Source organism: Hakea prostrata, chromosome 7, assembly GCF_041222555.1.
Source record: "Hakea prostrata isolate BN-2017 chromosome 7, UWA_Hpros_2, whole genome shotgun sequence".
Classification (NCBI taxonomy): Eukaryota; Viridiplantae; Streptophyta; class Magnoliopsida; order Proteales; family Proteaceae; genus Hakea; species Hakea prostrata.
Window position 1 is genome coordinate 70,342,538 of NC_142606.1, and position 56,360 is coordinate 70,398,897.

General features: G+C 36.6%; 4 protein-coding genes across 5 annotated transcripts; 2 read left to right on the plus strand and 2 right to left on the minus strand.

Annotated features, from left to right (window-relative positions):
- Positions 1-7,099: 7,099 nt before the first annotated feature.
- On the plus strand, positions 7,100-9,948 carry LOC149011916 (vinorine hydroxylase-like). Its single transcript, XM_089163689.1, has 2 exons — positions 7,100-8,265; positions 9,304-9,948. The coding sequence occupies exons 1-2, from the start codon at positions 7,303-7,305 to the stop codon at positions 9,931-9,933; spliced, it is 1,593 nt and encodes a 530-aa protein (XP_089019815.1). The 5' UTR covers positions 7,100-7,302; the 3' UTR covers positions 9,934-9,948.
- Positions 9,949-14,269: 4,321 nt separating this feature from the next.
- LOC149011917 (strychnine-10-hydroxylase-like) lies at positions 14,270-16,959 on the minus strand. The gene is made up of 2 exons (XM_089163690.1): positions 15,960-16,959; positions 14,270-15,189 (listed from the first exon to the last, which is right to left on the minus strand). Exons 1-2 carry the CDS (start codon positions 16,911-16,913, stop codon positions 14,566-14,568), a joined length of 1,578 nt encoding a protein of 525 aa, XP_089019816.1. The 5' UTR covers positions 16,914-16,959; the 3' UTR covers positions 14,270-14,565.
- Positions 16,960-34,855: 17,896 nt separating this feature from the next.
- LOC149011918 (strychnine-10-hydroxylase-like) lies at positions 34,856-36,950 on the minus strand. The gene is made up of 2 exons (XM_089163563.1): positions 35,971-36,950; positions 34,856-35,563 (listed from the first exon to the last, which is right to left on the minus strand). Exons 1-2 carry the CDS (start codon positions 36,922-36,924, stop codon positions 34,940-34,942), a joined length of 1,578 nt encoding a protein of 525 aa, XP_089019689.1. The 5' UTR covers positions 36,925-36,950; the 3' UTR covers positions 34,856-34,939.
- A 3,820-nt stretch (positions 36,951-40,770) lies between these two features.
- LOC149011919 (amino acid permease 3-like) lies at positions 40,771-46,636 on the plus strand. Of its 2 annotated transcripts, none has more exons than XM_089163123.1 (5): positions 40,771-41,004; positions 41,139-41,911; positions 42,206-42,279; positions 45,687-45,907; positions 45,985-46,636. In XM_089163123.1, the coding sequence occupies exons 3-5, from the start codon at positions 42,255-42,257 to the stop codon at positions 46,162-46,164; spliced, it is 426 nt and encodes a 141-aa protein (XP_089019249.1). In that variant the 5' UTR covers positions 40,771-41,004; positions 41,139-41,911; positions 42,206-42,254; the 3' UTR covers positions 46,165-46,636. The 2 variants fall into 2 exon arrangements, with proteins under 2 accessions (XP_089019249.1, XP_089019248.1); XM_089163122.1 differs by having other exon boundaries at positions 41,833-41,911.
- The last annotated feature ends 9,724 nt before the right edge of the window (positions 46,637-56,360 follow it).

Genomic DNA, 56,360 nt, shown 5'->3' on the forward strand with positions numbered 1-56,360 from the left:
TAGGTAGATTAGGGTTTAACAGGATGTGGGTGAATTGGATCAGGCAATGCATCATCACATTAGAAATTCAGGTTAAAATCAATGGTGAATTGCATGGTAGGATAAACCCCTCAAGGGGACTTCAATAGAGATGCCCCCTCAATCCTTATATTTTCATCATCTGTCATGAGATCCTATCTCGTAGATTGACCTCTTCTGTGGGTATTCTAAGGTTACTTGGGCTTAAGATATCCCGCTCTACTCTGGAGATTAATCATTTGTTGTCTGCATATGATTGTTTTATTTTCACACTAGCTCAGGCTGAGTGCGCTATTAGGATTGGGGATATTCTACAAGATTATAAGGAGGCAATAGGCCAGCATATAAACAATTCAAAATCCTCTATCCTCTTTAGCAGAGGTGTTCCCCCTGAGCCAAAAGATATATTAGTGATCTCTTGCAAATCCAAGAGGTTGCCTCTCATGGAATTTACCTTGGCTTGCCCTCTACCTTTAGTAGATATAAGACTAGACGTTCTCATACATCTCTGAAAAACTAGACAAAGAACTTGTAGGGTGGAAAGATAAGTTGTTGTCCTTTACGGTAAAGGAGGTGTTAATAAGGCAATGACAACTGCTCTTCCCAATTATGATATGTTCTCGTTTCTTCTACCAAAATAAATGAGTAACTGTTTAACACTCAAATTAGAAAATTTTAGAGGAAAAATAATACAATTTTGGGATACACTGGGTTAACTTGGGGAAAATGTATCTCTCCAAAAAAGATGGGGGTTGGGTTTTAGGGACCTCCATCTTTTCAACAAAGCCCTCCTCGCTAGGCAAGGCCAAAGACTCCTTACCCAACCCCACTCCTTGTAGGCTCAAACTAACAAACTAACAAATCTTTTGTTAATCCCTCTTTCTCTCCTGGTGACTCCTGGGGATGGAGAAGTTTTCTTGTAGGGAAAGAGGTATTATGATGCATAGGCACATGGGGTAACTCAAAGTCCTAACTCGGAATGGGACGAAATTTTTCATGTTGATCTAAAACGAGCTTGTGAAAAGGACCCAAAACTTTGCAATGATGGACGTCTGCATTTCAGGATCATTTTGAGGGCGTTTTGGGCATTTTACTGTTTTCACTGACATTTTTGTAATTTTGTTTGTTTTTTTTTTTTTAAGGGTTTCTTGGCACTATAATATCATGTTTTGTACGTCTTTTTGAAGCATTTGAATATTGTTGTTTTTGAAAAAACTTTTGAGAGGCAGAATTCTCCATTTTCAATGCATTCTTCTGTTTAGCCTTGATTCTTTGTTGTTTAAGCATCATATTAACTTTAGGTTTGGTTAGAGGTATTGGAAATGAAGAGAATACTAAAGCCATGCGTCCCACACAAAGAACACTCCCCTTATTTCAAAATTGCATGTACTTACATTTTAAGGAATTATTATTTCCATTGATAAACATATTCATGTTTGTGAGATGATGTTCTAAAGCAGCCAACCATCAAGGAGTTTTAGGCTTTTTATATCGAGCAAAAGGACTCTTTTATTATAACATTGTTACTTTTTTCTTCATCTTTTTTTTTTTTTTTTTTTTTTTTTTTTTTTCTGACAAATGGTTTAAGATGATTATCAAAAGAAAGAAAAGAACAAATTCAGCTCTATTGGAATTGAAGAGATTCTTTTGCAAATTTTCAAATCTTGAGAGGCGAAGGGTTATAATATATTGGAACAACAATTGTTGTTCTATTCTTGAATTGACTCATGCGAAAGACATTCTTTCCCCAAGATGCCTACTTGAATAGAACCGAGGACAAACTAAGCTTTTATGTTATGTGACCTCTTGAGCGCATGTCAGATGCATTAAATGCGGCATTTATTGTTCAAGATAAGTGCATTAATTTGCTCAGTTTTGCATTCTTCTTCCTTAAGTCATCAGAATCCATGAAAAGGGTGTTATATTTACCCTCTAGGTCAGATTTTTTTTTTGTGAAGCTCCCAATCTCCACTTGAAAAACCTTATAGCACCTACAACTTTCAAACATAGCACCAACAGAATGCACAGAACTCCTAGATGACAAAACTCAGATGTTACTAACATAGCATTGAAGAAAGAAGAAAGAAAGTGATAACAAGTCTTGGGAAAGGAGCTTACTAGGTCAGATTTTTTTTTTGTGAAGCTCCCAATCTCCACTTGAAAAACCTTATAGCACCTACAACTTTCAAACATAGCACCAACAGAATGCACAGAACTCCTAGATGACAAAACTCAGATGTTACTAACATAGCATTGAAGAAAGAAGAAAGAAAGTGATAACAAGTCTTGGGAAAGGAGCTTACTGTGCCAAGAAAAAATCCAATTTGCCCTCAGGAAACGCATTCAGATTAGCCTGGTCTACTGGTCGAATAGCATGTTCTATTCAGTCCGTTGCTTTGAAGTTGTCGTCCCAAAATGCGCATCCTTCAAATAATGCCCATTTTGGGGACCACTTGCCAATCTTTTCTTTCTGAGGTGTAGAAGCTGCCTCAAGGGCCTTTGCAACATACCCAGTTTTCTCATCTTGCTTTGCCCCATTGGATTCCCCTTCCAATGGTTTACCTTCCTTTTCTTCATATGGGCTTCCTCCCATCGACCATTGCATCTGACTCAAATGTGGTCCCACCCTCAAGAAGGTTAACAATATTGATATTCTCTTGTTCCTCCTCAGTCATTGGGGGCTTTGCTTCCATTATCTTACCCTTCCCCTTCCACAGGGGCAAGGGATGTTTTTCCCTAGCCTGGAAGCCTTGAATAGAGATCCCCAATTGAGCACTAGATTTCTCCCCCAACCTTTTTTCCTTTTGATTTCTTATCATCCACCTTCTTAGTAGGACTTTAGGATGTGGAATTTTCTCCTCAGGGGCTGGTTTTTAGGAATTTACTCCTTAAAATTCCTTTGCTCCAAAGTGTGTACCTCCAAAGTCTATTTCTTTAGAGCTGGCTTGGCAAAGCTTTTTCTTCCTTAGAGCCAGTTTTCATGATGCCCTTCCAGCCTCAATGTTCAACTCTTCCAAGATTTTGAGTTAGGGATCCAGGATGGTCTTTGCGACCAATTGAGGAGAGTTTGAACCTATCAACAAAGGGGTCGTCCAGCTTCCCTTTGGTTTTTGTACATGACTCATATACTATGAGTCAACCACTCTTATTTTAAGAGAAGAGTCTCTTGTTGTACATTTTTGGAGCTATAGAAGAGATCAACCAAGATATTAGTAATTCATTGGCATACAATATACATGATATAGACAAGGAAAGTGCTCGGGGGCTCAACCTCCAAGATCCCCCAAACCATCAGAGGTGCAACATATTCTATCTCTTAATCATAGACAGATTTCGTCTTGAGCTGAAAGAATTTTTCGTAGGTGAGCTGCTCGGACTTTGTCAAGGATTGTTTCTTGTTGAGGGTGTGTTGAGTATCTTTGAAAATAAATGGCCAATCGCTAACTGCACATTCTTGAGGAGGCCAGCAGGCTATATATCGGTCCCTTCAACCTTTATTACTAGAGGGAAGACTCTACAAAGACAGTGAAATTGGTGATAGCCATCCCCCTCTTATTAAAATAGTACCGCCCTTTTTGTGGGAGGTCCTTTAGCATGTGATCCATTGGAAGAGAATCAATGTGGGTTCGACTTCCAAGTTTTTGCAATACCCAAATAAGCCGGTAAGGATCCTCCAGCCATTCAACACAACCATATCAAGGTTCAACTTAAACTAGTACAAGACTTGCATAATGAAAGGGTGGAAGGGGACTCTTAGACCACCTAACATGGAGTTGAAGTATAAGAGAAACTCATCGGCACCCAAACCATTAGCCCTCTCATCAAATGTAAGAAGACGTGGAAAATTTGAGGGCAATGGCAAAGGCTTGCCTCATCATTTGAAGGTATTTGGGATGAAGAAGACATGGAAAAAACAATGGACCTAAATTTCTACTGTCACACCCCACCCAGCCAGATCCGGTCATACCCGAATACAAGTGGGGCTGATATACCGCAAGACCTAGGTTCAGTGACAATTCCATACAACGTGATATAATAAAATCAAATGAACAAGAATAAATCAAGTTTCTCATGTAAAGTTATCAAATCTGAAGTAATGATTACAATCATCCATTACTTCAAATCAAAAGTTATAACATTAGAGTTTTAAGAAAAAAGGATAGTTTTATTCACAGCGGAAAAATAAACTAACTAATTCTCTAATGGAATCCAACCCCATAAGGACAGTCTTAACACAGACATGAAGCTCCATGCGCGTTCACTTCTTCTTTGGTCACTCTTTCAAGAAGATATGTCGGCCGCGAATCCTTCATTTGGAAGAAGTCCTCATAACCTGCAGTATAATCTAATAGAAAAAGACATATAAAAAGGAATGAGTCCATAGAATTCAGTGAGGTCAACCCAACATCATATCATACATTCATTCACAAGATTCCACACCACACGTATAACATGAATATCGATAATCTAATTAATAACAATGATATGATATATGAATGATTATGATATTATGCTTCTAACTCTATCATGAAGTCTCTATGGCAGATATGCATTAAGTCATACACCAGTCTTCTTTGAGCGGTCTCAGTCACTCTTCCCTCACGGCACTCAAGCACGTCTATTGGGTTCTCCGCGGTTGTTGGGTAAAGTCCTACCAAACGAAGGTTGGGAATTAGACCACTCTCCAAGTAGGGGGCAAGATTATTGAACTGTCCTATGCTGAAGACGTTCTTTCCTAAAGATACCTCGATCCTCAAACAAAACCAAGGATAGACTAAGCTTTTGTCTTATGTGACCTCCCATTTAGGGGTGTAAATGGATAACCGAAATCCACTTCCGAATTCGCATCCGCATCCATTTAGAAGTTTCCAAATTCATCCGATTACTAATAGGATGTGGATACGGTATACTCCTTTACTACCGATTATTCTCTGTCCAATAAAATTATCCAATTAAGTTACTTATTTAGGTTTATTATTATTATTATTATTATAAATTATTGCCTGTGATATGTGACTATTTTTCTAGATTTGCTACTAAAATAGCTACCAAAATTGCTAAATTCTTATATTTCAAACCTAGCTTTTACAAATAGAATGGTAAAGATGTAAACAGGTAGTCAAAAACTTGTATTAAACCTGTGTTCATACCCATTTAGAAGAATCTACTTAAGAAAATAACTATCCGATTATCATCCGAATCCGACTGAATCCGTCCGAAAATCGATAGGATATTATCCGAATCCGTTCGAATATAATAAGATGCAAATATGTATTACCGCTATCCGATCTGAATCCGGTCTGTTTATACCCCTACCCATTGCTGATGCATTAAATAATGCAACATTTATTGTTCAAGAGAGACGCATTTAATTTTCCATACGTTTATTAAATGCACCATATGCATTAGGATATCCACCTGGAGGCTATTTCCCATCGACTTGTCAGGCCTTCAAGGAAAGACATGTCACATCCCCTGCCAGTCCTGTGCCAAGTACAAGAGCATATTTGACGTGGCAACCTCACTAAAAGAGGAAGATTAGCCCTCATCCATCCAACAGTCCATAATCGTCTAGTAAGGATCTAAATACCCCCAACCACCAAGGGATCTGGTAATGCTCATTTATTCCCTAAACCTACCTAGCATCTACTCTACTCGGCTAATTACTCCTCACTGGGAGGACTAGTGTTTCTCTTTGCTTAACTTGACCTTGAAAGGCGGCTAACCAACCACTGATTCCCTCACTTGTTTTCTTGGTATAGATCATTAAACCAACCATTGGAGACTGTATCAATTCATAGTTCAACCGAAGGTGGAGGATTCTAGAACTACAATAGATAAATAAAATAAAATAAACTAGAAACCAACAACAACAAAAGGATCATCCTTTCATCAACATGTCAATGAATTCTTACCAAAAGAAAAAAAGACAGACATGTCAGTGAATTAATGTGTGGATGCAACAAAAGGTGACCAAAAATATTCAGCATATGACAAATCTGAAAAATCTTGATGTTGCTATTGGATTCGATTCAAATCCAATTCTTGAGACCAAAATACCCTTCTTTTATTTCATTATTTCTGTAGATGTCAACCAGCTAGCTAGTAGGGTAGCTGTGAAATGTTTTCATGGAACTCGATCATGGTATTCTCACTTTCCATGGGTTATATCTAAGAGTGGAGCCAGTGGGTATAAGTGAATATATATAGCTAAAAAATCAATGTTACATGATGGTTGTTGTGTAGCTTTTGCAACGAGGAGTTTCATGACACCATCAATAGCTTTTCCTTTTGCTTATCACGCTTTATCAAGGCCTTTAACTTGCAGCAGCTCTTAATGAAGATGGAGATCAATGTTGTTTTTTCCGATATTGATGAATGGTGTACACTCGGTTACCTTATCCATGGAGACCGTGACCACTGAAGATGGTCCCTATTTTAACGTCTGTTTCATCAATGTTATTAACTTTTTGTAGTCATGTAGGGTTTACTAACTACCTTCCAGATTGGTTCCAATCAAAGGTTTTGAGAACCTAACTGTAACTATGACGTAGCTTCTCTAATGTAGTTCCTTTCTTTTTTCCATTAAAAAAAAAAAGGGGGAGTTTTTTCTTATGTATTTAACAAATGGCTTATTTATCTCTTTCGTGTTAACTAATAAAAAAACATTCAGCTCTAATGGAATTGAAGAGATTCTTACCTAAATTTTTAAGCCTTAGAGGGGAGAAGAGGAGTTATTGGAAAAATATTGGTAAAAGAACAAGAGGATCTGTTGCCATCTTATCCTTGCATATCAATTAGTCTGTGAATTAATGCGTGGGTGCAACAAAAAATGTGACCGAAAATATCTAGCATATGCCATGGTGAACGATAGAAACATTCAGCACACGACAAATCTGAAAATTACAGACGTTGGATTCACTTCAAGTCCAATTCATGAGTGTTATCTATCAAGAGTGGAGCCAGAGGGCGACGGCAGTGGACACAACTTGGTTTCTCTTGGAAAATTTCGTCCACAAAACTATAAGGAGTTTGGGAGAGTGTCAATCCATAGGGTTGCACCAGTGTCCTTTACCTCTCATAACAAGACAATATATTAGAAGAGGATTAAGAAAAAGAAAAAGAAAGATAATCCAACTTCTTTTTCTATTCGCTAATTTTGATTTCAATGTCTGTCTAGGAGTTGAGCTCTAGTTCACCTATTATATTTATCTCTGTTCTTGAGATTCTTCACATATTGTCACAAGAGACGAGAGGATGAGGCTTCTGTAGCAAAAGAAAGTTATGGATATGTTGTTCCAACTCCAAGCTATCCAAGCTATGGTTGGTCTATTAGCTTTAGCTCTCTTCTACTGTCTATGGATCGCAAAAGGTAGCTTTCTTAACAAGAGTAAGGCCACAGAGGCTCCAGAACCACCTGGTGCATGGCCTATACTAGGCCATCTCCTTCAGTTTACAGCCCCTCAGCCACTCTTTCGAACACTTTCAGCCATGGCTGACAAACATGGACCAGCCTTTACCCTCCGATTTGGTGTTCATCGAACACTAGTCATCAACAACTGGGAGTTGGCAAAGGAGTGCTTCACCATTAATGATAAAGCTCTTGCAAGCCGTCCAAGAAGTGCTTCAAGCGACCACTTGAGCTATAATTATGCTATGTTTGGTTTGGCACCTTATGGACCTTACTGGCGTGAAGTACGCAAGTTGGTTGTTCGCGAGCTGCTCTCAAACCGCCGGCTTGAGTCACTCAAGCATGTTCCATATGCAGAGATCAGCACTTGTATCAAAGACCTGTATGAGCATTGTGCGAGAAACAATGGGAGCCAGATTAAGTTTGAAATGAGTCGGCTTTTTCGAGATCTAAGCATGAATATTGTTCTCAAAATGATTGCTGGAAAGCGATATTTCAGTGTTGTTCATGATGCGAACGACGAAGAGGTATTGAAGATCCAAAGTACCATAGCTGATTTCTTTAAATGCATAGGCATCTCGTGTGCTTCAGATGTGCTCCCAAGCTTCCTATCATGGTTAGATTGGGATGGGAAACAAAGGGCAATGAAGAAGACTGCTGAGGACATGGATTTGCTTGCTGAGAGTTGGCTACAAGAGCATCTGCAAAAGAGGCTATCTGGGAAAGCTAAGGGTGATGATCAGCAAGACTTCATTGATGCCATGCTTTCTGTTCTTGAAGAAGATGCTCAGTTACACGGCCATAGTCGTGACTCGGTAGTGAAGGCCACTGCACTGGTATTTAGTGTTTCTCTCTCTTTTCTCCAAGAAGTTTCGAAGTAATTTGTTTTAGTTGTTTTTGGTCACTATCCTATTTTTCTTCTTTCTTGCTATTGCGACCTAATCAGACTCCAAAGAGCTGGAGCCCAACGAAGTGCTTGGGAGCAACACTGCTCCCAGCAGCGCACAGTACATATTCAATTTGAGATCCAGATAAAATCTAGGCCATTGAATGAACACTCTACTCAACGTTCCAGATTTGTTTTGAACTCCAAAATACATCTAGGCCTTTGACTGCTGGGAGCAGTGCTGCTCCCAAGCAAAATCTGCCTTATCTTTGGTGGCTTATCCTGAAGGGCTGTTCGAATCACGATATAAACCCATACCTAGATCTAGGTCGAGCCCCGGGTTTAGTGAATTCCATACTCGACACGAGCATTTCGTTTCGAATATTTTTTTGGGACCATGCTAGCCGACGGTAATATTTGGCGTAAAACTTAAAAATAAATTAAATATAGACGTAGACCGAAAAGAAGAACAATAGTTTTGTAAGGGATAGAAGAAACAGACATCATAGATCAAACTTATAATTATAATTTGATTTTATGAAAATCTATAAGCTAGTGTGATTGGCATAGTTAGCTATCACCAAGGAAATGAGGGACTCAAGAAACATCTATGCATCCGATGAAAAAATTGTGTCAAGAACACAGTTTAATTAAAACATTTTTAATATTGAATCAGAATTGATTTGCATTCATGACTTGAATCATAATTATGCACCTAATGATGAAGAATATAATAAGACAGTACATTATTGTAACATTAATAGAACAAATAAAAGGGCAAACCTGGTTTCAATTCAATAAATGCATTTAAAAATAATAATCTTTATTAATAATATATTCCAAAGGGTAAATGAAAATTCAACATGATTTTTTTTTTTGGTAAGAAATTCAACATGATTGAGTATTAATAGAAAGAAAGTGCATGTGGTAATTCAATAAGATTCATTTTGTTCAACCTCCTAATATTTAATTGGAATCTGTTTTGCAGAGTTTGTTCTTAGCTGCAACGGATACCACTTCAGTTTCCCTTTCATGGCTTGTTTCATTGCTCTTAAACAACAAGAGAGTCCTAACAAAAGCTCAAGAAGAATTGGATTATCAAGTTGGAAAGAATAGGAATGTGGAAGAGAAAGACATTGAAAAGCTTGTGTATCTCCAAGCAATAATCAAAGAGACATTTCGTCTGTATCCAGCAGGACCACTCTTAGTCCCTCATGCAGCCATAGATGATTGCTTTGTAAGTGGCTTTAAAGTCCCAAAAGGAACTCGTGTGTTGGTGAATGCCTGGAAGATACACCGAGACCCACATGTATGGGTCAACCCTTCGGAATTCCAGCCAGAGAGGTTTCTAACAACTCATGCTGATATAGATGTACGTGGAAAAAGCTTTGAGTTGATTCCTTTTGGGTCAGGCAGAAGATCATGCCCCGGTATCACTTTCGCCTTACAGACTATAAACTTGACGACTGCTCGCTTGCTTCATGGTTTCAATATGCAAACACCTTCTAATTTACCTGTGGATATGACTGAGGGCATTAGTTTAACTTTGCCCAGGGAACACCCGTTGGAAGTCCTCCTAAGCCCTCGACTTCCTTCCCATCTCTATGGATATACATAAGTAAGATGGATCAAGTTTCTCTCCACTAATAATGAAACTAAATATCCACATTTAAGTGCATCTAAGTAATCTTTGGGACTAGTATTGGATGAAGGTTACTTTGAACTTCATACAATAAGTGATGAGAATTTGGTGATAATATGGTATTCCAATTATATGATCATGTCATCTATCTTAGTCCTTCTAATTATCATTTACAAGTAGTAGAAGACTATTTGATTTTTGAATTCATGTACAATTTTTCAAATAGTCTATACCAACTACCTAGTGGTAATATGATGATTCAAACAATATTTAATTTAAAACTATAAAACGGGTCATAAAACGATTTATAACGGGTTGCAGTTTGGGTTTGAGTTGGTGCGGCTCTCTGACCTTCAGCCCAAACACAGCTCATTAAGGTCCCCTTACCATACCATTAAAGCCCTACCTTACCATACAACTACCACAATATCAAAGCCCCTTCGGTCTGGACCGTTTGGGCTAAACGGGTGATATGGTTCGGTTTTAATGGTTCAAGCTGCAAATTGACACCCTTACTTTTGGGCTTGAAAAGTTTCTACTAGTTTTCTGTCAAATCTACCAATTATATGCTACTCAAATCCTCCTCTTCTCAAGGGTTATCCAACAACTTCTATTGTTGGCCACTTTTAGAGGAGTTTATGGAAGATTAACACTCTTCCCAAAACCAAGAGCTTCATCTGGAGGGCTGCTTATTATGGTTTGGCCACTAACAAAAATCTCTTTGTTAGGAATAGTGCTTTAACTCTGATCTGCTTCATTTGCTACCATAGAGAAGGAACACTTGCACACACCCTGTTTCACTGCCCACATCTGACTGCATGCTGGAGGGCTTCCATGTTGAGAATCAACACCATGGAGTTTCAACGGGAAACAGTTCAGGATTGGTGGGACTTTATAGTCACTAAATTTCAAAGTTCTGGTCAAATGGAACGAATTCACTCCATATGGAGTTCACTTCTATTGGTGATTTGGCTTGCTAGGAACCAATTTATATTTATAGGCACCTACCCATATCCTTTTACTTATGTGTTGTCTTCGAATAAGATATTGTGTGATGTCGACTTATTTGATGCTCTTATTGTGCAAGCTCACCCACCTAATCATCCACAAGAATCAACCTTTTTGGGTTCTAATGATCATGGCTTCAGAATCTTTTGTGATGCAACATGCATGGGATCGAGCAACTAAAGAGGGAGAAAAGAGTTGTATCGTGTGGGATCCAAGAGGCGATTATGTGGTTGCTAGTTCGGTGGCATCAGCTTTAGGGTTTGATGCAATTAGAGACTCTCTTTGTTTAGCTTTATCTTATAATATCCCTAGGGTGACTATCCTCTCAGATTGTCTGGTTGCAATCTTTGCTCTCACTGGGCTCACTCTATCTCTTGATTGGATCAGCAGCAGCATCCTTCAGTAAATTATTAGGTTACGATCATATTTTGAGATAACTCACTTTTGTTATGTAAATAGGTCGCCAAAGTATTATATTGCTAAAGGTGCTAGGCAATTTTGTTTCTCTCACGTGTGGTGGGAATCTCTACCCTTTGTCTTAGAATAATTTTGATACTTCCGACCTCAAATTGGAGAACCTAATATAATTTTGCTTTTGAACAAAATGGAAGGAAAAAAAAACATCATTGTCATGAGTATTCAATAATGTTCTAGAGCAGCCTACCATCAAGGAGTTTCAGGTTTTTCATTTTGAACAAAAGGACTCTTTTATGGTTATATTATTGTGATCTTTTTATGTTTCTCAGAATGGCTTAATTTATCTCTCTGTTTTTAACAACAAATGGTTTAAGATGATTATCAAAAAAGAAGAAATAAATAAATAAATAAATAAATTCAGCTTTACTTGAATTGAAGAGATTCGTTTGTAAATTTTCAATTCTTGAGAGGGGAATGGGTTACAATATGTTGGAACATATAATGATAAAAGAACAAAATGATATATCGCCATCTAATCCTTTCATCTAGGTCACTGTCGTTTAGAAGAAGAAGAAAAAACGTGTTCAATGAATTAGTCCGTGAATACAACAAAAGGTGACCAAAGATACGGATTCAGCATACGACAAATCTGAAAAGTCTAGAAGTTGCTGTCGTATTCGATTCAAATCCAACTCTTTATTTCATTATTTCTTTAGCTGTCAACCAGCTAGCAGGATAGCAGTGAAATGTTGTCGTAGACCTCATGGTATTCTCACTTCTTATGGGTTATATCAAGAGTGGAGCTGCTGGGTATGAGTGGAGGACATAGCCGGGTTTGTCTTGGAAAATTTCGTCCACACAACCATAAGGTGATTGGAATGGTGTCAATCAGTAGGTTGCTCCAGCGTTTTCACCTCGTATATATAACAGGGCAAGATTAGAAGAGGATTAAGAACAACTTAGATACTAAATCCAACTTCCTTCTCTTCACTAATTCTGCTTTCAATCTCTGTCTAGTTCAGTTATGGATATGCTATCATTCTAACTCCAAACCATCGTTGGTCTATTAACTGTAGCTCAATCCTTCTATCATCTATGGATGTTAAGGATAATAATGGTCTTTTGCAATCTGAGGGCAGAATAGAAAAATCACAGGCAACCCTAGTCAAACCTAAGGTTGTCCTAGCCACCACTACTCCATGAGTGCAAGGTTTCAAGAACTCCACTCAAACTCATGAACTACCTCTATGTGTACAGGACTTCAAGAACCAGACTCAAACTCAGATACTCAAGAGATGCCAGCAAATTACATCTTATCCACAATTGGATCAGACTCAAAGTTGCACTCAAACACACAAGAGACACAATTCATATCAAACACAAATAGATAACTTGAGTAATTTAAACTCTAGAGTTAGAGTCCAAGATTAATGTTGAGTAGGACTCTTGTAACTATAAATATGTAATCTATACTACAATCAATCTTAAGGAAGCAAATCACATTCCCGTAGACATAGGTTGTAGAGATCAACCGAACCATATAAAACTGAGTCTCTTTCTCTCTCCATCACCAAAAACGTATCTCTCTAATCTTAACTCATGGCCTTTAACAATGGATAGCAAAAGGTAGCTTTCTTAACAAGAGTAGGGCCACAGAGGCTCCAAAACCACCTGATGCATGGCCTATACCAAGCCACCTACTTCAGTTGAAAGCCCCTCAGCCTCTCTTTCCAACACTTGAATCCATGGCCGACAAGCATGGACCAGCCTTCACCGTCCGATTTGGTGTTCGTCGAACACTTGTAATCAGCAATTGGGAGTTGGCCGAGGAGTGCTTCACCATCAACGATAAAGCTCTTGAAAGCCATCCAAGAAGTGCTTAAGGCAAGCACTTCAGCTATCATTATGCAATGCTCGGTTTTGCACCATATGGAGGTTACTGGCGTCAACTACGCAAATTGGTTGCTATAGAGTTACTCTAGAACCGCCGGCTTGTCTCACTCAAGCACGTTTGATATGCAGAGATCAACATGTGTATTAAAGATCGACCTATATGAGCTTTGTGCTAGAAACAGTGGAAACCAAATTAAGTTCAAAATGAATTGGCTTTTTCGAGATCTAACCATGAATATTATTCTCAAGATGATTGCTAGAGAACGATATTTTAGTCTTGTTCATTATGAAACCGATGGAGGTATAGAAGATCCAAAGTATTATAACTGATTTCTTTAACATGTAGGTGCCTCGTGTTGAGTATGGCTCATGCTTCACATTGTGTTGCCGACCAACACAAGGTCCGAGGAGACCGCCCGGGGAGTGTGGGGGCAGCACCCCCATAAGCTGTAGAGGGTCCATGTTTCTGTGGGGATATATTTTCAAAAAAATATATATATACCCCTAAATTGTTGTAATCACTATAACAGTTAAAATATTAAATTACCCCCAATTAAAATAGTTATTAAAAACCAAAACTAAAACCTAAATTATCTTTAGTTATTAAAAGCCCAACATATATATATATAATTATCAAACAATTTACTGTTAGAGTGATTACAACAATTTAGGGTTTAAAATAAATAAATATTTTTAGCCAAGGGTAGTATGGTGTTTTAGAAAAATATTTTAACCGTAAAAGTTAAATTTAACTAAGAAAGTTAATAGATGGGAGGTGTTTGATATATTTGTTAGGTAAGAGGGGAAGTAAGTGATATTATCCAACTAAGAGGGGGTGTAAGTGCTATTTGTCAAGCTAAGAGGGGAGGTAAGTGATATTTAAAATATTTGTTGGAACACAAAAAGATTACTTGAAGTTAAGTGATAGACTTACCAAAAAAAAAATTAAGTGATAGAAAAACAAAAAATTATTTCAAATCTCCTAGGTGGTAACATAAAAATTCTCTAGAATGTGGAACAAATAACTTTCTTTCCATCGCATAAAGTGAGTAGCCTCCTTGTTGGAACGCTAGCTCCGCAATGGCTTCTCTAACTCGCTTTGGAGTAAGTGCTCTATGTACTATTAAACCCACTTTGGATATGAACTCGGTATTTTATAATCATCATTGACATCTCATTGGATTTCTTTCTTTATTTTAAGGGATCCATACACATACAATAATTTTCTACATCACTTTTCAAGTTTATTTACTAGAAAAGCATGTCATCCGGACCTGCAGCAAAGCTTTTCTACTCATAGCAGTGGGAAGAGAGTCGAGGACTAAGGAGGATCTCCAATGGCATTTTCTTTGGTGTGGTTATGCCATTCCCTTCAGTCATGTCTACTGGTTCATCAAAGGGTGTTCGCAATTCAAACCCATGAAGCAGACGAGCAAGCAACATATGAATGGTCTGAAGGGCAAAGGAGATTCCTGGACATGATCTCCTACCAGACCCAAAAGGAATCAACTCAAAATGATTACCTCGCACATCCACATCTACATGGTTTGTTAGAAATCTCTCAGGCTGGAACTCCAAAGGATTTGACCATATGTTGGGATCTCTATGTATTTTCCAAGCGTTCACTAGGACTCGTGTCCCTTTTGAGATCCTAAAACCACCAACGTTACAATCTTCTATGACTTCATGGGGTACCAATAATGGAGCCACAGGGTGTAACCGGAGTGCTTCCTTGACTATTGCTTGGAGATATGGAAGGTTATCAATGTCTTTCTCATCCACATTTCTTTTCTTACCTACTTGATTATCTAATTCCTCTTGTGCTACTTTTAGCACCCTTGGATTGTTTAGTAGCAAAGAAAGAACCCATGACAAGGCTGCTGCAGTGGTGTCAGTTCCTGCTAAGATCAAACCCTCCAAAAAAAAAAAAATAATAATAATAATAAATAAATAAATCTGAAAGTAAGAATAGAAAAAGTTCCCAATGACAAAAGATTGAGATGCGTTTCAGTGACATGGCTTCGTCGTGAGCATTCACTTAATGCGCAGCACCAAAGCAAAACACTGACCTTCATTACAATAATCTCACTTTTGATGTTGGGCTAAGAGATATTATTCCCTCTAGAATAAATTTCATGAGAGAGAGGTAGAGAGATATTGGGGTTCCATACAAGAACAATAATCTCAGTTTTGATGTGAACAACCCATTGTGGAGAGTTACTTGGGTATTTTGCTATTCTCTTAGGGCCTGTTTGGTTACATGAATCCAGAGATTTCAAATCTTCGGATTTATGAATGCGAGATTTATACGCGTTTGGTTGTGAAAATTTCTAGATTCATGAAATCTAGAAAGTCATCTTTTTACACTAAAAATGTGAATCTATAGATTTATAGGTATGGGGTGAAATCCAGAGATTTCATTTCTACTATAAAAACGCTAAACATTTACACGTTCACAAAAATCACAGATGAATCCACAGATTTCATTCCACATATTCAGTTAACCAAACAGTTAATTTTATAAATTGTGACTCCATAGATTTGAAATCTATAGATTTGAATTCTCCAGATATTTGAAATCTCTAGACTCATATAACCAAACAGGCCCTATAGAATTAGTTCTATCCAATTACCTAACAAAAATGAGAAAATAGAGAAAATAGAGAAGAACACTAAATACGTACTAGTGCAGTTGCCTTCACTACTGAATCACGACCATGGGCGTGTAATTCAACATCTTCTTCAAGAATTGAAAGCATGACGTCAATGAAGTCTTGTTGATCATCACCATGGGCTTTCCCAGATAGTCTCTTTTGCAGATGCTCTTGTAGCCAACTCTCACCGACCACATCCATGTCCTTAGCAGTCTTCTTCATCTCCCTTTGTTGGCCATCCCAATCCAACCATGATAGGAAGCTTGGAAGCACATCTGATGTAACCGAGACGCCCATAAGCCTAAAGAAATTAACTATGGTGCTTTGAATCCTCTTGACCTCTTCGTTGTCCCTGGAATGGACACCACCGAAATATCGTTTACCAACGACCACCATGAGAATAATATTCAAATTTAGATCTTGAAACAATTGATTCATTTCTAACTTAATCTGGTTTCCGTTGTTTCTCATGCAAAGCTCATACAGGTCTTTAATACAGGTGCTAATCTCTGCATATCGGACATGCTTGAGTGACTCAAGCCGACGATTCGAGAGTAGCTCGTGAACTACCCACTTCCGCACTTCACGCCAGTAAGGTCCGTAAGGTTGAAAACTGAATAATGCATAGTTGAAGCTCAAGTGGTTGCTTGAGGCACTTCTTGGACGGCCTGCAAGAGCCCTGTCGTTTATGGTGAAGCACTCTTTGGCCAACTCCCAACTGCTGATGATGAGTGTCCGATGAACACCAAATCGAACGATGAAAGCTGGTCCGTGCTTGTCGGCCATGGCTGCAAGTGTTCGATGAAGGGACTGAGAAGTTGTTAGCTGAAGGAGATGGCCTATTATAGGCCATGCTCCAGATGGCTCTGGAGCTTCTATGGCCTTGCTTCTGTTAGCAGAGCTACCTTTTCTGGCCCATAGATAGTAGAAGAGAGGCAGACCTAGTAGAACACCAATGGCTTGGAGTTGGAGAAGCAGCTCCATCAGTAACCTGCTACTTCAGGCTGCGAAGATGAAAGGGATGAAAGAATTATTCTATGTCAACCCTCCCTACTAGTCTTCATATGTTCCGTAGGGTAGGTAAAGAAACTTTATTTTCGATTAGATTAAAATCGTTCCTATTTGAATTTGTGGAAGAGATCTAGAGCCTATCTTTTTTTTTTACGTACTTCCAGCCCCACTGCTGCTAACGACAAGTGATTGATTGAAGCAAAATTCCAAAGAAAATGCAAAATCATTTCAGAACAATGTTAAAAGGAACCCTAGGGCCCAAAACAATTACCTTCAGATACATGAGGCCACCGACAGATCATGTGACCATTACTACATCTGACTTACAGATCAGTGTTTATCCAAAAAATATATATATATATATATATATATATATATATATATATATATATATATATATATATGTTACAGATCAATCAATATAATAATGATGTGTGAGAAAAATCTTTTCAAACAATTTTTTTTTCAATTCGACAACTCATAAACTGATCTATCACCATTAGAGACACAGAAGCTATCAGAAAAGACTCCGATCAGTTTCTTCCTGACCAAGGATTTACAAATGGTCGGTGGAGAGATAAACAAGAATACCAGATACCAAACCGCGATGATTCAAGAAATTAGTGACCGGGTTATTTGTAGTGGAGATTCTCTCCATCAATCTTGGTCCTTCACCTATTCTCTCACACTCACATTAATGTTGACTCACACTGCCACACCTAACACAGGCAGACCTATGAGCATAGATCTCATTACCTAATGTCAGTATGGAAGGTTGGGTGGAGGGGCAGTTGGGTGGAGAGAATCTGGACTCGGGTGTTTGTCCCTTCCAATGTGTGAAATCAGGACGTGTCCATATCCTCTCCACCCAGCCTACTCGTCAAACCAACCTCCACCACCCACATGAGGCAATGGGACCCACATCATTCACAGGCTCTGCCAATGTTAGACAAGGCAATTTGGGGCTCACACTCATGTGAGTGGGGGAGAATGCTCTGATGGGCAAGTTGGATGGAGAGGATCTCTACTATTATGTCTGATTATTACAAATCAATCAATATAATAATAATGTTGTCTGAGAAAAAACTTCTCAAACATCCCACATTATTGGATTATTGTCACATCTCCAATCTCAAAGCAAGATTCTCTTATTTTAGTAAATTAACTAAATTAATCATTGTTTTAGTTAATTCACTAAAAAAGAAAATAGAGCTTACTTTGAGATTGGACACGTGTCAAAAGTCCAACCATATGGGTTGAAAAAACTTCTCTCTATGTGGGTAAAGGTTCCGGATTCTCTATTGTAATTTCGCTAGCCCCAAGTTTTAGGCGATCTTAGAGCCTGTTTGATTACATGATTCCAAGGATTTGAAATGAAATGGGATTTCAAATCCATGGATTTCAACTCTATGGATTCATGATTCAAAAAAATTAATTGTTTTGTTTCTTGAATCTGGTGAAATGAAATTTGTGAATTTATCCTAAAAATTGTTTGGTTACTTAAATTTGTAGAAAGAAACCTGTGGATTTATCCTGAAAAACTGTTTGGTTATCTTGAATCTATGGATTTGAAACTCATGGATTCATCCTGAAAAACTATCTGGTTATCTAAATCCATGAATTCCAAAACATTGACTTTAATTTGTTAATTTAGTATATTTTACATATAAAAATAAAAAAACATGAAAATAAAAAATATGTAAATTGAATTTTTCACTTTTAAATTTGTCTCCGTCTAAGATATTCCATCATCAACTACTATAAATTTCGTCTTCATAATGCTTAGGTAGTGCCTGTACATCATAAGTTCTACACTATCAATTTCACTTTGTTATTTTTATCATGGACATTGGGATTCAGCACAATGTGATGTTCCCAAGTTTATATGCAATGTTTCATTATTCCTTTTAGGGCACCCCTAGAATTAATCGTACTCTTCTCTTGCTTCTGGAAAACTAATTGAAGATTCAAAGAGTTTTATTATCATACCTGAAAAACAAATTATACAAGTGCTCAAGAGAGACCATAACAGAGGAATGACACTTAAACCTTAAAACAATAAATTTGGGAACCGATCATTTGCCCTTTTTAAATTAATTGCTAGATATTACATGAATGAGAACTGTACCATGGGAGATTTTGATTATGATTATTTCCTTAGACATCAAAATCTTTACTTTAGTTATTTTTTGAAGCATGTAGCTAAAAATCAATTTTCTTGTCGAAAACTAAAGTATGAAGCAAAGAAGTAAAATTTTGTATGGCAAACTGTTGTGCATATCCTTCACTCAAAATTACTTTCAACATAACAAATAAGATAAAGAAAATATCATTTATGTCAATTAATTCTCTTCTATGGGTCCTTCGTTGCCATTGAATCAGCATTTGAGTGAGTCGTGAAAAAGCCCAAGCTTCACATAACAAGGTCAATCCAATCTAGAATCTAAGTAGATGATAGCAATATGCTCTCTAGCAGAATGAGCATGTCCGGTTGAGACCCAACATTCTTGTTGAAATCACAATTGAATCACTTGTTTCTTGAATTTTCTTTACATTTGGACTTCAATGAACTTCAGGTGCTTTTATTTGATAAGAAAATGACTATGATTGGGATCAAGAAAACATTAGCAAAGAAAAAATGAGGTAACTATTGTTGAATTTTTTACATTGATATTTATTTTAATACATTCTGATGCATCAAGTTACTCTAATATGCTATACAAACTCCTTTTTTGGTATATCCTTTTAAGAATCAGTATGTTGAAACCCTCAAATGTAGTCCATTTGGTGCTAAAACTCTAGGAAATTTTTTTGAGTGTTTCCACCAACTTCCATCTGCAACAAGAACTTAGAAAGTGAGGATGAATCAGGAGTCAATCAAATAAGCAAACCTATACCTGGTGACAAAGTAGGGAAGGAATGTGGATATCTCTGTAATACCCAATTCTTTCCCAGGGCACATAACCTGAGTCCACCTCCAAATTTCAAGAAGTCATTGTGGGACTCCAAGCTTTTATTATCCTGAAGAAGCAACTCTGGGTAGAATAACTATACAAAGTTACAAACTCTACTTCGATAGAAACTTGTCGATCAAGGGTCTTCAATGGCCCTAAATTTTTGAGTGGCTCATCAATAGAAGACATCTAAAATCAAATGTTTTTCATGCTTTTTGTCCACAACCAACTCCAATATAACTAGAATAGAAGTTTTAAGGCAGGCTCCACAACCAAAAACCAGAGTCATGCAACCAAACATCCCTGACCCACTTGAAGGACCAATACTTGATATTTTATGACTCAAATGAAAACCTATCACAACCATACCTATGTTTAAGAATTAGAACCAGTCAACCATGGCAAATTGCACAAACCTGGTTAGCAAGACAGATGTAGATTAAAAAAAATCACAAAAGCAAACTGGTCTCCACAAGCAGATAATTCCAACTTCATGACCAAAATCCATGTTACAATGACAGCATGGAAGCTAGGGTGAATGATGCATTGTGCTTGCAACCGTGACATTTTATATGGAATTAAAAGATGCAACTGAGAAGTTTCACCATTATCAGGCAAAAACATTGCTTACAGTATAATATAATGGCGAAAGTATTCTAATGGTGGACACAAGTTTCACTAACTAAATGATGTTAAATTATTAAGGGCCTATTTGGTTACATGAATCTAGGGGTGCAAGTTTGGCCATGGCGGCCCTGACCCGCCCTAAGCCCGCCCTGAGCCCGAATAGGGCTTGGGCTAAAGATTTTGGCCCTAAGGGTGAGTTAGGGCCAAAATATTCTGGCCCTAAACTAGGGCCAAGGGAGGGCCTGGGATTACTTTCTGGCCCGCCCAGTCCATCCCGGCCCGTTCCTGATTTTTGGCCCTGACCCAGGCCCTGATTTTGGCCCTAATTTTGGCCCTAATCTTGGCCCTGATCCTGGCCCTGATCTTGGCCCTGATCCTGACCCTGATCCTGGCCCTGATTTGAGTCTAAAGACTCTGGACCCTCCACCCACATGGAGAGGAATTAATTGTAATACATATGGATAGATACTTGACACGTGTCAAATTTTAGAAACATGATCATGTTTTGTAGAAAATTTAATAAAAATAAATTATAATCTCATTACTAATGTAATAAGCATTTATTTGATTTTGGCCCTGATCCTGACCCTAATTTTGGCTCTAATCTTAATACAATTTGACGATGATCATGTCCTATAGTACTAGATTTTTACCCTGATCTTCATACTAACATTGATATGAGTCTTGATTTTGACATTTAGTCACTTTGATCATATTAGACTATAAATTCACTTTTTATATTATTTTTAAGGTAATTTTATTTTTCTAACAAAGTCATTTTTAGTTCAATAAAATATTGATTTTGTTTTTTAACTAAGGCGAGATAATATATTATAAATAATAAAAACTATTACATAAAGAATTAATATCTAACAAATCTATACCCCAACTTCTCATCATGAATATCTAACAAATCTACTGTGATGTTTCAAAAAATTTTATTAAAAACATATAGTTATGTTTGTAACTAAAATATCATTTTCTTTAACTATGAAAAAAATACATTTTTTTTTGTTGAATACTAAATTATCATCGATTTACTTGTTAACAAGGTTTTGAATATGAATTTTTTTATTGAACAGTTGTGAATGAAAACATACCTACTTACGGCTTAAGTTCTTGACTTTGAAGATAAATTTTCAATTATCAGATTCCTTTTGAATTCTGAATCTCTGATGTTTCTAAGTTTACAAAAAGAGTTTGTGTGGCATTCTCTATAATTGACTTGACTTTCAAATATGCCTAAATTTAATTACAATTCTTCTCTCTACTTATTCTATTTCATGAATAATTTTAACTCTTTGCTGCTGGAGAAAAACCAAAGAAAAAAACAGAATAAGAGAGAGAGAGAGAGAGAGAGAGAGAGAGAGAGAGAGAGAGAGAGAGAGAGAGAGAGAGAGAGAACTTGGGGAAAGACATTGGAAATTTGGAATGAAGTTTGACCATTGTCTTAGAAGTTAGAAATTAATTGAGAATTGAGATAAATATTTTTCTTTTTCCCTTCGAGCTTACATATAATAACCTTAATTTTCATCGAATAGAAAATTAAAAAACCCTAGAAATTTGGATTTATCTATTTCTCTAAAATCTAAATGGGTACAAATAGTTAAATATATATATTGAATATAAGTTTTGGATTATTTGTTGATATCTATACTATTTTATTTTCCATAACTGAGTTTGGAATTTAAGAATTTAATTACTTTAATATGTATTTTAGTTACTACCTGTCTTACATTTGATATTTACGACCAAAGATATGGGCAATTAAAGCTAGGGACAGGGCCAATTAGAGCCAGGGACAGGGCCAATCAGGGCTAATCAGGGCCAACCCGGCCCAATTAGGGCCAATTAGGGCAAGAATGGGCTTGGTTTGGCCCTGTAGGGCTTAGGGCCAGGGACAATAATCATTGGCCCTGAATTAGGGCCAGGGCGAGAATGGGCTCAAATTATACCATATAGGGCTGGGCTTGGGATTGCAAAAGCCCGGCCCAAGCAGAGCTTCTACATGAATCCAGAGATTTCAAATCTTTGGATTCATAAATCTGTGATTTATACCCATTTGGTTGTGAAAATCTCTGGATTCATGAAATCTATAGATTCATCTTTTTACACTAAAAATGTGAATCTGTAGATTTATGGGTATGAGGTGAAATCAAAGATTTCATTGCTACGATAAAAGCGCTAAACATTTGCATATTCACAAAATCACGTCGGCCAAATAGTTTTTTCGGATGAATCCACAGATTTCATTCCACAACCAAACAATTAATTTTATGAATTATGACTCCATAGATTTGAAATCTCTAGATATTTGAAATCTCCAAACTCATGTAACCAAACAGGCCCTAACATAATCTCATGTCCTAACACTGAGACACTATATCTCATTAACAATTGCTTGTTAATGCTTCAGTTAGGTGTTTAAATACAAACACTAAAACCCATATTCACTCCATCAGCAAATTCAGGTCCTGTGTATTTAATGCTTTAATAACAGCTTAACAAGCAACAATACACAATCTCAAAGTCCACTCAACATTACGGAATACAAAAGTTAGTAAGCATTGTACAATGAAACAAGATGGAAACTATAAACGTTCAAATTAAGTCCAAGGGTAACAAAAGTGAATCGAAGTAACACAAAAGATTTCCAATTAAATTAGACTCAAAACAAGATAAGTACATGGAACAAAAATTATAAGGAGATCAACATATAATGCTTCAAATTCAAAACGAACAAATCTAAGTATCGACCAACAATTGCCCAATTGAAACCCAGAAGAAATCAAAAAAGAGAAATCCTATATCATGCATTGAGAATGAGGAAATGTGGAGAAGAGGTAGAACACATGCAAGAGAATAAGTAGCGATACATACCAAAATCTTTGTTGGTTGCTCTGCAAAATAAAAGATCACCTCTAATGCTCCAATGGCGAATCTGGAAGAGAATTTCTTTTATCAGATAAAGTAGCCCAGAAACTTAGGTCTGACATAAGGATTCCTGAGAAAGAGAGAAATTTATAAATTTATAAGCAAATCGAAAAAGAAAAAATAAAGAAGATGAGAATGATAAGATAAGAAATTAAATACCTGAACTAAGAAGGGATAAAGTGCATTTGAAACTTTGATTCTGCCTTTCTTTCACTGCTGCAAATGATTATGTGACACTATTGGTTAACAGCTGATGAGGAATCTGTAATCAGCAAAGAATCAGTACAGAGTCAATAACCATAATCGAAGAAGATGAAGAAGTTGAAGAAGAAGATGATGAAGAAGAAGAAGATGATGAGGAAGAAGAAGATGAATAAGAGAAGAAACTACCTTTCAGTTCCCTCTGGAACTAAGACGAGTTTTGAAAGCCTAGAGTTTGAAGTTCAAAGATGAAGAGGAAGCCTCCCTTTCGAAGTTCAAAGTCAGTCAAGAGTGTAAAATAAGAATGTGCAAATTCATGAGTGAGCATCTACAGGTTTCATCCTTTTATACTTAGGGTGATTCCACCCAACCCCCATGAATCTAGAGATTCTCATTTTTAGGCAAAAAAGTGAAATCCCAAGATTCATAAATCTAGGGATCTCAAGTAACTAAACAAGTGTAAATACTTATATTCATGAATCCAGCAATTTCAAATCTCTAGATTCAAGTAACCAAACAGGCCTTTAGAAAAAATAGAAGTCCAAGTGGGAGGATTGTTGTTGGAACTTCTTATTTTTATTTTTCTTCTTTTTCATTTTGTGGTGGCATTACAAGGGTTAGGGAGTACTAATATCCTTGTTTAATTATTAAGAACGTTAAGGAAAGAGAATAAGTAATTTAAGGAAAACAGAGCACTAATGATGACATGATTCTATTTAGTGAGAGGAGGTAAAATTGAATATACCAAAGAACTAAAACAAGGAAAACACAGGGAATTTCCCTTTCTTTTCTTTTTTGACCAAATTACACAGCACCCACTATATTTGGGGCAAAACTCTTGATGACATACTATTGTCTCATAAATTACATAGCACCCACATGTAAATTATAAGTTAACCAGAGTTAACTTTTCTATTAAAATTGATTATGAAATTAATTACCGTTACCTTTTATTTAGATCATATATAATAAAATGTATTTTAAATTACCTAAATACCCTGGGCAGGGAGTTACTCAAATATTGTGAAATTTCCCAAAACCCTAACCTGAAAATCCATATTGTAGGTCCGAAAACTTGGAGTGCAGGTAGAAGGCTACTGTGGACCATCCAAATTGAGACCATTGGATTGGTTTCCAAACCAATGGAAATAGATGGAGATGATGCTAAGTTGGGAGTTTTGACAGAATTTGGAAGAAGATCTTACTCGGATGTTGACGGACTTGATAGATGGATTAAGAATACAATGATGACACGTGTAGAAGGTCTCGAAAAATTAGGTAAAGCTCTTCTATAGCATAGAAAAGGATAGGGCATTCAAGGCCTTAAATTCAATACTGGAACAAAAGTATCAAGGGTGGGTTGCTTGCCCTAGTAGCCTCAGGCAACCCACCCAATTTCAAGGGGGAAAAGGGCATTTTGGGGGAAATGATTTTTGAAGCCCTATTTTATAATTTTTTTGTTCTAAAAAGTGTCAGTGTTTTAAAGCAGTGAGAGAACGTCAAAGCACCTCAAGAGAACCCTCCCCAAGGTGAAGGAAGGTGTGGAAAGCATCCATCAAGGTTTGCGAATGTTGTTTCACTTTCTAAAAGGTTAGAATTCATCTTCTTCATTCTAGTTATCTTCTTTTGATTGATTCCTCCTACTGCTAAAACCTAAATAAAGGTTTCTACTCTTTGTAATAACCTAATTCTTCTATCCTCTTTACTGTAAAGTGAATCCCCATTCACTCTGGCTCATCCGTGAATCTTGCGATTGGATTTCGGAGAAGACCTAATATAAGATTGGTTAAGTTTTCGTTCTTTTTGCTTTGTTTGATCTCTAAACTCTGTTAGATCAAGTTCTAGTATGATTTCAAAATCTTCTAAATAATTTCAAATTAGTTTAGAACCCAAACGGGAAGTTTTTTTGTCAATTTGAGCCAAATCTATCTATACACAGAAGGCTGGTTGATTGCCCTGGTAGCCCCAGGTGACCCACCTAAGCTTTGGCAGATTCTAAAGAAAGGAGGAGGTCAATCAAAAAAAGAAATGTTAATTAATCAAATGTCTAACTGATCTTTTAATACAGCTTAAGTGGGCCCCTGCATCAACCTTTTCAAAATAAAGGGTTGCTGCCTCAAGCAAGGTTGACATGGCTTAGTTCAACTAGAGTGGAGTAGGAGATTCCGGTTCTGGTGCCCTATTGTTGAGTAAGGGGGTGGGTAATGCTCGCAACCGAGATGATTGCCCTGATTGCCCCAGGCAACCCCACTGACCAACCCACCCACTGCCAAGTTGGTCATTTATTTCTCTTTTCAACACCATACCTCTAGGGTTGTTTCTAACTTTAAACCAACATGTTAATAGGAATTTTTGGGAAGCGTGAACATACTCTTACACCTAATTTATAAGGTTACAAATCGATAGCAAGGTGAGGACGTTCACTTGCACATAACCATTGTTACATTCTTGATTGTTATGAAACTTGCTTATATGATTACATGCTGCTATTTTAGGGTTTATGAATGATTATTATGACTCTGAAATTTCGAAATTTCAGTATACATGTGATTATTAATGTTTATGAAATATGGATCAACATGTGACTGCATGGACTTAGATTGACTTGTTTAATTGAGAATGTGATCCATCTTGTAATGTGAATGTAAGTTGTGATTGTGAATTAGGGAATACCATTTGCATGTTTCTATCTTGGGACATCAATGGAGGTGGTATGGGACACAATCCTATGATGCCCCTTGACGTTTTTCACAATTACTGGATGTCATAAGTAGGAAGTCTAGTTGAGTTTGGTTAGAAACCCCATCATATCATCACCCTATCGGCGGGGTATTGATGCCAATGACCCATGACAACGGCATTTGGTTGGTGGGCACCCAATAATGCGAGAAGCTTGAGGGGACACAACAGGCCATTCATTGATAGGATTGCATAAAATAGGCTTGGGCTCGTTGACTCCCAAGAAGGCGAGAAGCATGAGGGGGCACGAGAGCTTCCCGCCTATATTATATGTGGATGATCAATAGGGTTAAGGGAAGGCGTAGTTCAATAACGAAACGTTGACTCTAGATAGGAAAGGATACTAAACCAATAAGGCAAGAAGCATGAGGGGAGGTATCTGGACTTAGTATGATGTGACAAAGTAGATGACTAGCATTGGGTTAGGCTTATCTCTGACACACATTAGTACTCATGCCAATGGTGTGGCGAGAGAGTGGTGACCTAAACCCTAGCCATGGTGATAGTCCAAGAAGGATGCCTTGACCCCTTGCCTGGGATCTCAAGACCGATAACCAACCCATGAGAGATTAGACTGACGATACTTAGATAGAGGAGGCTGGTGTTCTATCTTAATGCGTGTCTACCATTAAAGACTAGCATCTGTTAGAGTATAGTTGCATACTTGCATTTTGCCTCATGTCCTATTGAATCACGTGCTGCATTGATTTGGATTGTGATATTGGTTATTTGTTTGTGAACTACTCGCTGAGTTCTTTTGAGCTCAACCTTTGGGGAAATTTGTTACTTTAGACACTGTTGCAGATACAGATGTTACCGAAATCCAAGAATACGAGACATTGGCGATCGATCCGTACGGTGTACGAAATTTTGGAGACTGACATTCACGGTGAAAAATGTTCATGTCTCGACTGCGCTTACCAAAATTAGCTCGACTTATGAGTTGATCTATATCGTTCTCGATACGGAGATTTTGAATTTAAAAACTATATTTTACTTAAGAATACATGCCTAATGTAACCCTTAGGATAATTTTGACTTTCCTTTATTCATTTTCAATTGTATACTTTAGATTTGATATCACTTCTGCACTCTAATTTTGTTTTGAGATCCTTAACATTTGATTTATTTCTTTAATAAGATTAATACATTGATTTATTCTTGCTAATGATTGGACTTTTGTGTGGAATGGTTGCTATTGTCTAAGACCTTATCTGTGGGGCTATGGATCCCCGGGTACTTGGGTAAATAGGTACCGGCTGGGGTAGACCTGTAAATGGATAGCCAAAATCCGCCTCCGAATTCGCATTCGTATTTGTTTAAGGGTGTCCGTATTCGAAATTTTTCTAACCGAAAAAAATCTGTATCCGTCCATTAAGCAACCGAATTCAAATTCGGATAATTGCTTATCGGATCGGATAATATCCGGATAAAAAACTATCCTGATAGAGTTTATTCAACATTTTTTTCTCTTAAAATGGATGATAATCAGATTCGGAAACCGGTATTCGGATTCGGAAACCAGTAATCGGATAATCAAAAATAAAAAATTATCCAGTTAGAGTAAAGAATTAAACATTTTTCAGAAAAAAGGGCTGATAATCGAATTCGGAAACCGGAAATTGTAAATCAAAAATATAAAAATAAAAAAATGACAATTACCAATCAATAATCGAATAGTTTATCAGATCGGATTATTATCGGATATCCGATAAAGTTCCGGAATCGAATTCGGATACCATCTCTAAATTTTTTCTAGATTCGGATTCGGATACTGGTGTATCCAAGCCGAATCCGATCCGTTTACAGGTCTAACTGGGGGGATGTGACAAATACCCTTAGGTGGGTGAAGATATTATCCCTCCACCCATCTTCTTAATATCCTTCGCCAGACACTTTCAGACCCCCTCTCCTTGTTAGAGACAACCGCCTCCACCGCCCTCTTTTCCCCTATTGGAGTTCACCCACCGGAATTCCCCTTGCAAAAGCTATAAAAGTTGCACCAAATCGAAGTTGAAAGTTGAAAATTTTGTTTTCATTTCAGTGGTCCTGAAATTTGAAACTCCAGTTGAAGAGAAGTCTTGTTCAAATGCTTGTGGAGCTGCTTTGATGTGGAAGCTCACTACAGGAATAACGAAATTACTCCTAGTATCTAAAAAAGTGGAGATTTCTTTTAAATGCTTGCAGTTTGTAGTTTCAAATCAAAGCATACGAACTTAATTTCGTGGAATGTTAGATGTTCGTGTTCAATACCTAAGCGGTGAAGTGCATTGGAGATCAGGAAAAGCAGAGTATGAGAGAGGTCGAGAGAAATCTACCGGGTCAGCCGGAGATGCTTTAGTACGGATCTGGAATTCATAGACATTTTATAGGATTTTTCAGTTGGCCATTTTTTCATTCCTAGATTTCAGGTTGATCGGAAGTGGAATCCAAAGCCACTATGATCCATTTACTTCTTTTTTCCTTTTTCTTTTTCTTTTTTCGGTAGAGATAATGTGGTTGCTTGTATTTCAATTTCGGTCATTTGTAATGGAAAATCAGAGAGAAAATCAAAGGAAGAAAACCCTAAATGGATGATCAATCCTTGCAAAGATAATAGAACCAATAAGACGGAGCATTCCAGGCAGAGCCCATTCACCATTTTTCTAATATAAATTAGAAGGGTAATATGAGGCCATCTAAAAGGGTAATATGAAACCTAGGCCTCATCGACAATACAAGAAGAACTTCGATCACACCCACGAAATATAAAAGGTGTTTTTCTGAACCAGATCTGCAAAACTTTCTTTACTAAGAGAAAGAAAGAAAAAATGAGGCCTTCCATTTTGATTAGGGAATTCCGAACCCTAAATGTGACAAACACTTGAAGAATATAAGGGAGGTTATTTTAGTAATTTTGCTTAAGGGAGAGCATTTTCATAATTTAACTTGAGGTTTTTAACTCAATTTACACTGAAGGTATTAGTGTCATTTGCTTAATGAAATGGGGTATTATCATTATTTCTTACCCAAAGATTTTAGGTAATCTGAAATTCAAATTTTAAATGTTTTAAATACAAAAAAGGGCATTTGGGTAATTTTATAATCAAGTTTAACAGCAAAATTAATTGTGGGTAACTAGTAATATACAAAGTTAAATGTTTTAAATACAAAAAAGGGAATTTGGCTTGCTAGGAACAAATTTATGTTTAAATGCACCTACCCATATCCTTTTACTTATGTGTTGTTTTTGAATAAGATATGGTGTGATGTCGACTTATTTGATGCTCTTATTGTGCAAGTTCACCCACCTAATCAACCTCTTTGGGTTCTAATGATCATGGCTTCAGAATCTTTTGTGATGCAACATGCATGGGATCCAGCAACTAAAGAGGGAGAAAAGAGTTGTATCGTGTGGGATCCAAGAGGCGATTATGTGGTTGCTAGTTCGGTGGCATGCTGTGGTGTATCAGCACCAGCTTTAGGGTTTGATGCAATTAGAGACTCTCTTTGTTTAGCTTTATCTTATAATATCCCTAGGGTGACTATCCTCTCAGATTGTCTGGTTGCAATCTTTGCTCTCATTGGGCTCACTCTATCTCTTGATTGGATCAGCAGCAGCATCCTTCACTAAATTATTAGGTTACGATCATATTTTAAGATAACTCACTTTTGTTATGTAAGTAGGTCGCCAATGTATTATATTGCTAAAGGAGATAACTCACTTTTGTTATGTAAGTAGGTCGCCAATGTATTATATTGCTAAAGGTGCTACGCAATTTTGTTTCTCTCATGTGTGGTGGCAATCTCTACCTCTTGTCTTACTAATTTGAATAATTTTGATACCTCCGACCTCAAATTGGAGAACCTAATATAATTTTGCTTTTGAACAAAATGGAAAAAAATAACAGCATTGTCATGGGTATTCATAATGTTCTAGAGGGATCAGCCTACCATCAAGGAGTTTCAGGTTTTTCATTTTGACCAAAAGGACTCTTTTATGGTTATATTATTATGATCTTTTTATGTTTCTCTGAATGGCTTAATTTATCTCTCTTTGTTAACAACAAATGGTTTAAGATGATTATCAAAAAAGAAAAAATAAATAAATAAAATAAATTCAGCTCTAATTGAATTGAAGAGATTCTTCTGTAAATTTTGAATCCTTGGGAGGGAAAGGGTTAGAATATATTGGAACATTAATAATGATAAAAGAACAGGATATATCGCCATCTAATCCTTTCATCCAGGTCAATGTCTCGTTTAGAAGAAGAAGAAAAAACGTGTTCAATGAATTAGTCCGTGAATACAACAAAAGGTGACCAAAGATACGGATTCAGCATACGACAAATCTGAAAAGTCTAGATGTTGCTGTCGTATTCGATTCAAATCCAACTCTTTATTTCATTATTTCTTTAGCTGTCAACCAGCTAGCAGGATAGCAGTGAAATGTTGTCGTAGACCTCATGGTATTCTCACTTCTTATGGGTTATATCAAGAGTGGAGCTGCTGGGTATGAGTGGAGGACATAGCTGGGTTTGTCTTGGAAAATTTCGTCTACACAACCGTAAGGAGATTGGAAGGGTATCAATCAGTAGGGTTGCTTTAGCGTTTTCACCTCGTATACATAACGGGGGCAAGATTAGAAGAGGATTAAGAACGTTAACGCAGAGCTGTTCTAGTGGTTGAAACTAATACCTCTTAGTAAAGAGGTCGTGGGTTCAACTCTTCGCTGAGACATATTAATATCTCATCCCTGGCATAATAAAACCCCTTTGTACAACAACAACAAGCCTTGTCCCAACTAAATGGGGTCGGCTACATTTATTCTTGCCTTCCAATCAGATATGTTAGAGGTCATGTTAAATACAAGGCATAAGCTATACATATCCATTTCTCACCACTTCTCCTAAGGTTATCTTAGATCTACCCCTAGCTCTTCTAGTTCCTTCAATATGGATTATATCACTTCTCCGTACAGGAGCATTTATAAGTCTCCGTTGAACGTGGTCGTGCCACCTCAATAAAGCTCTTTTGTTACCAAAATAAAAAAATTAAAAAAATAAGAAGATTAAGAACAACTTAGATACTAAATCTAACTTCCTTCTCTCCTACGTAAAACTGAGTCTCTCTCTCCTAGGTTCTCTCTCCATCACCAAAAACTTCTCTCTCTAATCTTAACTCATGGACTTTAACAATGGATGGCAAAAGGTAGCTTTCTTAACAAGAGTAGGGCCACAGAGGCTCCAGAACCACCTGATGCATGGCCTATATATACCAGGCCACCTGCTTCAGTTGAAAGCCCCTCAGCCTCTCTTTCCAACACTTGAATCCATGGCCGACAAGCATGGACCCAGCCTTCACCGTCCGATTTGGTGTTCGTCGAACACTTGTAATCAGCAATTGGGAGTTGGCCGAGGAGTGCTTCACCATCAACGATAAAGCTCTTGCAAGCCGTCCAAGAAGTCCTTCAGGCAAGCACTTCAACTATGATTATGCAATGCTCAGTTTTGCACCATATGGAGGTTACCAGGCGTCAACCACGCAAATTGGTTGCTATAGAGTTACTCTCTCGAACCGCCGGCTTGTCTCACTCAACATGTGTATTAGAGATCGACCTATATGAGCTTTGTGCTAGAAATAGTGGAAACCAGACTAAGTTCGACATGAATCGTCTTTTTTGAGATCTAACCATGAATATTATTCTCAAGATGATTGCTGGAGAACACTATTTCAGTATTGTTCATTATGAAAACGACGGAGGTAAAGATCCAAAGTATTATAACTGATTTCTTTGAACACGTAGGTGTCTCATGTTGAGTATGGCTCATGCTTCACATTGTGCTGCCAATGGACACAAGGTCCGGGGAGGCCGTCCCGATGGGGGGTGTGGGGGCAGCGCCCCCATAACCTATAGAGGTCCATGTTTCTGTAGGCCTCGGAGTTTCTTTACAATTTAGGCTTGGGCCCATGAATAGTTGTGGCTTAGGGTTTCTAAGTGACTATATATATTCTCTTGTAACAGAACATTGTATGTAATTGTTTTCGAGAAGAATATAGTGAAAAACCTAATGCTGGACATAGCCTCACATTGAGGTGAACCACGGTAAAATCCATGTCTCCTTTTTCTTTTTCTTTTTTATTTTCTATTCAATTGTGTGTATGATAGATCGCTATAATCCTAACATCTCGATTGCTTCAGATGTGCTTCCAAGCTTCTTCTCATGGTTAGATTGGGATGGGATGGGAAACAAAGGGCAATGAAGAGGATTGCGAAGGACATGGATATGCTTGCTGAGAGTTGGCTATAGAGCATCTACAAAAGAAGCTATCTTGGAAGGCTAATGATGATGAGGGCAAGACTTCATTGATATCATGTTGTCCATTCTTAAAGAAGATGCTCAGTTACACAGCCATAATCGTGATTCAGTAGTGAAGGCCACTGCATTGTTTGCATATGTGTAACTTTTTTTTCTCATTTTGGGGTAGAAAGTGTGTGTAAGTTCACACCCTAGATAATTACCGGTTGTGTTAAACTTTATACGGTAAGAACTTTGCTTAGTTGGATAATTTTAGTTCATTGCAATACGATTTTAATCATAATTATGCTTCCAGTAATGAAGAATGTAAGATGAGGGAATCGTCATTGGTTTACTTATTTAACAAATAAGGGTGATTTTCTTTTCTTTCTTTTTTTGGGGATAATAAATGAATTTATAATTAGAACTATCAAGTTACACACCCAGCTGGGAGAACCCCAACAGCCAAAGATTGGGATGTGGCCAAACGATCCTACTCATGATGAATAAGGCCTTCTGGGCCAGAGCATCAGCAAACAAGTTAAATGCCCTTAGAACAAAGCTAAAAGAGACTGACTCTATGGTGTGAGCATAACAGAGCACATCATCAAGTATGCCATTGATCAAATCGTGGAATCTCCCCCTTGAGTTTTGCCCAACTCATTTTTAATTAAAAAAAAATGGCACTTTTCACGGTGTCCAATAAGGTCAACTTGGGACACATCTCATTTTTTTTTTACCAAAAATGACTTTATGTATTTCTTGTTTCATTTCTTCAACAAGAAGCATGTTCAATTAAAATATACTCTAATACCATATTGTTGATACCTCATACCTTTATTCAAGATTTGAATAAATTGAAGAAATAATATTGAAAAGGCATAAAGATATTTTGATCATAAATGACAATGTATTCTTAGTTGATTTTTTTTGATACCATAGGAGAGGCAATGTAAAATGTTTTTCTTTTTATCTATATAATAAAAAAAAATGACTTAAATTAAACCTAGTGGATGTAAATAAAAATTACCCTAAAAATAACAGTTTTTATTACTAATACTAATTATTCTTTTTCTTTCCAAAGAATAAGATAATTCAACTTAATTGAAAGTGTATATGGTATAGATGTTGATGTTAGTAACTAAAGTAACCTGCCATCTATTTTGCAGACTTTGTTCTTAGCTGCAATAGACACCACTGCAGTAGCCCTTTCATGGCTCATTTTTCTGCTCCTAAACAACGAGAAGGTCCTAAAGAAAGCTCAATAAGAATTGGATAATGAGATTGGAAAGAATACGAACGTGGAAGTGAAAGACATCGAAAACCTAGTGTACCTCCAAGCAATAATTAAAGAGACACTTCATATAAATGTGCGTGGAAAAAAAATTTGAGTTGATTCCTTTTGGGTCAAGTAGAAGATGGTGCCCGAGTATCACTTTCTCCTTATAGACTTGACTGGTGCTCGTCTGCTTCATGGGTTCAATATGCAATCACCTTCTAATTTGCCTGGATATGACTGAAGGTATTGGTTTAACCTCATCTAAGAAACTCCCACTGGAAGTTCTTCTTGGCCCTCGACTTCCTTCCCATCTTTTTGACTAAGATCGATGGATTTAATTTCTCTCTAGTTATGGTGCAGTAAATCTTGGATTAAACGTTGGCAGCATATCCTATACATTATCCATATATGGAATAAAAGTTTCTGATCACTTAAGACTTAAGAGTATAATCACATTATCATATTATATACGACCCTACCATATGAAACCAAACTACTTTTCAGAGAGCATGTTCTCCTGTCTGTTGGGACTATTCTGTTGTTGTAGTAGCTGATCCTAATATAGGTGATCTTTTTATGAATTGCCATGTAATTAAAATATTTAAAATATTTGTTGGAACACAAAAAGGTTACTTGAAGTCATGTGATATTAAAACAATAAATTATTTCAAATCTTCGAGTTGATAACATAAAAATTCTCTAGAAAGTGGGAACAAATTACTTTCTTTCCATTGCATAAATTGATTGGTAGCTTCCTTGTAGGAACGCTAGCTCCACAATGGCTTCTCTAACTCACTTTGGAGTAAGTGCTCTATGTACTATTAAACCCACTTTGGATATGAACTAAGTATTTTATAATCATCATTGACGTCTCCTTGAATTTCTTTCTTTATTTAGGGGATTCATACACATACAATAATTTACTACATCACTTTTCAAGTTTATTTATTAGAAAAGCATGTCATCTAGACCTGCAGCAAAGCTTTGCTACTCATAGCAGTGGGAAGAGAGTCGAGGACTAAGGAGGATCTCCAATGGCATTTTCTTTGGTGTGGTTATGCCATTCCCTTCAGTCATGTCCACTGGTTCATCAAAGGGTGTTCGCAATTCAAACCCATGAAGCAGACGAGCAAGCAACATATGAATGGTTTGAAGGGCAAAGGAGATTCCCGGACATGATCTCCTACCAGACCCAAAAGGAATCAACTCAAAATGATTACCTCGCACATCCACATCTACATGCTTTGTTAGAAATCTCTCAGGCTGGAACTCCAAAGGATTTGACCATATGTTGGGATCTCTATGTATTTTCCAAACGTTCACTAGGACTCGTGTCCGTTTTGAGATCCTAAAACCACCAACATTACAATCTTCCATGACTTCATGAGGTGTCAATAATGGAGCCACAGGGTATAACCGGAGTGCTTCCTTGATTATTGCTTGAAGATATGGAAGTTTATCAATGTCTTTCTCATCCACTTTCCTTTTCTTACCTACTTGCTTGTCTAATTCCTCTTGAGCTACTTTTAGCACCCTTGGATTGTTTAGTAGCAAAGAAAGAACCCATGACAAGGCTACTGCAGTGGTGTCTGTTCCTGCTATGATCAAAGCCTGCAAAAAATTAATAATACATAAATAAATCTAAAAGTAAGAGTAGAAAAAGTAGCCAATGACAAAAGGTTGAGGTGCGTTTTGGTGACGTGGCTTCATCGTGAGCGTTCACTTAATGGGCAGCAATGAAGCAAAACGCTGACCTTCATTACAATAATCTCACTTTTGATATTGGGGTAGGAGATATTATTCCCTTTAGAATAAATTTCATGAGAGAGGTAGAGAGATGTTGGGGTTCCAAACTTCCATACAAGAACAATAATCTCACTTTTGATGTGAATAACCCGTTGTGGAGAGTTACAAGGACTTGGGTATTTTGCTATTCTCTTAAGAATTAGTTCTATCCAATTACCTAACAAGAATGAGAAAGGGAGAAAATAGAGAAGAACGTAACGCTAAATACGTACTAGTGCAGTTGCCTTTACTACTGAATCACGACTATGGGCGTGTAATTCAGCATCTTCTTCAAGAATTGAAAGCATGACATCAATGAAGTCTTGTTGATCATCACCATGGGCTTTCCCAGATAGTCTCTTTTGCAGATGCTCTTGTAGCCAACTCTCAGCGAGCACATCCATGTCCTTAGCAGTCTTCTTCATCTCCCTTTGTTGTCCATCCCAATCCAACCATGCTAAGAAGCTTGGAAGCACATCTGATGCAACTGAGACGGCTATAAGCTTCAAGAAATTAACTATGGTGCTTTGAATCCTCTTCACCTCTTCGTTGTCCTTGGAATGGACACCACGGAAATATCGTTTACCTACGACCACCATGAGAAGAATATTCAAATTTAGATTTTGAAATAATTGATTCATTTCTAACTTAATCTGGTTCCCGCTGTTTCTCATGCAAAGCTCATGCAGGTCTTTAATACAAGTGCTAATCTCTGCATATCGGACATGCTTGAGTGACTCAAGCCGACGTTTCGAGAGCAGCTCGTGAACTACCCACTTGCGTACTTCACGCCAGTAAGGTCCATAAGGTGCCATACCGAATAATGCATAGTTATAGCTCAAGTGGTTGCTTGAGGCACTTCTTGGACGGCCTGCAAGAGCCCTGTCGTTTATGGTGAAGCACTCTTTGGCCAACTCCCAACTGCTGATGATGAGTGTCCGATGAACACCAAATCGAACGATGAAAGCTGGTCCATGCTTGTCGGCCATGGCTGCAAGTGTTCGATGAAGGGACTGAGAAGTTGTTAGCTGAAGGAGATGGCCTATTATAGGCCATGCTCCAGATGGCTCTGGAGCTTCTATGGCCTTGCTTCTGTTAGCAGAGCTACCTTTTCTGGCCCATAGATAGTAGAAGAGAGGCAGACCTAGTAGAACACCAATGGCTTGGAGTTGGAGAAGCAGCTCCATCGGTGACCTCCTACTCAGGCTGTGAAGATGAAGTGGATGAAAAATTATTTTACGTCAACCCTCTCTACTGGTCTTCATATATTACACATATATAATGAGATGCTGAACTAGGTCTATTTTTACATGATTGTTCTGTTCGGTAGGTTAAGAAACTTTATTTTCATTTTATAATGATACACTTTATATCGATTAGACTAAAAGCGTTCCTATTTGAATTTGTGGAAGAGATCTAGAGCCTATCTTTTTTTTACGTACTTCCTGCCCCCACTGCTGCTAATGACAACTGCCTGATTGAAGCAAAATTCCAAAGAAAATGCAAAATATCTCAGAATAATGTTAAAACTTAAAAGGAACCCTAGGGCCCAAAACAATTACCTCTGGATACATGAGGCCACCGACAGATCCTGTAACCATTACTACATCTGACTGTTACAGATCAATGTTTGTCAAAAAAAAAAAAAAAACCCTGTTACAGATCAATCAATATAATAATGTTGTGTGAGAAAAGTCTTCCCAAACAAATTTTTTTTTTAAACTCAGACTACTCATAAACCCATCTATCACTATCAGAAACATAGAAGCTATCGAGAAGACTCCGATCACTTTCTTCCTCACCAAGGATTTACAAATGTATGGTGAAGAGATAAACAAGGATATCAGACACCAAACTCCGATGATTCAAGAAATTAGTGATCAGGTTTAATTTGTAGTGGAAATTCTCTCGGTGTCTCCATCGATCCTTATCCTCCATCCATTCTCTCACACTCACATGAATGTGTGACTCATATTGCCATTCATAGTATAGGATCAATTTATATAATACATGCACAGTCATAGTATAGGATCAATTTATATGATACAACTTATCTTTCATATCAGGAGAGAATTACAAGAATATTTGTTGACTATAGATTGAAAGATTTCACATTGCTATCGTGAAACTAATACAGTGGCAAATTTTTTGGCAAATTCGGCAGCTAGGACAGGAACTTCTGATATTAACATTCCTTTGTCAGCTTCAATCCTTAATGAACTTGATGTGGATGCCTCTGGATGTCCTAGATTTCTTTTTATGAGTTAGTGGTTTTCTAATCTAAGTAGGAACCAGTGAAGAAGCGTGCATTGGGGGCAATAGTTGTTGCGGGTAAAGGAGGTTGGTTCCTCATAAGGTATTAATTGATGTATTTTTAATATTTCTTCTTCGCTTAATATAATGATCTTTTTAGCGGAAAAAAAAACAACTCAAAACCGATGCTGACTAGCAAGATTTCATATGTACCAGTCCTTCATCGGCCATTTTGACTACTTTCAAATTGGATCTGGGGTTTCTCATAAACGTAAGGAAAGTAGGTCTTTGAGTCCTCTTTCCAACATATCATTAAGCTCTCAATTTTGACGCACAATGATAGGTCGTTTAATTGCATTAATATTATATCAAATCCTTTGTATTTTAATAAGATTAATTGGTTATTTTATTTGGATTTCTATTATATGGATAGATTAGGGCATTTGGATATCAAGTCTAGAAAAAAAGTGGTTTAAATCTGCAACGCCACATTTTTAAATCAAATCAAAGAACCAGACCCAAATTAAGATGGAGGATTTGATTATGTTCAAAGTTAGAGATTTGATTTTGTTCAAATTAGGAGGATTTTCACAAAATGTCTTAATTCAACAAACAAATATTTTATTCTCTCTTGTGATCAAATATCTAAGGAAGAAGCTGAATTGGAAAGTGACTAATTTAGAAACCACAGCATTAGCAAGAAGGATAATCGAAACAATCAAAAAGGCAAAGAGTAAGAATGGAAACCATTGAATGGCAAGGGCACGATGTTTTCTTTTTTCATTTCTTTATTCTTCTTTCCCATGTCTAGCTAATTCTATATTTCAATCAAGGTTAATAGAAGTTTGATTTTCGACAATTGTGAGACTCCGGTAATTAGTTTTCTTTAATTCTCAGGTATTTATACATTTTCTATGTTTATTATATGATTGAATTAATAATTAAACAAGAGGCCTATTGTTTGATGATTAATTCAATATTAAGTCAATTAGAATAGTTATTTGTTATCTGGTGCAACCAGAACTTGATGAAAACCTGAAAAGTCATCCAAACAACAATTATGAGATTTACCCGCTAAATGTTCAAGCATTTGATCAATAAACAGAAGAGAAAAATGACCCTTCCTAGTTGATGCATTCAATTTACACAAACTCTCCATCCATTTTGGATTCGGGTGATCACCAACTCACCATTCTCATTTTGAATCACAGTGATGCTAGCTTTCTTTGGAACGACCTGAACTAGACTTACTCATTTGCTATCTAAGATTGGATAGATTATACATGCATCAAGGAGTTTTAGAATTTTCTTTTTCCCTACCTCCATCATAGGTGGGTTCAAACAATGTCAAGTTTGCCTAGAAGGTTTACAATTTTTTTTCATGTAGGATTTTGTGCATACGTGTCAAGGGACTTAAACCTTTTATGTCCACTATGGTCCATCCCATGGTCTCCTTGTGTTCCCGAAGTACTCTAAGCAATCTCTCTTCTTCTAATGCATTGAACTTAATTAAGATTATTACAGGAAGACTTTTATTATCACCCAAGAATGTATATTTTGAATGATCTGGCAATGTTTTGAGTTCCAACTTGGGGGCCTACACAATAGAGGGCAAAAGTTTTATGTCAGAAATATGAAGATTAGCAAAAGGAACATCAACTCTCATAGGTCTAAGTGACTCTAATTCAAAAACAGTGTTTTGCAGTTCATCCTCTATTGCAAACTCTTCTTTTACAATCTGCACTTCTTTAAGAGTCACTACAAGAAAAAGTGGCAATTGCCACGAAGCTTTTGCCACGGAAAAAAGATACCGTGACAAAAGGTCACATATTGTCACGGGAATAAAGGAACCGTAATATTTAAGGGATTATATGCCACGGAAAAACAATTCCGTGGCAAAAACTCAGTATATACCACCCTTAAAAACCCTCACAATTACACTATTTGCCACAGTAATTTATTACCGTGGCAACAACTTCATATATACCACCGTGCAAAAATGGTAGAATACTTAAATCATTTGCCACGGTAGCATATTACCGTGGAAAATAGATTGACTAAATCCAATTATAATAAGACTTAAATCATTTGCCACGGTAGCACATTACCGTGAAAAATAGATTGATTAAATCCAATTATAATAAGACTTAAACCATTTGCCACGGTAGCATATAACCGTGGTAAATAGATTTACTAAATCGAAAATTGGTTATAATACTTAGACCATTCGCGGTAAGCTTTGGATATAATTCAATTTGCCACGGTTATATTACCGTGGCAAATATATTCACTGAATTGTGTGAAAAACACTTTGGTTATACACTTATATATATAATACTTTTACCAAAAAAAATATATATATATATAATACTTAAACCATTTACCACGGTAGTAAATTACCGTGGCAAATAGATTCAGTAAATCGATTTTTAATGGATTAATATATACAACGGACATAACTTCTCGTAATAATAGATTAATATATAAAACTTTATGGTGGACACATGCTTAAATGCTACGGTAATAACCGTGGCGTATAGATAGACAAAATGCCACTGTAATATATTACCGTTGGAAAAGTTTCGTATATACAACGTTGTTTATACCACTGACCCTTCTTGTCTTACTCATTTAGTCTACATGCTACGGTAAACTACCGTAGCGTACAAGTCTGGCGGTAATATTACATCATTTATTTCCTACGGGAGGTGATTACCGTGGCAAATAGATAGAGCAAAGATTATTTTAGGCGCCTTCCACTTATTCTCGCGCGAAGCTGATAAAACAGGATTTCTTTGATATTTCGTCGGTGATTGCAGTGGAGAACCAGCGCACGGAGCTGAGAAGCTTAGGTCGTGGTGCTCGATTGTCTTCCCGTCGGTGATTGCAGCGCTTAGTCCTTCGTTTCAACCCTTGAGTTGCCGATGAGGTTTAAAAGGATCTCATGAACTCTGTTTCAAGCTAAATTTGATGAACTGAGAGGCTTGCCATTTTCTTTTTCCCTCATTGCTAGGGTAAGGTTTGCTGATCATAAGACCTTGTACATTTTCGAATCATTGGCTCTTAGTTATTATTTTGAAATCTCCAAAAATTTTGAGACGAATCTCACAAAGGGTCTCTATTATTCTGAAATCTCTGTCTCTCTCAGGTAACCTCTTACTATATTTTCATTTGACATACCTGCAACTAACTAGATTTTTTCAAAAAGGTAAAGAGGGATTCAATTTTAATCAATAATGGATCTAGTGGCTTCTTCTGCAAGTGGTTTTAATATTTAATGTGGTCATTATTGATTCCTTTAAATGATTTTCAGGTAGCGAAGAGATACAGAGAGATGAAAAGAAACTCTCCATAAATTTTGAGAAGAATCTCATGAGTGTCTCTATTATCCTGAAATCTGTGTCTCTCTCGAGTGCAAATGTCAATAGAAGTTCTAATATTTGAGATTGACGTGGTTTAGAAGATACTATACAAGTAATTGGTTAACCCTAAAAAGTTATAAGTGTATCCTTAACACTGCTAAGTGAATCAGTGTCTATAATTTTCTACTGTGATGTTGCTTTAACTTGGCTTTGATTCTAGCTCTTGGTCCTCGTTTGAAGAATAGTTTGAATGTAGCTAAGTTAATTTGAAATCAATAGAGGTAGTCAATCTGACTTAGCACCATTAGTTTTCACACTTGTATCCTAAATCTCTTGATTCACCATTAATGAAAACAGTTTTTGAGTTATCCATGGTGGTTCACTCAGAAATTTTTTCACTATTAACTAAGAGCCAATGATTCGGCGATGGTAATGGATTTCAGTTTTAATCTGATGTGGTTCCATATTTCGAATTTCAAGTGTCACAGTAGGTACAAGTGCTCAGGACTATGAAGATGCCTTTGAGAAGCTTCTAAGATTGAATTTGCCTGGGAAGCAGGTGAATATTTCTTCTTATTTTTCAGTTTTTTTAACACTCCTTTTTTGTTTATTTTTTGTCTCATTATTCTTATGCCATTTTCATCTATTTTTTTTACATTCCTTTTTTGTTTATTTTTTGTCTCATAATAATTGAGGCGAGTATGGTTCTTTTATTTTTTGTAATGAAAGACTTCATCTATGAATCTAGCCTGAATGCATGACTCCACTCAAGTTGTGAAGAATTACATTGATCTCTTATTTTTTGGTGCTCTTCGCTATGGTCACTCTCTTTACTTCCAACCTTCTATCTCAGTGCTACAGGTGTGGAGATCCATCTACTGGAAAAAGAAATTACAACTTACATGGATGCTGTCAAAGCCAACTTAGGTAAACTTTTCAACCCAGATTTAGAAAGTTACTTTTTTCAGAAGAACTTGTTTGTTTTAATTTTAAAAATTCTTTAACTACAGGGGGAAGAAGAGTGGCAATTTGTGGAACAATTCAATATTTGAATATGTTTGAGGTTGCCATAGGTTACACAATTGCTGCCTCAATAAGCATGATATGAGTTATAATTAAACATAATTAGTTTTTATACATCACTGTAAAAATTGTCATGTATTTATCCTTACGTCACTACCATATGTTTGTCAAAGTTGGCATGTTTTAATCCACAGATCAGTAAATATACCTAGTTTGGAGAAAGAAAAAAAATATGGGGAAGAGCATATGAATTTTGGCTTTCATGGTTTCTTTTTTCCTCGGATGGGCGGTTTGAAGTGTTCTGATGCTGTGCTCTGGGTGCTGGTTCATGCTCCCTCAGAACCCTTTTTCCCAAAAATGTTCTGTATTATATTTTTAGATTGTTTCAACCTCCGGCTATGCATTTGGACAGAGGTCCCCCTTAGATGATGCTTCTAGATTGATCTGATCTTAAGTTCTAATCATAAATATCTCTTGTGTGTGGTTCATATACCAATGTTTTGATCTTGGAGGCTCCTTGGAATGATTTCATTTTCTTGTCATAATCACTGTATGTTTTGCTTTTCTGGTATTTTTGTTTTCAGTAATTTAATTACATCTCAGAACACATGGTTATGTAGTAAATAGTTAACACTTATTGTCACGACCCCAGTTGTCACAGGCTTGGTGGGGCCCTCATTATGGACATTTAACTAGGGCACGTGACAGTTCATTCCTTAAAATAAACCTGTTTTTAACTACTAAAACCAGAATAAACATTCTTTAGAACAAACAAACAACCTGTCTGATAATTTGACTCATACACATATGTACACAGTCTAAAGTCTTGTTATACTTACATTTGACTTTACAACAGTGTTTAGAAAAGTACATACAGTCTCAAAGAAATATATACATTCACAGTTCATTCAAACTAACATTAGTTGCAACAAAAAGAAAATGTTCCCATCTTCAACTTTAAAGGTACTGTCAAGTAGCAGCACCCTTGCCCTTATCGCGTGTCTGAGGACCTGTCAACATTTTCAATAATGAGCTTTGCGGCCCAGTAAGCAATATAGACAACCATGTAAGTAAGTCAAGCAGTTCATCATGCATCAATAATCATATAACATCATACATTCCAATTTTTTTTTTCTTTCGTTTTCCTTTTCCATTATCCTTTTCCTGCTCATTTTTCCTTTTCTTTTCTTTTTCCTTTTTCCTTTTTCTTTTACTTGCATTTCAGTTATCTGACATTATAGTCTTGAGCCTAGGCAAATCCAGAGGATGCACATATCTCTTCACCACCGAAGTGCGCGTCTCTTCACCAGAAGTGGCTTCTCTTCACCACCGAAGTGGCTTTCGTCTCTTCACCACCGAAGTGGCTTCTGTCTCTTCACCACCGAAGTCTCTTCACCACCGAAGTGGCTTCTGTCTCTTCACCACCGAAGTGGCTTCTAGGCACAAGGCCTTGTACACCTCGTGGATTGCCATCGGCACAGACTCAATCTTTTCACTTTTCAGTCTTGCTTCATGCCTTCCCATTTGGGTACATAGGCACCAGGACTTACAGAAGCCATTACATTATATTCCTTTTTCTTTTACTCTTTTCATCTGCAATTCAGTATTGCATTACCATACTCTGCCAATTTCAATATACATTTTTCATTTCAATCATCATTCAGTCTCATATGAGTAAAGCTGGACACAATTCCATACAATTCAATTATTTAAACATGAGAGCATGATATCATTCAATCTCATCTGAACACAGTTCATGTAGTTCCATCATTTAAATATGAGAGCATGATAATTTACATTTAACATGCATAATCATTCTTTCAAATGCATAATTAACAGTTCAAGAATGCTATCAACATTCCATTTCAAGCAGTTCAATCAAGTCATTGAGTTGTCATCCAATCCATGCATTTTCGCACAATACACATAAACATATATCATGCACATTGCATCAATGAATACATAAAATAGCTTTTATGTTATCATGTGCATGCTACATATCTATTAAAGGGAAACACCCACTTATCATACATAGGTTGGTCAATATTACTTACCTGTCCTGGTTCCATGTGTGTGTGATTTGACCCTGATTCTGATAAAACCGCTTTCCCTCCGGTACTCCGAACAATTACTGGCTATTTCGAAAGCGTAGGAACCAACGGTAGATTTTCCCCTTTTATTTTATTTTATTTTCTCTCTCCTACTTTCTCTCTCCTCCCCACGGTTTTCCTCTCTTCTTTCTTGTCTTCCTCTTCTCTCCCCACTCCTCCTCTCTCCTCTAGGCTTTCTCCTCTTTCCTTTTCTCTCTCTCTCTCTCTCTTCTCCATGTTCTCCCCTGTTCCTCAACTTCACCTCACACACAACTCACCTCTCCCAACTCTACCCTCTCTCTCCTTTAATGACCTCGCCCACTTTCTCTTTCTCTTTCTTATGCTAGCTCTCTCTCTCACCTTAACTCCTCTTCTACACGTTTCTGAAATCTGAATCTTCTCTTCTGAATCCTCTTTAATGGCTTCTTCTTCTGTTTCCCTTACTTCTCCACTCTTTCTCTCTCCTTTCTTACTCTTCTTCTCTTGCTTCTCCCCTACGCAACAATCAACCTTTTCCTTTAAGTTTCCTAAGTCGGTCCTCTTAAGTCGGTTAATCTATAATACATATAATATATATAATATATATAATATATATATAATACATATAGTATACATTTATTATATGACTAATGGGCTTTGTTATGGGCTTGTGGGCCCGCTGTAATATCTTATGCAGGGCCCACACTGAGGTGCTAATATTAGTACCTCCAGGTTCAGAAGATCATGCCGATCATTTCCTCGTTTTCAGTTCAGTCTAATTCCACTGCTGTGGGATCCACGAGCGATGTCTGACCTCGACCCAATATCAATTGGATCTAGCCTCATTTAAACTATCATTTAACTATACTCAAATCATTTAATTAAACCGTCAAATCAATTATCGAATCCGTTAATAATCTTAAAGACTGACACATTCACACACGATAATAACATAATAATATAAAAAGATACGGGGCATCACACTTATCCTGGGTGCATGAGAAAGGTGGATATTACTAGGGCCTCATTTTGTTTTATACTACTTTGCTGGATCCATTTTGAGATGAAACAAAATTCTATGAGAACAAAATCTGGAAACCATATTACTGAATTGCAAGTACAGTATTTGGAATGCTATATACTAGTTTTTATATCTCACCTTAATGCTATACACTTACTGCCATGCATGAATTAATGTGTATTCCATCATAGATTAATTATGAATGAAACTCAATTTTGCAGAGAATGGGAACTTCAGAGGGAGCTTAACTGGTGTTAGCATAGAAGCTGATATAACACTCAAGAAAAAGATGTGGCGAAGTGTTCAAGCTTGGAGCTGTTGCCTTTGCTTATTCTTTCTCTGTTATCCAAATCTTCTTACAGGCTTTGGATACTTCAGTGCTTATTGGATTTTTGATATTGCCAATGTTGCAATTGTGGTTCATCTGATTGGGGCATACCAGGTGATTACCTAAAGTCCCTATAAGCCTTCACATCTGTCAAACACAGCAAATCACACCACTAAACATTAATTTTGCAGGTTTTTTGTCAACCGCTGTTTGCATTTGTGGAGAGTGAAGAGAGAGAGACTTGTGTATTATTGGATACAGAAAGACTTGGGAAAGACACGGCAGAAAAGAGGATCGTGGGTCATTCGTGGCAATATCATTTGGGACAACAACGGCATCTTCTTGGCTGCGCAGGCCATTTCCTGCTATAGCTCTTCAGCTCTTGCTGTGGAACTTGAAGCAATCAGGAATGGAATGCTATTGGCTCTACAGCTCAACATTGATAATTTACTTGTGTCATCAGATTGCAAAGTTGCAATCTTGGCTCTTCTCAGCCCATAGATTGGTTAAGCTTGGGCTTATTACAGGAGATTAGAAAGTAATCTTAATCTTTTCAGCATTTGGTTTTTAGGCATGTAAATAGCTAGAATGGATATTTAGATCGGTGGGGTTCATGGCCATTGACAGTTTACTTCCCAATTGAGATGTTTATTGCGGAGAAGAAGATAGGAAGATGGACAAGTAGATGGCTTGGACTCCAGCTACTCAATGTTTTTTGTCTCTCTATCACTGTAGTTGCTGCATGTGGTTCTGTTGCAGGAGTTCTTACTGATCTCAAAACATATAAAGTGTTTGGGTCTAATTGATTATTGATGGAAAGAGTTACCATTTTAAATACACCGATTAGTTTTACACGTATGGCTAAGCAATGGTATTTCTGTACATGTACTGCTATAGTGCTGTACTAAAATAAAAATAAAAATAAATAAAAATAAAAAAAAAACTTATTTGTGACGGTAGGAAATTTCCATAGCAAAAAACAAAAGTGTGGCAAAGCAAACTATTTGCTACGGAAATCAGGGACCGTAGCATATGATGAAGTATTTGTTAATTTGCTACAGTAACAAATTACCGTAGCAAAAGATAGTAGAACCGACGTCACCCAATTTCCGTCGTACGGTTAGAAAACCCGATGGTAATAAAACCCGACGGAAACTTACCGTCGGGTAAATTCTTTTGCTACGGTTGCAGGGCTTTTGCCACGGTAATTTTCCATGGCAAAAGCCCTTATTTCTTGTAGTGAGTTAAACCATTACTAAGTGCAATTTTTAACTTATCTTCGTCACAAAAATTAAATGTTTTTTGAACTAGAGTGTCCATGGCATCAAAAGCATAAACAATATATACATCATTAGGATATTTCATGGAAGCATAGATATTAAACTTAATGATCTTGCCATCAAACTCCATTGTTAATGTACCAACATGCACATCGATTTTAGTTATAGCAATTTTCAAAAAAGTTCTCCCCAATAAAATCAAACTTGAGTTAGGAGAACTTCCTCCATATCAAGTACATAAAAATCTGTAGGAAAACCTAATCCATTTACTTGAACTAAAACATCTTGTAACACCCCTTCAGGATCAACATTTGATCTATTAGCCAATTGAATTATTATGCCAATATTTTTCAAGGTTTAACATTCAAAGATTTATAAACTGATAAAGGCATAACATTAATAGAAGCACCCAAATCACACATAGCTTTTTCAACTTTCACATTTATTATCTTACAAGGAATGACAAACATACCTGGGAATGACAAACATACCCAAAAACTTGTTTGAGAAATTTAAAAGTAACTGCAAGCGCACGGTATCATGTAGCCAACGGGTCGATCTCAAGGAGATATACCACTTAGAATTCAACTTCTTAATAGTAATGCGAGAGTGGAATGATTCAATTTTTTGTTAACTAATTAACTAAATTAAACGATCCTAATCTATACGTGTAATGCAATAGAATTGAAACAAAAAATAAATTAAACACAATCAATGCATAAATAAAAGACAGGGAAAAATGCGAACAATAAAAATAAAAAGGAAAATAAATAAATAAAATCAGTTAGTGTGTTAAAGCAGTCAGTAACATTTAGTTCATAGCTAAAATGCAGATGCAACACCACCCGTCACCGAAGCCAGAGGCATGACTGTAGGCTTGCTCCGGTTATGTGGTCCGAGATGATGAATGAATAGGTAGAAAGTAAATAACAGTAAATAACAAAGTAATAAGCAAAGCAATAAAATGAAAAGGAAGCCTTAACCAAAGAGAGGCACCACTGTAGGCATCTCTGATCAAGGATCTAGGGGAAGGGAGAACAATAAATAATGCTGAAAGTAAATCCTAAATTAAGAATATGGAGGGGTAGATAGAAGCGGGAATGGAGGGAGGAGAGAAGATTAATAAAGAAGGTTACTTACTTGCAAATTGAACAAACGATTCGAATCTCAACCAACCCTAACAACCAGATCTAGATCTAGAATGATCTAAATCTGCAATTGCTAGACCCAGAGAAAAAAGAATCTAAAAACTTGAAACTTGAACTTGAACTTGAATTGCATTACATAAAAAGATTAAACCTAAACATTGAATCTAGAAATTTAAATCTCACTAATGCAAGCAAAGAAAACTAGAGAAAACCTTAATAAACTAAAGAGAGAAGAAAGAATGCTTCTACTAAGCTCTAGAACACCCCCTCCTTTGATGGAGTATGGTCTCCTTTTATAGAGTTTACATGAGATATGAAGCACGGCTGAATTTGAATAAAACTCAGGGTTTCTATCTGACTCAGCCAATTAGGGTTTCGACGTAGTAATCACGCCAACTTAGAGAAATCAGATGCATATTTCCACCGTTGGATTTGAGGTTTAAGTAGTCGTGAAGCTCTCCTCCAAAAATCAGCACAATCGGACATCGGATGACCGTTCGATGAAGGGTTTGATCGAAACTAGACAAAGGCATTCAAAAACGGGATTTTTCCTCTTTTTCTTTCTGAATATAATTCTTTTTCCTCTTTTTCTTTCTTTAATTAAATCCAAGATAGGAGATAAGATATTGAGGTATGCAAGGACTCTTTTCGATTTGGACTCTCTCAATAATATCTCTGTAGATTTGATTTAAAATCGCAGCCATAGATTAAATTTGTCTTCTTTATCTCTTCAATATTTCGGAGTTGGCCCATAATCACACATCTCTAGCCCATCATGCTCCAGATCAGGCCCATTTTCGCATTTGAGAATTTGAATGGACTTTTTGACGTGTAAAATAGCATGATTCAAGCTCAAAACTCCAAATATTTGCTTAAATCTTGAAAAATCCTAAAATCTGCAAAAACAACATAAAACCCAAGGTAACTCTACTCTAAGTGTATAAAATGCATGATTTATGCCCTAAGATATCACACATAAATGTGCTCATCAACAAACATACCTGGATCCTTGCATTTTGAAGGTAACACAGCTAAGATATTCTCCCCCACACTTATTTTCTCATTGTCTTGCAACATTCTCTTATTAGTACATAATTCCTTAAGAAATTCTGCATAGCGAGGAATTTGTTTGATAGCATCAATTAAATAAATATTTACCTCAACTTTGCGAAATGTCTCGAGAATTTCTTTTTCCTCTTCAAGTTTTTTTATTGATAAAGTTTTGTTGGTAAATGAGGGGGTGTTACAATTCGGGCTTACATTTTGTACAGGATGTGTTATTTCTTTTTCTTTCTCATCTCTTAAATCTAAATGATGAGCAATGGGTCCTTCTAACTCTTTGCCACTTCTCAATGTCATTACACTCACATTTTGCTTTGGATTGATAATTGGTTGTGAGGGAAATTTTCTTTGATTCTCAAGCTTACTCACTATGCGAGTTGATTGATTTGATTATCCAAGTTCTGAATACTTGCTCTTATATCCTACTGGAATTTATGAGAACTAAGAGCAAGGTATTCAACTATTTGTTCAAGAGACTTAACCTTGCTTAGGAGCTTGTTGATATTGTTGATCGAACTGTCTAGGCTGGTATTGTTGTTGAAAATTGTTAGCTCTAGGCCCATAACTCGAATTTGGATGATCCTTCCATCCTAGATTGTATGTGTTTGAGTATAGATCTTATTTTCTTTGTGGTGGCCCTAGAAAAACTCCAACAACATTGGCATGTTCATGAGTCTCATCTTAAAGTGTTGGGCATGCATCTGTGGAATGATTTATTTTGAAGCAAAGACCACAAGCCTTCAATTGTTGGATATTTCCTACAACCAATTTTTCCACAAGAGTAGTTAGATTATCCAAACGTTGGTGAATGGAATAGACACTTACCTTATTAACTTTTCTTGGTGGATCATCCCGTTTAGTCCCAAATTGTTGAGTGTTTGCAGCCATATTAGAGATTAAATTCCTTGCCTCTATAGGGGTTTTATGTACCAACACAGCATCAATCATATTCCTATCCATATTAAATAGCCCTTCATAAAAATATTGCATTAGAAGTTGGTCAGAAATTTGATGTTGGGTAAGCCTTCACTTGTTGGATATTTCCTACAACGAATTTTTTCACAAGAGCAGTTAGATTATCCAAACGTTGGTGAATGGAAAAGACACTTACCTAATTAACTTTTCTTGGTGGATCATCCCGTCTAGTCCCATATTGTTGAGTGTTGGCAACCATATTAGAGATTAAATTCATTGCCTCTATAGGGGTTTTATGTACCAACACACCTCCACTAGCAGCATCAATCATATTCCTATCCATGTTAGATAGACACTCATATTAATATTGAATTAGAAGTTGATCAGAAATTTGATGTTGGAGACAACTAGCACACAATTGCTTGAATCTTTCCCAATACTCATGAAGAGTTTATCCATGATATTGTCGGATCCCACATATATCTTTTCTTATAGTGGCAGCTTAAAAAAATTCAAGAAATTGTTTTTTTATCTCAATCCAAGCAGGTTATTGAACCAGAAGGTAAGTAGAACAACCAATCATTAGCTTTTTCAGACAAAGAAAAAGGAAAGGCTCATAACTTGATTTATTAGTCAGTTTCACCTTGTGGCCTCATTGTGGAGCACACCCAGGGGCGGAACCAGGATTCAATAGTTGGGGGGGCGAATAATAAAAGTTCAGATTGGGGAAGCATGCCTACATATATTTTGTGGGGCCCACATATATTTGACAAAAATAGATAAATTATTAATAATGGTATTTTTTTCAACTAGATATAGGTAAATTAAAGCATCAGTTCAAAAAAAAAATACACGTGACTTTAACCCTAAAATATTTGCAAACAAAAAAAAAATTTAAGTAAGAGTTGCAAACCAATGGTAGTTAGTTACCTTACAATTATAGACATTTTATTTACAATATAAAATCAAATAATAAAAATTGCAAAAGAAATACAAAAACAAAGAATATAAAATCAAATAAAGAATAACATAAAAAATAAGTAAAAGAGAAAAAATAAATAAATTGAAAAAGATAAAGAGAACCTAATTGTGCAGAAGATTTTTTCCCAAATTTTCCTTAATCCGCACTCATAGAATAAATAAATAAAAAGATACTTAAGAGAATAAATAGGAGAAAAGAGGAGATATGAGAAAATAAATAGGGATTGAGGAGTTAATTTCCATTAGAAATGACATTTTGAATATTTAATAATATTTTTTTTTTTTAAATTTTCCTTAACCCACGTTTATAGAAGGCGAATATATAGGAAGAAAAGATGTGAGAGAGATGAGAGGAGAATTAATCGGAATTGAGGAGTTAGTTTCCATTAGAAATGGCATTTTGAATATTTAATAATTAATTTTTTTTCAAAAATCTCACTTAACCCACATTTATAGAAGGAGAATAAATAGGAAGAAAAGATGTGAGAGAGAAAAGAGTGGAGAATAAATAGGGATTGAGGATTTATTTTTTAAATAGGGATGACATTTATACCTATTATTTTATCTTTAAAATTTATTTTCAAATTGGGGGGGGGGGGTAAATAGTGATATTTCACATGTGAAAAGAGAAAAAAAGCTGGAAAAATGAAGGAAATTAATATAAAAAATGAAAAACATAAGCAAATAATAAAAAAAATTAAAAATCCGGGGGGGCCATGGCCCCCGGCCCCTTAGTGGGTCCGCCCCTGAGCACACCACATGGAGCTCCTTGAGATGTTTATGAGTATCTTCACCTGCAAGACCATGGAAAGTGGGGAGTAAATGAATCAAACTAGATTTTAATTCGAAAGTTACCTAAATATTTGGATAATCAATGCATAATGGTTGTTGGTTCAAATCGGGCATAGCTAAATCTTTTAAGGTCATTTTATTAATATTATTAGCATTCATGGTTTCTTCTTCAAACTCAAATAATCCAATTAAATCGATACTATGAGATGAAGAAGATGATACTCCTTGAAAACGTTGTTTGGTTTCCAACCTCAATCTACGGGCTATCTTCTCAATCTCAAGATCAAATTGAAGTTCACCTGTACGAGTGGATCGAAGCATTAAAAACTACAACCAAGAGATTAAGGGAAAAAATTCTTTAAAAAAAATAATAACAAATAAATAAATAAATAAATAAAGCAAAATGAATAAATCTAGAAGAACCAATCCCCGACAACAGCGCCAAAATTTGATGGGTGTCGAATCCACCAAAGATAATCCTTCTCTCAACTGAATTTGTAATAGCAGTGAGTAAGGTCGAATTTACAGAGATTAGTGAAGATTTATTCCTTAATAGAAATTTGGGGGTTTTGAATCAAGAAACTAAATAATGAATAAAACAAATAAAGAGAGACAGTAGTTAACAAGAAAATTAGAATAATAAAAACTTTCAATCAAGATTTAATTTCAGTATTGATTCTCTCAATCGATCATTGACTTAAAGAGAATAACTTTAATTTTGGGTAAATTGGTTATGGTCACTGAGGATCAATCCTCTAACAACCAATCTTTCCCTACTTTTCAATAACTTTCGAATCCGTCCTTTGAGTTATTTCCCTAATCAATACACATAACATTCGGATCTGTCCTTTGAATCATGTCTATTGATCGCATCAAATGTTAAAGACCCAATCCTTCGTCAATAAACCCGAAAAAATCTTGTTTATTTAAACTAAGACATACATTCTCATAACAAACTCTCTAGGGCATTGATTACCCATTCGAGGATAATATTCGTCACTTATATTAGAATGACAAATAACTATTATAATTGATTGAGTATTGAATTAACCATCAAACAATAGGCCTCTTGTCTAATTATTAATCCAATCACATAATAAACATGAAAAATATATAAATACTTGAGAATTACAGAAAACTAATTATCCAGTCTCACAATTGTCGAAAATCAAACTTCTATTAATCTTGATCGAAAGATAAAATTAGCTAGACATGGGAAAGAAGAATAAAGAAATAAAAAAAGCAAACATTGTGCCCTTTCTTCCTCAGAACTATGGCTTCCACTTGTTGTGGTGTATGATGATAAATTTTAGAAAATGATGTCATTCTTATAGAGGTTTCTTGCCAATTCTGCATCCTTTCCAATTTTGTCATTTCCATTGTTCTCTTTAGCAATGCAGTTCTTCCCAATTTAGTTATTTCCTTTCTTTTTCATTGCCCATTCAATGGTTTTCATTCTTACTCCTTGCCTATTTGATTGTTTCCATTATCCTTCTTGCCAATGTAGTGGTTTCTAAATTAGTCACTTTCCAATTCAGCATCTTCCTAGATGTTTGATCGCAAGAGAGAACGAAATCTTTGTTTGTTGAATTAAGACATTTTATAAAAATCCTCTTGATTTGAACAAAGCCAAATCTTCAGCTTTGGACATAATCAAATCCTCCATCTTAATTTAGGTCTTGTTCTTTGATTCGATTTAAAAATGTGGCGCTACGGTTTTAAACTACTCTTTTTCTCGAATTGATATCCAAACGCTCTAATCTGTCCATATAATCGAAATCCAAATAAAACAACCAATTAATCTCAATAAAATACAAAGGATTTGATATAATATTAATGTAATTAAGCGACCTATCATGCAACGAAGAAGTTAGGGTCGATTTTGTATGCGAGGGCAAATCTGTCAAAAGACAGAGCGACTGAACTGGTCAACAACCTGGTTCCAAATTAGGGATTTCTAATCCCACATACTGGTCTAGTTACTAGGAATTAAGAAACCATGAATTTCACTTAGTCTAAGTTTAGAGAAATTTATCTGTTGGGTGCCTCTTTTGGTATGAATAGATCCTCGAAATTCCCAATACATAGAAAATTTTGATATTCTTATACCACTACTGCACTCTTACTCTCGCTTTTCACCCCACAACTTCTTCTATTAGTCTCTCAATTGTTTTCAATTTTTCTCTCTCTTCCAAACGAGTTCTTCTCTTCCCTCTCTCTTTACTTCTCTTTCTCTCTCTCTTCTATCTCTTTACTCCTCTTTCTCTCTCGTCTCTTTTTTTCTCCATAAAAACCCCCACCTCTCATTTATTAGTAAAACATTATATTTATTATTATTATTATTATTATTATTATTATTATTATTATTATTATATATATATATATATATATATATATATATATATATATATATATTTTTTTTTTTTTTTTTTTTTTTTTTTTTTACTTTTCCATGTTGGTGGTAGGGGAAGAGAATAGGATGATGGTGAGTGGTGGGAGGTGCCACCACCTCCTTCCTCCACCATTTTCCCACCACTACAACCTCTCATTTTCTTTATGTGTTACTTATTTCATTGTTGCACCAATTGGAGTTGGTGACACTTAATCTTTAGGTGTCACTATAAGCTTTCTCATTCCTTTAAATGTCACCAGTTGCTCTACCATGCCCTTTTGCTTATTAGTTTATTATTATATTTTTCTTTTTTATTCTCTTTTTATTTCATAAACTTCACTTTCACTTCCCTTGGAACTTTCTCTCACCCAAGGTATATATATAAAATAAAATCTTAATGCGCCTTAGTTAGAGAATTGTGGACCCACCTTTGAGTTCACCTATGGGTCTATGTCAATATTAACTTCTTCGTACATCCGGTGCAAAAAATTATGCTAGTAATTGTTCCGCCTTCAGTTCAATTTAATTCCGCCATATGAGAGTCCGATAGATGCAAACGCATTTTGACCCCGTTATGGATTAGTAGTCCAAACAGCACTAATTATTTAATTAATCTAAAGTATTGGGGCATACCAACATATATAGCACAATAATATAGTATAATGAGATGCAGGGCGTCACAGGGGGTGACAAGGGAAGGATAAAAAATAGGAGAGGGACAGGTGTGGAGAGAGAGAATAAAATGAGGAATAGATGAGCGGCGATGAAAGAGAGGGGGTGCACCAAGAGAGAAGGGGAGTGAAGGACGGAGATGGGTTGGGCCAAGGAGGAAAGGGGAATTAAGGAGAGAGGAAGAAAGGAATGGATCAAAAGGGGAGTGGGCCAAATAGGGTTTGGAGGGGTAAGAGGGGGAAAGGAGTTGGGTTTAGAGAGGTGAGGACGATGGCAGAGATTAGGGTGAGATTGGCTAGACCCAGAAAGCCCAAGGCCCAAAGAAGAAGGAGAACATGAGGGGGGCAGCGATGGACTCATATCTAGTCCATTGCCTTGTAGATGTGTGACAAGTGTCTTAACATCACATTCCAATATTGAAATCCATTTATAAGTAACATAAAAAAAAATCAAATTTAATCACAATCTTTTGGTGTGACTTGCCAATAAACATCAACCATTTGATATGCTATTTGGACACATGTCACACATCCACAAAGAAATGAATGGTCCATTTCTAACAAGGAAATGAACTAGATAAATTTATGGGCGGCGATTGGAAGAGAAGATCATTGTAAGGGAGCAGTGAAAGCTACAGAGGGTAGAGGGCCTGAGACAGTGGCAGAAGGGCCAAAGGGCAAGGGAGCATAGGCTGGGATTAAGGGAGAGAATTTAGTGGGGAATGATGACAGATCGCCATCAACTAGAATTGATCTCCGGTGGCAAGGGGATGACTAGACTAGATGACAGGAGGGGAGGAGTTTATATGGGCTACAAAGAAAGTAGCAGGAGCATCATTAAGGAAGGTAGATGTAGGGTCTACAATGGTCTAGTTAGCGCGATGGGGTTAGAGATGGATTCTGGCTCTGGGAGCTTGATGAACAAGAGGGCTAGAGGGAAGGGCATGGGGTGGGGGAGGACGGGTGAAGTCAGGAGTGGGGTTGATGCAATGCATTCCATTGGAGAAGAAGGATCGAAGACTTTGTAATGGCAACAAACATGAGGGAGGTTCTCAAAATGTAGTGGTTGCTCAAACCCTCTCGCTTGCTCATCCAAAATAAGAATTGATTTAGGCAACGCATTTTTTGCAGAGCTGTCAACACAAATGTGAGTAAATTCTAATCTCTCTATGCTGCCAGTAGTAGCATTCATGTATAGAGGTTGTCCAAAAACTAACCCAATATACATAAGGCACTCTGGGTTTCGAAAGTGGAAGGGAAGACCAAGCAGAGCTATCCAAAGGGGAATAGACTTGTGGTTGATTTCCTGAGCTACAACTGAGGATT

Bases quoted from the DNA above. Each gene is read 5' to 3' on its own strand.
- LOC149011916 (XM_089163689.1), top strand. From the start codon at position 7,303: ATGGATATGTTGTTCCAACTCCAAGCTATCCAAGCTATGGTTGGTCTA. The intron at 8,266-9,303 runs GTATTTAGTGTT...TCTGTTTTGCAG, and splicing joins TAGTGAAGGCCACTGCACTG to AGTTTGTTCTTAGCTGCAAC.
- LOC149011917 (XM_089163690.1), bottom strand. From the start codon at position 16,913: ATGGAGCTGCTTCTCCAACTCCAAGCCATTGGTGTTCTACTAGGTCTG. The intron at 15,190-15,959 runs GTACGTATTTAG...TTTTTTTTGGAG, and splicing joins TAGTGAAGGCAACTGCACTA to GGTTTGATCTTAGCAGGAAC.
- LOC149011918 (XM_089163563.1), bottom strand. From the start codon at position 36,924: ATGGAGCTGCTTCTCCAACTCCAAGCCATTGGTGTTCTACTAGGTCTG. The intron at 35,564-35,970 runs GTACGTATTTAG...AATTTTTTGCAG, and splicing joins TAGTAAAGGCAACTGCACTA to GCTTTGATCATAGCAGGAAC.
- LOC149011919 (XM_089163123.1), top strand. From the start codon at position 42,255: ATGGATGCTGTCAAAGCCAACTTAG. The intron at 42,280-45,686 runs GTAAACTTTTCA...TCAATTTTGCAG, and splicing joins TGCTGTCAAAGCCAACTTAG to AGAATGGGAACTTCAGAGGG. The intron at 45,908-45,984 runs GTGATTACCTAA...TTAATTTTGCAG, and splicing joins ATCTGATTGGGGCATACCAG to GTTTTTTGTCAACCGCTGTT.